The 72,089-nt window shown below is 40.8% G+C and overlaps 4 protein-coding genes across 5 annotated transcripts; all 4 read left to right on the plus strand.

The window, feature by feature from the left end:
- Positions 1–5,575: 5,575 nt before the first annotated feature.
- On the plus strand, positions 5,576–14,166 carry OR1L4 (olfactory receptor family 1 subfamily L member 4). 2 transcript variants are annotated; one of them, XM_005213158.4, is made up of 2 exons: positions 5,576–5,678; positions 8,897–14,166. In XM_005213158.4, exon 2 carries the CDS (start codon positions 8,983–8,985, stop codon positions 9,916–9,918), a length of 936 nt encoding a protein of 311 aa, XP_005213215.1. In that variant the 5' UTR covers positions 5,576–5,678; positions 8,897–8,982; the 3' UTR covers positions 9,919–14,166. The 2 variants fall into 2 exon arrangements, with proteins under 2 accessions (XP_005213215.1, NP_001376679.1); NM_001389750.1 differs by lacking the exon at positions 5,576–5,678 and having other exon boundaries at positions 8,983–9,918.
- Positions 14,167–26,550: 12,384 nt separating this feature from the next.
- OR1L6C (olfactory receptor family 1 subfamily L member 6C) lies at positions 26,551–27,474 on the plus strand. The gene has a single exon (NM_001390467.1). It carries the CDS (start codon positions 26,551–26,553, stop codon positions 27,472–27,474), a length of 924 nt encoding a protein of 307 aa, NP_001377396.1.
- Positions 27,475–40,906: 13,432 nt separating this feature from the next.
- Positions 40,907–41,842, plus strand: OR1L6 (olfactory receptor family 1 subfamily L member 6). The gene has a single exon (NM_001390466.1). The coding sequence runs from the start codon at positions 40,907–40,909 to the stop codon at positions 41,840–41,842; it is 936 nt and encodes a 311-aa protein (NP_001377395.1).
- Positions 41,843–58,595: 16,753 nt separating this feature from the next.
- OR1AF3 (olfactory receptor family 1 subfamily AF member 3) lies at positions 58,596–59,537 on the plus strand. Its single transcript, NM_001390465.1, has one exon. The coding sequence runs from the start codon at positions 58,596–58,598 to the stop codon at positions 59,535–59,537; it is 942 nt and encodes a 313-aa protein (NP_001377394.1).
- The last annotated feature ends 12,552 nt before the right edge of the window (positions 59,538–72,089 follow it).

Raw genomic sequence — 72,089 nt, forward strand, 5'->3', positions numbered from 1 at the left:
CCTAGCTGTGTGGCCTTAACCAGGTCACTTCAGTTCCCTCTGCCTCACTTTCATTACCTATAAAATGAGACACTATAATGACTAAATGTCTTAATACGTGTGAAGTGCTTAGAGCAGTGTCTGGCATGTATAAGCACTATGGAATTGTTAGCTATTATATGACCGTGATGGAGAATGTACATGGAAAGGGGCCGCAGTGACGTGGGGGTCTCAAGGTGGAGGCAACTGGGGAAGGCATGGCCAGCTCAGTGGAGGAACAAGAGATCTGTTTTCAGAAGTCCCACTTTAAGCACCTCTGGTGGATCAGTATGTTGAGACAGAGGGAAGACAATAATACAGAAAGGAATCCAATAGGCATATTTGAAAAGTCCACCTGCCTTGGCATCTAGAATGGAACAGCTGGGAAGGGCTAGGTAAAGCTTTAATCTGCTATAGGAGTGAAAACTAGGCAGAAAGGAGAGATTTCAGAAAGTTGGGGAGGGAAAGTCCATCCTGAAAAGCACCCTGCAGACCCTTATGTAGGTTATATCACTGCAGGAGACTATACACTCATGTGTCTTACTGCTGGTAGTGGGAACAGCACCAGGGGCGGGGGTGGGGGTGTCCAGGAGAAATTTTAAGATCAGGTTCTGATGGTGGGAAAGCAGAAAATCAATTTTCACTCAGAATCTGCCAGAGCTGCAGTCCAACCATTCCTCTCCAAAGAGAAGGGAGAAAGCTGAGCATAAAGATTTATGGAATGAGAGGTAGAAATGCATGCAGGAAGCAGGGGAAATGACAGGATCCCAATGTGTGGGAGACAAGGATGGAGGAGGAGGAGCAGGTGAGCAAGGATGCTGAAGGCAGTTTTCAGGAAGAAGGACTGCTGCCTACAAAGGACTGGCCACTGTCGCTCTCTACGATAGGATGATGGTTTGGGGAAGAAGTCTGATAAAGTAGTTTAAAACATGCGATTTGAAATCAGACATACCTAGATTTAATTGTCAGATATACTAGCTTTGTGACCCTCTGAACATCAGTCTCTCAATCTATAAAAAAGCGTTGATAATGCTACTAACATCACAGTGCTATTGTGTGGATTACATGAGACAAGTGCTAAGCACAGAATCTGTTCAGTAAACGTCCAGTAATTTTCTGCACTTTTCAGCTGTCCTTGCCTACTCATGGGAGCAGGTACATGGATATTGGGTAATTTTGCACCAATGTATTGCCTGGTGACTCAGACACAACTTAGCGACTAAACTATCGCCACCATTGCCTGGTGGCTCAGACCGTAAAGAATTTGCCTGCAATGTGGGAGATTCAGGTTCGAACCCTGGGTTGGGAAATCCCCTGGACAAGGGAATGGCTGTTCACTCCAGTATTCTCGCTTGGAGAATTCCATGGGCAGAGGAGCCTGGCAGGCTACAATCCATGGGGTCGCAAAGAATGGGACACGACTGTGACTAATGCTTATTACCTACCAAACATGTTTATTTCCTATTTGGGAAGTGCATTTTGTGTTCCCAGTTCCTATTCTCTGGTCAGGTGGGCTGGTGCTGAAGAAACTGACCTAGCATAAGTGGTTAAGAATCAAAGAAAGGAAAATCCATCTGAGATGGCAACTATCCACAAAGTAGAAAATTTCAGTGGAGAAAGTAGACCACTAAAGAAATAGTCTTTATTTCCCAGTTATCAAGGAAGGGAGCAAACCTTTCAAGTATGGATAGTGTGATATTAAAGGCTTGCAAAAGTTCTGTCCCTCCTGGTCCTTCCCAGTCACAAACTGATGACAAACCCTGTTATTTAAATGTCATTTTTCTAGCTTATTGTATGAGCAATGAAAGTAAACACCTGTGGGTGGCTCAGTGGTAAAGAATCCACCTGCCAATGCAGGACATACAAGAGATCTACGTTCGATCCCTGGGTCAGGAAGATCTCCTGGAGGAGGGCATGGCAACCCACTCCAGTATTATTGCCTAGGAAATCCCTTGGACAGAGGAGCCTGGCAGGCTCCAGCCCATGGGGTCACCAAGAGTCAGACACGACTTAACGACTGGGCACACACAGCCCATACAGAAAGCTTTACCAAACACTCACTCAACTATCTTTTTTCTTTTTTTACCAGTAATACAAAATGTTTTATTACTAACCACAATCAATTCCATTTATATAGTACTTTACCATATGAAATCTGTTAGCATAAATTATCTTAAATAACAGGAAGATGGTGAATGAATGTAGGGAATTAATAAGGAACTTATACATAATCCAATCAAATCACAGAACTATGCTTTTGAAAGAAATGAAGTGCTTCCATTTTTACTCTTAAATTGACTGTGAATCAAAACCCCATGTTTCTTCATAATCATCAGAAAGCCTTGATAAGGCAGCATCCTACCTCTGCCTCATGTGGGTCATGCGATACCAACACCATGGGAAAGAGGCTAAATATTTGGGAAGGGGCACAGGCAGTTCATTTCTGAATTCTAACATGCTCAGTCTCTTTTTTCCCTGTCTTTTTATTTTTTTATTGTTATTTTCTATTGGAGGATAATTGCTTTACAATGTTGTGCTGGTCTCTGCTGAGCACTAACTTAAATCAGTCATAATTATATATATATATATCCATCCCTTCCTCTTAAGCCTCCTTCCTCACCCCACCCCTCCACCATTCCATCCCTCTAGGTCATCACAGAGCACTGGGCTCCCTATGTTATATAGCAGCTTCCTGATAGTTATTTATTTTACACATTATAGTGTATATATGTCAATGTTACTTTCTCAACTTGTCCTAGCCTCTCCTTCCCCCACTGTGCTTATAAGTCCTTTCTCTACTTCTGCGTTTCCATTTCTTCTCTGTAAATAGGTTCATAACAGAGCCTCAGAATACCATTGGTAACACAAGTTTACCTCCTTTATCTGTGCTGTGGTGGCAGCAAGCAGGTATTGCAAAGAAGTGCAATTGTCTTTTACCCATGACACTCAACCAACTACAGTCAAAATCACTGAATTCATTTCAGGTCTACCTTAGAAAAGTATTTAGGGACAGTCAATAGGGCAGGGTCCTATGTGTATTAAGTCGACAAACCTTCCAGGCTCTGTAATGCTGGGTTTTGGTTTCGTTTTACAGCTTTAATGATTGTATAATTGATATATAAAATCTACACATATTTAATGTATACAATTTGATAATTCTCAGTATATGCATATGTCTAATGTTATTTGAGTCTCCAAATGACAGAAGTAAGTGGGTAGAATGTTGAAAAACCCCATTTTATTGGTGGGTGCACTGAGGGGAAAGGACCTACCCAAAACATGAGGAAATAAACAAAGTTATCAATTTAAACTAAACGGGAAGGGGACTAACTACCACCCTGAAAAACGTCACGTACATCTGAGGAATCCAGGTGCAGGACCAAGGCAGGTCAACCCTTTACCACTGGGAAAACAAAGTCTTAGACTGAGAAGGACGAGTCAGAGGGAGAGGAGGTGGATGAGGATTGAAACTCGCGGCTTCCTCCCTTACGGGCCTCCCCACCCCACCACCGTCTCCTTGGCTAGAGAACTCCCCTTCCTGTTCATCCCCAGTGAGCTAGTGGAGGGGAAGCAAGGGAGGCCCCAGAGGGGGAAAACAAAATTTTAAATAATATAGTTAATTAAGAGAAATAACCATAAGAAAACAGTCAGGACAATTAGAGAAAAGCAGTAAAGTTCCAAGGAATTGACAGTAATCTGCAAAGAGAGGACAACAGCGTCTCCTCACCTGAGCAGAAGTCTCAGCTTCTCTTCCTTCCCAGCTAAGGTTCCTAAATCCATCAGGATAACCCTAGATGGGATAGATCCTTGTACGCTGGCCAAGGAACACCTCATCAGTTACCCAGACCCGTTGATGACAGCTCAATTTGTGTTACATTTTGGTAACTTGATCTAAAGATCTTTCTAGACCTCATTGTTACAGTGTCTATCCCTTCACCTCCATTGAAATCAGCATTTTGGATCTAGATCTTCATGGAATTCTTGTGAAGAGAGAGGCCTTTGCAGTTACCCAGTCCTGAGGGTACAAGTTTCATGAAAAGGAATGCAACTTTACATAATCATAGACAGGGCAAAATAAGCATTAAAGAAGCCACCAGGGACAGAAACAAATTGGATCCATTTTTAAATGGTTTTACATAGAACCTGGACCAAGGCCCATGTCTTGTCTTTGCAGAATTATTTTCCGGGATGCAAATGGATTCAGATGTCAATCCTTGAACTAGAATCCCTTACTATAATGTTTTGGAAGTTGGCAGATTTTTTTCAAAGATAAAACCAGTTTTACACTGGGGGTTGCTGAGGTAGGCACAATAAGAAATCAGGCATAAAGCACAAGGAAAACTGTTTGAGTGGATTGGTTGCTACTCACTAAAGTTCTTCCTCGATCTCCAAATATGGAGGTTATGGCTTAGATATGAATGAGAGCCAGATACCTGTGGCTCCACCGTGTGAGCCAGTGAATTATGGCTAATTCGGCTGTTTCGGCCACTGGTTGGCTGGATTTTAAACCACAAAACTTGGACATCTTTACAAAAGGAACATTGTGGCTACAAGCCTGAGCTTTAATGGAATATAAGTCCACACAGAAAAGTTGAAAGTAACCAAAACTGAAGTCATCTACCTTCAGTTTAATCTGTGGATTTGTTCAAATACTAAAGATCCTCAGGTCCAGAATTCCAGCATCATTTATTCTTTTAAAATAAATTTTTAAGAACTTGGTCCATTGTATCAGTACCTCACAATCAAAGTTGGCAAATGATGGATGAGTGATTCAAGCAGCGTGCCCTTTGAAGGTGAAATCCATTTGAATGGAGCTGAAATGAACGTGAATATGCTGACTATATCCTGGAAGCATTTTTATACCATCTTGAAATTTCAACAAACTGGCTTTTGCCAGTTTATCCAGCTGTCTTTCAAGAATAAAAGTTGGGGTTTTCAAAAAAAAAAAAAAAGACCCAGTGAAAAACACAGAGGAAGAATCCAGAGTCAAATGAATACATTGCCCAAGAGTGAGTCTCAGATTAGGAGTATCTACTAAAATTTTCTGTGCTCATATTCTCCAACTTTGCATTCCATCTCTTAGAATGTATTCTGTATCATATAAACTCTCTCATGAGTGCAAAATATTTATATAAAAAACATCCATTGTAACACTGTCTATGGAGGAGAAAAAGTATTATGAATATTATGACCCCATTTCTGAGTATGTGTGTATAGATAACTGTGTGTATAAAGTAACTGGAAAATATGCACATATCTCTAGCTCTCTGGGAAGTGGAATTTTAGGGAACATTCATCTTTAATTATAAAATTAATAAAAGAAACATATGTCCCTTATTTTTTAATGTGAGCACATAATGTAAGGTGAAACATGGAAGGAACTCCACATTTCATCCCTTCATTCTCACTTCAGGAGGCAACTACAATACATACCCACACACACCACAACAAACACAACAAATAAAGGAGATACCTTTCTTTACAAAAATAAGATTACTCTGTCTCCAGTGTTCTGCAACTTGCTTTTGTCACTTAACAAATTATCACAGACAGCAGTGTAACAGTGATAACACAGCTTAGCAATGAATAGCTCCTGCCAACTGCCATTGGACTGCCTGAATTCACATCTCAGCTCTACCACTTACTAACTGTGGGACCTGGTAAGTTAATTGACTTTGCTAAACTATATTTTAATCTGTAAAGTAGGAATAATGGTACATATCTCTCAAGATTTGGAGACATTAAAATGATAAGAGTCAAAGTACCTAGCATGTAGCATATATTGAGTGTTGACTAACATCAGTCATCTACATTCTTTAGAGACTGTGATAGTAAGTAATGCAAATTCATTATAATTATTACAATAATTCAACTATCTATGAATATTTAGGTTGGGTTATCATTGTCTTTTGTTTGTTTTATCATACTGTTTTATCTGGTATTATAAGCAATATTACAATAAAAAATATGTGTACATATCCTTGTGCTACACATATGACTATTTTAAAAGGATAGCTTCCTACAAGTGTAATCATTGGATAATGAGATGCAGGTTTTCAAATCTGATGGAGACTACCAAAAGGTTTATACTGATAATTGTCTCACCATCAGGTATGTGGAGGTCTTTTTCCCTTTGGATATTGTTCAAACAATTTTATGGATATTCTGATAAATGATAATTGTACTTAAGTCTAATTTCTATTTATGATTACCAATAAGGTTGAACACCTTACATGTTTTCTTTGGTAAATGTGTTGTAGATATTTCCTTTGAATCAATAGTTTATATTTTAGCCATTCTTGTGGTCTCTTTGGGGGTAATGTTCATATTTTTGAGTATGGTATTTTGTCATTCTTTTTTCTTGCCTGGAATGGCATCCCCATCCTGAGACCATAAAAATGTGCTCCTTTATTTTTTCCTAATTTATATATTTTATGTTTTTGATTTTTAATGTTTAGATAATTAATTCATATGGGTTTGTGCAGGTGAGAGAGAAATCCAGCATCATTTTTACCAAATGTTTAGCCAATTATCATAAATGTCACTTGATAGTCCGTCCTTTCTCCATTACTACGAAATGAATCCTTATTATATATTAAGTTCCATATAGATCTAGATCTATGTATACGTATAAATACAGGCATACGAACTTCTTTATTGGTCCATTGACTTTTTACCGCTATATATACCATTACCTTTTTGTTTTTCATTTCTATGTCCTTTGATTTTCAGGTAAGAAAATTCACTGTCATTATCCTAATATTTTCAAAATTATCTCATCTTTTCTTAGCCATTTACACATCTAGATGACTTTTAGAATGACCTTCTCAATTCCATGAAAAACTCCCTCTCATGTTGGGATTGGTATATATACACTATTGATACTGTGTATAAAATAGATAACTAATGAGAGCATACTGGATAGCACAGGGAAGTCTACTCAATGCTTATGGTGACCTAAATGGGAAGGAAATCCAAAAAAAAGGAAATAAATGTATATAGACAGCTGATTCACTTTGCTGTACAGCAGAAGTTAACACAACATTGTACAGCAACTATACTCCAATAAAAATTAATTTTAAAAGATAAAAAATATAAATCCTCTTGGGGTGTTGTTATAGGTGCATTGAATCATTAATTTGAAATTTTTTCAGATTTATTGAGATATAATTAGCATGTAATATTGCATAAATTTAAGGTGTACAATGTGATGTTTAATACACTGATATAGGGCAAAATGATTGCCATACTGAGGTTAATTAACACCTTGATCAACTCACACAATTACCTTTTTGTATGTGTGTGTGGTGGGAAGATCTAAGATCTACTCTCTTAAGAAGAATAATGGTCACCAGGGATGGGAGTTGGAAGAATGGGGAAAATGTTGTTAAAGAGTACAAAATTTGCAATCATTGTTAGAAAAATAAGTGCAGGAGATCTAATACACAGCCTAACAATTACAGACAACAATACTAAGCTATGCATGTACCTCAAAAGTAGCTAAGAGACTAGATCTTAATTATATCCACCACACAAAAAGAAATGATAATTGTGTGTGGTGATAGAGGTGTTAGCTAATGATATGCTGGTAAACAATTTTTAAAAAAAGATTAAAGGAGCTAGATTATAATCTGAAAAAAATGTATCAAATCAACAAATTGTACACCTTAATTTACATGTTATATGTCAATTTTATCTCAGTTTGAGCAATGTAGCTGAATAGTAGTAGCCAGAGGCCATCTGTGCCTTCTCTTCCATGATATTGGTGGGGATGGGATTCATATTCAAAGTTTTATATTCCTGCAGTAATTGAATGTTTAGTATGAGAACTTCAAAATTTTCAATTGGAAACAAATATTTATTTAAAGGAATAAACTCAGTGACATAGGCTAATCCTGGGGTAGAACAGTTGACTCTTGAATAATACAAAAATAAAGGACATTGACCCTTCCTGCAGTCAAAAATGCACATATAACTACACAGCATCCCATATCCATGGGTTCTACTTTCAAGGATTCAACCAACCAATAGACCATGTGGTACTGTACTACATATTTATTGAAAAATCTACGTATAAGTGGATCTGCACAATTCAAGCCCATGTTGTTCAGTGGTCAACTATACTCCTATTTTGAATGGCATCCCTGACCCTTAGTGCAGGAGACCCAGGTTCGATCCCTGGATTGAGAAGATCTCCCAGAGGAGGAAATGGCAACCCACTCCAGTATACTTGCCTGGAGAATTCCATGGACAGAGGATCCTGGTGGGCTACAGTCCATGGGGTCTCAAACAGTCGAACACGACTGAGTAACTAACACATCTGAAAGAAAAACTTAGATTTTAAGTGTCCAGATCATTGTAACCAAACAGAAGTGCTTAAATAGATATTAAGCAGGCTTTTCTCTGAGGACACAACATTCTCAACTGAGCTCTGTGGAAAATGGGGAGCACTGATTAAATCTGATTCACACTTCTGTCCTACCCCCACTACCACCACCCCCACCTCTGCATATATGAGTAGGAAAGGATCTGAACGAGAGGACATCCAGGATGGGAGCCTCTTGTATGAAAGCATCCTGATTCAGATTAGGACCCAGCAGTTTCTTCCCCTATTTTACAAGAAGAAAGGGAGGGGCATTAGGGAGTTGGTCAGGAAAGAACCTAGGAAGAATCTTTAAAAAGGGAACTGAGAACTCAGACAGGTTAGGCTATATCAAACTCCCTAGAAACACATGGGAAATTTTTAGTTCTCATTTATGAAGCAGCTTAAAATTATTTAACTTCCCCCACATTGAGTTATAACTCCTTGTTTCCATAGTTTCTTGAAGAAAATAATCTAACAAAATGTGGTAGACTTCTTTTATTTTTTTTTCAATAGGCTGGAGATTAGGAAAGAAGCCATCCTCAGATTGCCCTTCGCATCTCTCCCACACCACCTTCAAACTCTGACCAGGGGTCAAGGACATGGAGCTGAAGAACGACAGCAGCAGCACTGAGGACTTTATCCTCCTGGGCATCTCTTCCAACCCCCGGATGCAGAAACCCCTCTTTGCTGTCTTCTTCGTCCTGTACCTGGTCACCCTGGTGGGGAATGGACTCATCATCCTGGCCATCCACTCTGACTCCCGGCTCCACACCCCTATGTACTTTTTCCTCAGCAACCTGTCCTTCATGGATATCTGCTTCACAACAGTCATTGTCCCCAAAATGCTGGTGAACTTACTCTCAGAGACAAAGTCTATCTCCTATGTGGGGTGCCTGGTCCAGATGTACTTCTTCATGGCTTTTGCAAATACTGACAGCTACCTGCTGGCCTCGATGGCCATTGACCGGCTGGTAGCCATCTGCAACCCCTTCCATTATGATGTGGTCATGAGCCCACGGCGTTGCCTCCTCCTGTTGCTGGGTTCATGCACCATCTCTCACCTGCACTCCATGCTGCGTGTGCTACTCATGTCCCGCCTGTCTTTCTGTGCCTCCCATGTCATCAAGCACTTCTTTTGTGATACCCAGCCTGTGCTCAAGCTCTCCTGCTCTGATACTTCATCCAGCCAGATTGTGGTGATGACCGAGACCCTGGCTGTCATCGCCACCCCTTTCCTGTGCATTCTCTTCTCCTACCTGAGAATCATCATCACGGTGCTCAAAATCCCCTCTGCTTCTGGGAAGTGGAAGGCCTTCTCCACCTGTGGCTCCCACCTCACTGTGGTGGTCTTCTTCTATGGGAGTGTCATCTATGTGTATTTTAGGCCACTGTCCATGTACTCAGTGGTGAAGGACCGGGTAGCCACAGTTATGTACACAATAGTGACACCCATGTTGAACCCTTTCATCTACAGCCTGAGGAACAAAGATATGAAGAGGGGTCTGAGGAAATTAAGAGACAGAATTCACTCATAGAAAAACATCAAGAGTGATTGTCATCTTTGGGAGATGACCTAAGAAATGATCAGGTTATCCTTCCTGTGTATCCATTTTTCACATGGTACCCAAAGAGGTGCTGTTGAATCACAGTAAGATCACTGATCTGAAAGTCAGATCATTCAGCCTCTATCAATGACCTTGAACAAGTATACGTTCAATCCCTGACCAAGTATTGCAAGAAATCCAGATTTAGGAAAACAGTTTCTGCCACCCATATGGTGGAATAATAAAACTACCCCAAAAGAACTCTTTCATGTGCTTCACACTGGCTGCTGCTGCTGCTGCTAAGTCGCTTCAGTCATGTCCGGCTCTGTGCAACCCCATAGACGGCAGCCCACCAGGCTCCCCAGTCCCTGGGATTCCCCAGGCAAGAGTATGGGAGTGGGTTTCCATTTCCTTTTCCAATGCATGAAAGTGAAAAGTGAAAGTGAAGTCTCTCAGTCATGTCTGACTCTTAGTGACCTCATGGACTGCAGCCTACCAGGCTCCTCTGTCCATGGGATTTTCCAAACAAGAGTACTGGAGTGGGTTGCCATTGCCTTCTCCAGTGCTCAAGAAATCATGAAGTCCTGTTATTTTAAAAATATGAAATAACATGGGTTTGATAGAAAATAGGGAAAGATTTCTTGGAATAATGACCTAAGATTGTCCTTAAAGATAATTTGAATTTTGAAAAGAAGATTCAATAGACAAGGAGATGAGCAGAGTATTTCAAAGAATGGGAACAATTTTTCTCAGTATATAAAAATAGACCCTAAAGATTACAGATCTAAATGTAAGACCTGATCCATAAAACTTCTAAAGCAAAACATAGAACAGCCTTTGACATAAATTGTAGTGATATATTTTTTCAGATCTTTCTCCTAAGACAAAATAAATAAAGGCAAAAATGTTTTAATGGAAAAGTTATGACCAACCTAGATAGCATATTGAAAAGCACAGACATTACTTTGTCAACAAAGGTCCGTCTAGTCAAGGCTATGGTTTTTCCAGTGGTTATGTATGGATGTGAGAGTTGGACTGTGAAGAAAGCTGAGCACCAAAGAACTGATGCTTTTGAACTGTAGTGTTGGAGAAGACTCTTGATAGTCCTTTGGACTGCAAGGATATCCAACCAGTCCATTCTAAAGGAGATCAGTCCTGGATATTCTTTGGAAGGACTGATGCTAAAGCTGAAACTCCAGTACTTTGGCCAACTCATGCGAAGAGTTGACTCATTGGAAAAGACTCTGATGCTGGGAGGGATTGGGGGCAGGAGGAGAAGGGGACGACAGAGGATGAGCTGGCTGGATGGCATCACTGACTTGATGGACAGGAGTTTGAGTGAACTCCGGGAGTTGGTGATGGACAGGGAGGCCTGGTGTGCTGCGATTCATGGGGTTGCAAAGAGTTGGACATGACTGAGCGACTGAACTGAACTGAAGTAAACTTAAAAACTTTTGCACAGCAAAAGAAACCATTGACAAAATGAAAAGATAACCTACTAAATAGGAGGAAATGCTTAGTTGTTATCCAAAATATATAAACATCTCATACAACTCAACATCAAAAAACAACAGTACAATTAAAAAATGGGCATAAAACCTGAACTGACATTTTTCCAAAGATATACAGATGGCCAACAGGAATTTGAAAAGATACTCAACATCTCTAATCATCAGAGATTACAAATCAAAACCACAATGAGATATCCCCTCATACCTGTCAACAGGGTGATCGTCAAAGTCTACAACTAAGGAATGTTATCAAGGCTGTAGAGAAAAGGGATCCCAAGTACACTCTTGGTGGGAATGTAAATTTGTGCAGCCACTGTGGAAAACAGCATGGAATTTCCTCAAAAAAATAAAAATAGAAATACCATGCATATGTACTAAGTCACTTCAGTTGTTTCAGACTCTGTGTGACCCTATGAACTGTAGCCTGCCAGGATGCTCTGTCCATGGGATTCTCCAGACAAGAATACTGGAGTGGGTTGCCATGCCCTCCTCCAGGGGATCTTCCAGACCCAGGGATCAGACCCATGTCTCCTGCGTCTCCTGCACTGCAGGCAGATTCTTTACCACTGAGCCACCGGGAAAGCCCAGAAATAACATATTATGCAGTAATTCTACTCTTAGGAATAGATCAAAAAAGTAAGAACACTAATTTGAAAAGATGCATGCACCCCCAATGTTCACAGCACACTATTCATAATAGCCATGATAGAAGAAAAAGCTAAGCATTCCTAAAAAGATGAATGGATAAAGAAGATGTGATACACACACACACACACACACACACACACACACACACACACACTTCCCAGGTGGCTCGATGGTAAAGAATCTGCCTTCCCATGCAGGAGATGTAAGAAATACAGGTTCAATTCCTGGGTCAGGAAGATTCCCTGGGGTTCCCTGGAATAGGAAATGGAAACCCACTCCAATATTCTTGCCTGAAAAATTCCATGGACAGAGGAGCCTGGTGGTCTACAGTCCATGGGGACTCAAGAGTTCAACATGACTGAGTGACTGAACACACACACAAACATACCTGCATACACAATGGAATACTACTCAGCCATACAAAAGAATAAAAACACTGCCATTTGCAACACTGTGGATGGACCTATACGATGGACCTTAAATAAGCCGAGCAAAGAAACAAATATTCTGTTATCACTTCTGTGTGGAATCTAAACATAAAATGAATGAATATTTTAATAAGAACAGAAACAGACTCAAAGATATAGAAAACAAACTAGTGGTTACCAGTGAACTAAGCCAAGTGGGGAGGGGCAATATAGCAGAAGAGACTCAAGAGATATAAACTACAATGTACCAAAAAAAAAAAAGAATATATTGTACATCACAGGGAACTATAGCCATTATTTTTATACAGTAAACTGAGTATAATTTGCAAAAATATTGCAAATTATGAATCACTATGTTGAACACCTGAGACTAAAATAATAGAATAAATCAACTATACTTTAATTAAAAAAAAAAATAGTGGAAACTAGCCAAGCAGGTAAAAGCAATAAACCCTGGGATGTACTTGAGAGGCCGAGAAAAGCACTGTAGAGCTTGTTCAATTTGAGAGCAGGGAGACTAGGACGAGAACACAGAGGTTGCCACTAAGCAGTCAGTCACTCCAGCTGCCCCCAGCCATGCACCCCGAGGAGACTCAGGATGAAAAAATACAGGATACTGGCCCCAGATAGCTGAGTGCACAGCAAAGGAATGACTTCCTAGAGTCCAGACTTTGCATCTTCCAATCTGGTCCCACTTCATGGCAAATAGATGGGGAAACAATGGAAACCATGACAGACTATTTTCTTGGGCTCCGAAATCACTGCAGATGGTGACTGCAGCCATGAAATTAAAAGATGCTCACTCCTTGGAAGAAAAGCTATAACCAACTAGACAGCATATTAAAAATCAGAGACATTACTTTGCTGATAAAGGTCCATCTAGTCAAAGCTATCATTTTTCCAGTAGTCATGTGTGGATGTGAGAGTTGGACTATAAAGAAAGCTGAGCGCCAAAGAATTGATGTTTTTGAACTGTGGTGTTGAAGAAGACTCTTGAGAGTCCCTTGGACTACAAGGAGATCCAACCAGTCCATCCTAAAGGAAATCAGTCCTGAATATTCATTGGAAGGACTGATGCTGAAGCTGAAACTCCAGTACTTTGGCCACCTGATGGGAAGAACTGACTCATTGGAAAAGACCCCGATGCTGGGAAAGATTAAGATAGGAGGAGAAAGGGACAACAGAGGATGAGATGGTTGGATGGTACCACCGAGTCAAAGGACATGAGTTTGAGTACGCTCCGGGGGTTGGTGATGGACAGGGAAGCCTGGTGTGCTACAGTCCATGGGGTCGCAAAGAGTTGGATGAGACTGAGCTACTGAACTGAACTGATACACAGAAAAGTGAGAGTCTGAGAGGCTGTGTTCCAGGCTGAAGTCCTCATTTTGGTCTGCCAAATAAAATATAATTCTCAACTTTTAGGTTGTGCTTTTTTTTTTCTGTCAACATCAGGTAGCAAAATTAATTTTTGGCATTTCCTGTGTACAGTAAGTCACATCTCTGTTCAGTTCAGTCATGTCTAGCTGCCCATAAAAAGATATATTTAGATAGGTGAAATAAACATCCAGGCAATGGAATATTATTCAGCATTAGAAAGAAATGAGCTGCTAAGCCATGAAACACATATGGGGGAGCTTGCAAGTATGTACTAACTGAAAGAAGCCAATCTGAAAAGGCTACATTCTATATGATTCCAACACTGTATTCCAGAAAAATCAAATCTACAGAGACAGTAAAAAGATCAGTAGTTGCCAAGAGCTGAGGGAAAGAAAGGATTAAATGGAACACAGGAATTTTAAGGCAATAAAACTACTCTGGATGATACTATGATGATGGATACATGTCATTATATTTTTAACACTCATCGAAGGTACAACATCAAGAAAGAAGCCTAATGTAAACTATGGACTTTGGGTGATGATGTGTCTATGTAGGTTAATCAGTCATACCAAATGTACTCTGGTGGGGAAGGGTAATTGTGGCCGAAGCTTTGTCTATATAAGGAGAAGGAAATGGCAACCTACTCCAGTATTCTTGCCTGGGAAATCCAACGGATAGAGGAGCCTGGAAGGCTACAGTCCATGAGGTCGAAAAGAGTCGGTCATGACAGAGTGACTAGACAACAACAAATATACATAAGGACAGGTGTGACGGGGACCTCTCTATACTTTCTGATCAACTTTTCCATGATTCTATAAATGCTCTGAAGGATAAAGTCTATTTAAAGGAAAAAAATTGAAAGAAGAGAAAACAAAATGCATATCTAAAAGTTGTGATTGCTATATCACTTATACTTGAGAAGAGTGTGGATTAAAGAAGTTAAATAACTTTCCCCAGTTCACTCATGTAGCGATTGCTGGGAGTGAAATTCCAAAATAAGTAGTCTGGCTTAAGATCTTGAAGTAATAAAGTGTTTAAGAAAGACAAACAAAAATCAATCAAAAATGAGTCTCAAAAAGGTAAACTCTGGTGGTCCAGTGGTTAAGACTCTGCACTTCCACTCAGGGGGCGTGAGTTCAATACCTGGTCAGGTAAACTAAGACCCCTCATGCCACAGAGCACAGTCAGAAAAAAAAAAAAAAGATTAACTCCTACAAAAGTTCCCACACCTTGTAAGAGACAGAGCCAGTATTCAAATCCATTCAGTCTGACTCCAGAGCGTGTACCTTAAACTTTTTCCTGTAACACTAACCTACACCTAGATACAGTCATCCCTGCAGACATAGAAGTTCAGAGATGTCAGAGGCCATCACTTCTCCTTCCACCCAACATGCTGACGTGCACAAGAGCACAGGTGTGTACAGAAAGCACATAGAGTGTACCAGCACACACCTGTAAACATAGCACACATACACATACATGAACACACCTCCACCCCTACGGCTCCATGGCCCTACTTCCCTTCCCAGGTGTAGAGGCTACACCTCTGGAGCCCAGATTCCCCAGTCTCCTGGGCACAGAGCTCAGTGAGGGCATCAGGACTGTTCTCTCCTGGGAAGGCTGCAGAAATGATTCCCAGGGCTCTGGCTTGCAGAGGTAGGTCGGGGGGAACACCCCTGGGTTCCTTTCTATCAACAGTTCTCATTGCAGGTAGAGAAGAATAAGCACACTTCTGAAGTTAGATCTCACTGCAACCTGCCTCCCTTCTCAGAGATTCAGAGCCCGATCATAACCCCCTGGCAGGACCCCAGGCCTGATTAGGACCCTAAAGCTCCTCTGTCGAGTCCACAGGTAGGCAAGCTGAGGGGTCTCTGGGAATAGAGCCTGAGGTTTAACATCTTCATGTGACCTTTTCCTAATCCTCTCTTCTCTCCTTCATTTCAAAAGCCAGGAACCAAGGCCTCTGCTCTACTTTTTCATCTCTCCAGTTTTCATTATGTATTACACATCGGTGAAGAATCTACTCTGTGTGAAGCACTGGCCCTTGCCTTAAAGGGCTCAAAATGATGTCGGGGGGAACAAGTGAACAAAAATCTTAGGATAATGCAGAGTTTAGGAGCATTTGGCTCTGAATTTGGCTTCGACTATCACCTAGCTATGTGGCCTCCAACAGGTCCCTCTGCCTCACTTTCATTATCTGTAAAATGAGGTGCTATAAAGACTAAATTTCTTAATATATGTGAAGTTCTTAGAGCAGTGTCTGGCATATTTTTTAAACACGATGGAATTGTTAGCTATTTTATGACCGTGACAGAGAATGTACGTGAGAAGGGCTGCAATGGGGGTATTAAAGTGGAGACATCCCGGTGAGGCATGGCCAGCTCACTGGAGGAACACCAGAGATCTGTTTTCAGAAGTCCCACTTGAAGCACCTTTGATGGATCAGTATGTTGAGTGAGAGGGAAGACAATTGTACACAAAAAGGATTCCAGCGGGAATATTTGAAAAGTTCACTTGCCTTGGCATCTAGAATTGAACAGCTGGGAAGGACTAGGTAAAGTTTTAATCTTCTATGGGAGTGAAAACTAGGCAGAAAGAAGGGGAGTAAACACCTTTTAAGGAGGGATAGAAAGTGAAAGTGAAGTCGCTCAGTCGTGTCTGACTCTTTGTGACCACATGGATTGTAGCCTATCAAGCTCCTCCGTCCATGGGATTTTTCCAGGCAAGAGTGCTGGAGTGGCTTGCCATTTCCTTCTCCAGGGGATCTTCCCGACCCAGGAATCGAACCGGGGTCTCCCGCATTGCGGGCAGACGCTTTACCGTCTGAGCCACCAGGGAAGAACAAGGGGATAAGGAGAGATAGTGTGATTTAAAAGGCTTGGAAACGTTCCCAGGGCTTCCTGGTCCTTCCCAGTTACTACCGGATGAAAGCCCCATCATTAAAAATTTCATTTTTGTAGGTTATTGTAGGAACTGTAAAATTAAACACCTATAGAAAGAATTACCAAACTTTTACCAAAATATATCTTTAATTTTGCAAGTAACACAAAACGTTTTATTGCTAATCAAAATCACTTTCATTTACAAAGTCCTATACCACATAAAAAATGTCTTAGCATATATTATTTAAGTAATTGGAAGGTAGTCAAATAATTTGTGTAATTAATCATAAACTTAAAAGTGAAGATAATCTAATCAAATTGCTATAATGTTGCTTTTGAAAAAAATGAAAAGTGCTTCAATTTTCACTCTTAAATTGGCTGTGAATCAAAAACCCACACTTCTTAATTATCACAAAGACTTGTAAGGCAGCATCCCAGCTCCACCTTCTGTGGGTCATGTTAAACCAACAGCATGAGAAAGAGAGGCTAAATACCTGGAAGTGGGCACAGGCAGTCCACGTCTGATCTCTAACATCTCATTCATTGATACTGCATTTTCCCATCAAGAGTCTCAGGATAGGTAACACATGTAATGATCTGGCATCAGATAACACAAGCTTCTCTCCTCTAAGTGTGCTCTGGGGGCAACACACAGGTATTGCATGTATGTGGAATTGACTTTTACCCATGAGACTGCTCGCCCAACTGCAGTCAAAATCACTGAATTCATTTTAAGGCTAACTCTGAAAAGTTTTCAAGGACAAATAGGCAGGATTCTCTTAAGAGTGTAGATTGAGTCTGCAAATCTTCAAGGCTCTGCAATGCTGCTTGCCTCTTTTTTTTTTTTTTTTAGCTTTAATGAAGTCTAATTGATATACAAATCTGACGTATTTAATGAAACAATTTGATGTGATGATGGCACACAGTAATATACAAATGTCAAATGTCACTTGAGTCTCCACATGACAAGAGCAGGCAGGCAGAAAGTTTAACCACGCCCCACCCCCATCTTTTTGATTGGGTACACTGAAGTGAAAGGACCTGCCCAAGGCATGAGGAAACAGACAGTCTTACCAGTTTCAGCTAAATGGGAAGGGGACGCACTACTGAGAAATGTCACGTAGATCTGAGGAATCTGGGTTCAGGACCAAGGCAAGCCAGATGGTCCTTCACCACCAAGGAAAACTGAGGCTAAAAAAAAGAGAGAGACACAGTGAAGGAAAGCAGAAAAGAGTCCAGAGTCAAATGAATACTTTGCCCAGGAGTAGGTTGAAGACTAATTGTCTCAGATTGGAAGTACCTACTAAAACTTTCTGTGTTCACAAGCTCCAACTCAGCTTTCCATCTCTTAGAATATATTCTGTACCATACAACCTCTCTCATGAGAGCAAAATATTTATATACAAAAATATCTACTGCAACACTGTCTATGGAGGAGGAAAAGTATTCTGAATAATATGACCCCATTTCTGGATATAATATGTGTGTGTGGATCCATGCAGAGAAAGCAACTTAAATATTTGCACACATCGCTAGTTCTCTGGGAAGTCGAATTTTAGGGAACTTCCACTTTTTAATTATAAAATTAATTAAAGAGACATGTGTCCCTTACATTTAAATGCAAACACATAAAGTGAAATATGAAAGGAACTCCACACTCCATACCATCATTCTCACTCCTGGAGGCAACTACACTAGGTAAACACAGACGCCACAACAAAGAAAACATATAAAGGAAGTATATCTCTACAAAAACAGGATTACTCTGTATCCGCTATTCTGCAAATTGCTTTTATCACTTAAAAATATCATAGGCAGTAGTGTAACAGTGACAAGACAGTTTAGCGACGAATAAATACCTTCCGCTTTGTGATCAAACTGCCTGAATTCAAATCTCAGCTCAACCACTTACTAACTATGGGATCTGGTAAGTTGGTAAACCTTGCTAAACTGTAATTTTTTATCCTGTAAAATAGGTATATCAGATCAGTTCAGTTCAGTCACTCAGTCGTGTCCAACTCTTTGCAACCCCATGAGTCACAGCATGCCAGGCCTCCCTGTCCATCACCAACTCCCAGAGTTCACTCAAACTCATGTCCATCGAGTCGGTGATGCCATCCAGCCATCTCATCCTCTGTCGTCCCCTTCTCCTCCTGCCCCCAATCCATCCCAGCATCAGGCTCTTTTCCAATGAGTCAACTCTGTGCATGAGGGGGCCAAAGTATTGGAGTTTCAGCTTCAGCATCAGTCCTTCCAATGAACACCTAGGACTGATCTCCTTTTTAGGATGGACTGGCTGGATCTCTTTGCAGTCCAAGGGACTCTCAAGAGTCTTCTCCAACACCACAGTTTAAAAGCATCAATTCTTCGGCCCTCAGCTTTCTTCACAGTCCAACTCTCACATCCATACATGACCACTGGAAAAACCATAGCCTTGACTAGACGGACCTTTGTTGGCAAGGTAATATCTCTGCTTTTCAATATGCTATCTAGGTTGGTCATAACTTTCCTTCCAAGGAGTAAGCGTCTTTTAATTTCATGGCTGCAATCACCATCTGCACTGATTTTGGAGCCCAGAAAAATAGTCTGACACTGTTCCCACTGTTTTCCCATCTATTGCCCATGAAGTGATGGGACCAGATGCCATGATCTTAGTTTTCTGAATGTTGAGCTTTAAGCCAACTTTTTCACTCTCCACTTTCACTTTCATCAAGAGGCTTTTTAGTTCCTCTTCACTTTCTGCCATAAGGGTGGTATTATCTGCATATCTGAGGTTATTGATATTTCTCCCGGCAATCTTGATTCCAGCTTGTGCTTCTTCCAGTCCAGCGTTTCTCATGATGTACTCTGCATAGAAGTTAAGTAAGCAGGGTGACAACATACACCCTTGACGTACTCCTTTTCCTATTTGGAACCAATCTGTTGTTCCATGTCCAGTTCTAACTGTTGCTTCCTGACCTGCATATAGGTATCTCAAGAGGCAGGTCAGGTGATCTGGTATTCCCATCTCTTTCAGAATTTTCCACAGTTTATTGTGATCCACACAGTCAAAGGTTTTGGCATAGTCAATAAAGCAGAAATAGATGTTTTTCTGGAACTCTTGCTTTTTCGATGATCCAGCAGATGTTGCCAATTTGATCTCTGGTTCCTCTGCCTTTTCTAAAACCAGCTTGAACATCTGGAAGTTCACGGTTCACCTATTGCTGAAGCCTGGCTTGGAGAATTTTGAGCTTTACTTTACTAGTGTGTGAGATGAGTGCAACTGTGCAGTAGTTTGAGCATTCTTTGGAACTGCCATTCTTTGGGATTGGAATGAAAACTAATAAGGCCTATATCTTATGATTTGGAGACAATAAAATGCTAACAATAGGCAAAGTACTTCTTACATCAGTGTGTGGTATATATATATATTGAGTGATAATAAATGTTGACTAATATTAGTCATTGAATTTCTTTAAAGACTGTGTGTAGATATTTAGGTTGTTTCCTTTGTAGGTTGTTTATTCCTATTGTTTTATTTGGTATTGTAAGCTACTAAAATCAAAGTGTTATTTATAATACCGAATTTTCCCTGCTAGATCAGGTAGTGAAGAATCCGCCTGCAATTCAGGAGACCCCACTTCAACTCCTGGGTGGGGATGATACCCTGGGGAAGAGATAGGCTCCCCACTCCAGTATACTTCGGCTTCCCTTGTGGCTCAGCTGATAAAGAATCTGCCTGCAATGCAGGAGACCTGGGTTCAATCCCTGGGTTGGGAAGATCCCCTGGAGAAGGGAAAGGCTACTTACTCCAGTATTCTGGCCTGGAGAATTCCATGGACTGTATAGTCCACGGGGTCGCCAAGAGTCGGACACAACTGAGTGACTTTAACTTTTCAGTTTAATCAGTATTGTAAGCAATGCTAAAATCAAAATGTATGTACATATCTTTGTGCTACACTTAGATGACTATTTTTCATAGATAGGTTTGTATAATATCCTTGACTATTTTTCAAGGATAGGTCTTCCTTTTCTATATTACTAAAAAATATATATTTACAATAATGGGGAAATTTTCTATCCTCTTTGAAGACTCTTTCCAATAGTCTAATAATCAAATTGACATGAGACAAATTAATGGGAGAAAATCAAATTTCACTTTCTTTGGGAACTCCACACACATGACAGGGCCAGAGACCTTACAGACATGGGAGGTTAAAAGACAGAAAGGTCCAATGAAACCTATTGCCATCTCAAGCTAAGGGTTAAGCTAAGAGCCTGAGGCTCTCGAGGACAGAAGGTTTATTCACAAACGATAAGAAGAGCAGATGCTGGGTGGTGGGATGTTTGTCCTGCCATACAGATGGGGCCACTTAGATAAAATTTCTCTCTGGTAATAATTACCTTTCCATTTCAACTCTGTGAATAAAGGGAGAAGCAGCAGTTTTTGTTGAGCCTGATGGGTCTCAATTGCTTTGAAATCAAACTAATCTACAGGCCATAATGACACATCCCAGGGAAGCCTGTTCTGAACCTTTACACAATCTCACAGGTATAAATTGCAATGCAGCCTAATTTCTACTTTCTGATTGCCAGTGTGGTTGAACATCTTCTCATATGTTTACTTTGGTAAATGTGTTGCAGATATTTTCTCTGAGTCAATAGTTTATATTTTAGCTTTCCGTATGATCTCTTTCAGAGTAATGTTCACATTTCTGAGTACAGTATTTTGTTATTCATGCATCTATATTTTACTTCTTCCTTGTGATGGCATCTTCATTATGAGACCATAAAAATATGCTTCTTTATTTTTTCCTAATTATTTCATTGTTTAGAGTCTTTACTTTTAAGCTGCTCATTCATACGGGCTTTACTTCTTTGATGGATTAGATAGAAATCTAGGCTTATTTTTTCAAATCATTGAGCCAGTTGTCATAAATATCATTTTTTAAAGAGTCCATCCTTTCTCCATTGGTATGAAATAAATTTTTACCATATATTAAGTTCCATTCAGATCTAGCTGTATCAGTTCAGTTCAGTCAGTTCAGTCGCTCAGTCTTGTCCAACTCTTCACGACCCCATGAATCTCAGCACACCAGGCCTCCCTGTCCATCACCAACTCCCAGAGTTCACTGAGACTCACGTCCATTGAGTCAGTGATGCCATCAAGCCATCTCATCCTCTGTCGTCCCCTTCTCCTCCTGCCCCCAATCCCTTCCAGCATCAGAGTCTTTTCCAATGAGTCAACTCTTCGCATGAGGTGGCCAAAGTACTGGAGTTTCAGTTTCAGCATCATTCCCTCCAAAGAAATCCCAGGGCTGATCTCCTTCAGAATGGACTGGTTGGATCTCCTTGCAGTCCAAGGGACTCTCAAGAGTCTTCTCTAACACCACAGTTCAAAAGCATCAATTCTTTGGCGCTCAGCCTTCTTCACAGTCCAACTCTCACATCCATACATGACCACAGGAAAAACCATAGCCTTGACTAGACAGACCTTTGTTGGCAAAGTAATGTCTCTGCTTTTGAATATGCTATCTAGGTTGGTCATAACTTTCCTTCCAAGGAGTAAGTGTCTTTTAATTTCATGGCTGCAGTCACCATCTGCAGTGATTTTCTAGCTGTATATACGTGTATAAATACAGGTATACAAAATTCTTCATATTGAACCATTGATTTGTTTTTCTGTGTATTCCATTACCTTATTGTTTTTCATTATACTGTGCTATATTTTTGGTTAGAAAAGTAATCTCTCATTATTCCATTTTTCCACTTTTCTTTTTCCTTGACCATTTACCTCTCTAGATGAATTTTAAAATGGATTTCTCAATTCCCATTAAAAAAATTCCCTGGGGTGTTATTAACGGTGAAAGTGAAAATGGCTCAGTCCTGTACGACTCTTTGTGAACCCATGGACTGCATAGTCCATGGAATTCTCCAGGCCAGAATACTGGAGTGGGTAGCCTTTCCCTCCTCCAGTGGATCTTCCCATCCCAGGAATCAAACCAAGGTCTCCTGCATTGCAAGCAGATTCTGTACCAGCTGAGCTACCAGGGAAGCCCTTAATTCTACCTATTTGAGAACATTTGACTCTTTTTCAGCTTTATTGAGACATAATGTACATATAACATGGCGTAAGTTTAAAGTGTACAAGATGATTTGGTAAACTTGGATGTTTCAAAAGGACTAACACAAGGGATAATCACATATCCATCACCTCATATAAATTAGCATTTTTATTTTTTGTGGTCAGAATAGCTAAGATATACTCCCTTAAGTAGAATGGCTGTTACCAGGGACTATGGGATAGAGGAATTAGGAAGATATTTAAGAGTATAAAGTTGCCACCAATAGTTAAGCAAATTTTGGAGATCTATACACAGCATAGTGATTATACACAGCAATAATATATTATAAACCTTCACAGATGTTATTAGACTAGATCTTAATTGTTGCCACCAAAAAAGAAATAATTATATGATGTGATTTACTGCTGCTGCTGCTGCTGCTAAGTCGCTTCAGTCGTGTCCGGCTCTGTGCGACCCCATAGAGGGCAGCCCACCAGGCTCCCCCGTCCCTGGGATTCTCCAGGCAAGAACACTGGAGTGGGTATGATGTGATTTAGGTGTTATCTAATGATACATTGTTACTCATATTGTAATATCTAAATGCATCAAATAAACATACTGAACACCTTAAACTTATTTAATTCCATGTCACTTATATCTCAATAAAATAAATAAGAAATAAATGAATGCATTCCCTCTCAGCACCTTTCAAGTATATAATACTATATTGTTAATATTAGTCACAAGTTGTACTTTAGATCCTTGAATTTATTCATCTTATAATGGAAATTTATATCTTTTGATCAACATCTCATTTCCCTCACCTCCCAGCATCTGGAAACCACCACAAATCTCTGTTTCCATAAGTTAGTCCTTTTTAGATTCAACCATTAGAAAAAAGGAAACTCTGCCATTTACAACCTGAATGGAACTTGAGGGCATTTTGCTAAATGAAAGAGACAGAGAAATACAAATACTGTATGATAAAACTTATAGGTGGAATCTAAGAATTGACATTTTAAAATATTGACTCTTCCATTTTTAGAAATATTTCTAAAATTTACTCTATTTATTCAGATTGCTCATTTGTGGTCTGTTATAGTTTCTTCATATAGCCCTTTACCATTTCTTTTTTCCTTCCTCAGGTATATCCTAAGTATGTTTCAGACTTTCTTACCATTGTCAGTTGTAATGTTTTGCTCCAACGTATTTTTTCTATAGGAAGAATGTCAATATTTGTATCTCAGTTCCAGTCCAGTCTCTCAGTCGTGTCCGACTCTTTGTGATCTCATGGACTGCAACACGCCAGGCTTCCCTATCACTAACTCCTGGAGCTTTCTCAAACTCATGTCCATCGACTGGTGAAGCCATCCAACCATCTCATCCTCTATTGAACCCTTGTCCTCCTGCTTTCAATCTTTCCCAGCATCAGGGTCTTTTCCAATGAGCCAGGTCTTCGCATCAGGTGGCCCAAAGTATTGGAGCTTCAGCTTCAGCATCAGTCTATCCAATGAAAATTCAAGACTGATTTCCTTTAGGATAGACTGGTATTTGTATATTTATCTTATATTTGACCATTTTGCTGCAATTTTCACAGGATTCAATTAAGTCACTTAATAATGACAGTATCAACTTTTCTAATGTTTATGCTTTTTGTTTCTTTCACTTTGCTTTTTCACTGAGTAAGGCTGTCAACTGAAGAGTGTAGCTTAACAGTGGTAACAGAGATCATCCTTGCCTTGTCTTTCCAGTGCCATTGGTGAGATGGAGTCCTTACACACAGTGTTTTAATTTCCTGTAATATTTGAAATTAAAAGACACTTACTCCTTGGAAGGAAAGTTATGACCAACCTAGATAGCATATTAAAAAGCAGAGATATTACTTTTCCAACAAAGGTCCATCTAGTCAAGGCTATGGTTTTTCCAGTGGTCATGTATGGATGTGAGAATTGGACTGTGAAGAAAGCTGAGTGCCAAAGATGATGCTTTTGAACTGTGGTGTTGGAGAAGACTCTTCAGAGTCCCTTGGACTGCAAGGAAATCCAACCAGTCCATCCTAAAGGAGACCAGTCCTGGGTGTTCATTGGAAGGACTGATGCTGAAGCTGAAACTCCAATACTTTGGCCACCTCATGCGAAGAGTTGACTCACTGGGGGCAGGAAGAGAAGGGGACGACAGAGGATGAGATGGCTGGATGGCATCACTGACTCAATGCACATGAGTCTGGGTGAACTCCAGGAGTTGGTGATGGACAGGGAGACCTGGTGTGCTGTGATTCATAGGGTTGCAAAGAGTTGGACATGACTGAGTGACTGAACTGAACTGAACTGAATATTTGAATATTTAGAACAAAAACTTACTACTTTCTTTTTCATTTTATTTATTTATCTACGTCTGTGCTGGGTCCCGTTGCTGCATGGGCTTTCCTCTAGTTGTGGCTAGCAGGGCTATGGTGTGAGGGCTTCTCATTGTGGTGCCTTCTCTTGTTGCAGAGCATGGGCTCTAAGGTGCATGGGCTTCAGCAGTTGCAATTTCCAGGCTCTAAAGAACAGGCTCAGTAGTTGTGGCACATGGGCTTATTTGCTCCCTGGGAGGTGGGATCTTCCCAGACCAGGGGTTAAACCTGGGTGTCCTGCAACGGCAGGTGGATTCTTAACCACTACACCACCAGCGAAGCCCAAGATATTCATAGTTTCTTAATCAGAAAAATCAATATATCAAGAGAATAAATCTTAGTAACATTTCTGATAATGTGACTATTTGGAGGAGCACTCATAGCTCAGTTGGTAAAGAATCTGCCTGCAATGCAGGAGACCCTGGTTCAATTCCTGGGTTGGGAAGATCTGCTGGAGAAGGGATGGGCTACCCATTCCAGTATTTTGGGGCTTCCCTTGTGGCTCAGCTGGTAAAGAATCTGCCTGCAATGCAGGACACCTCAGTTCAATCCTTGGGTTGAGAAGATCCCCTGGAGAAGGGAATGGCTACCCACTCCAGTATTCTGGCCTGGAGAATTCCATGGACTATACAGTCCATGGGGTCTCAAAGAGTCTGACACGACTGAGTGACTTTCACTTTCACTTTCCTGAACCAAAAACCTAGAATCTGAGCATCTAGAACATGTGACCCAAATGGAATTGCTTAAATAAATCTTTAAGAACAAACTACTCTGAGACTTAGGAAGTCTCAACTGAACTTTGTGGCTACTGAGGAGCACTGATGAAATCCAATGCTCACTTTTGTCCCACCACCACCACCACCACCTCTGGACAAGTGAGCAGGAGAGGATCCTGATGAGAGAACCTCATTCATAGCGACCCCTTGTATGGAAGCATCTTGATCCATGAGGGAACCCAACAGCCTCTTCCCTTTCAAAATAAGAAAAAAAGCAGGCAGAAGGGGAATTAACAAATTTGATCAAGAAAGAACTTAAGAGATATCTTCCCACAGAGAATTGAGAAGAGCTCAGACAAATCATAAGTTCCTAAGAACACAAGGGAAAAGTTTAGTTTCTCCTGTAGGGAGTGGCTTGGACTTCGTTTACCTTTCTCCTTCTTGGATTTTATCCCCTGATCTCTGTAGTTTCTTGAAGTAGATATTCTTTAAAATCCTAATAATGGCAATGGGCTTCTTTTTGTTATAGGCTAGAGATTAAGGAAGGCGGCATCTTGGTCAAATTGCCCTTCACATCTTCTCCCACGACTCCTCCAAACCCTGACCAGAGGTCAAGGACATGAAGAACTATAGCAGCAGCATCTCAGGCTTTATCCTCCTGGGCATCTCTTCCAACCCCCAGATGCAGAAACCCCTCTTTACTGTATTCCTCGTTATGTACCTGGTCACCCTGGTGGGGAATGGACTCATCATCCTGGCCATCCACTCTGACTCCCGGCTCCACACCCCTATGTACTTTTTCCTCAGCAACCTGTCCTTCACAGATATCTGCTTCACAACAGTCATTGTGCCCAACATGCTGGTGAACTTACTCTCAGAGACAAAATTCATCTCCTATGTGGGCTGTCTGGTCCAGATATACTTCTTCATGGCCTTGGGGAACACTGACAGCTACCTGCTGGCCTCAATGGCCATAGACAGGCTGGTAGCCATCTGCAACCCCTTCCATTATGATGTGGTCATGAGCCCACGGCGTTGCCTCCTCCTGTTGCTGGGTTCATGCACCATCTCTCACCTGCACTCTATGATGTATGTGCTACTTATGTCCCGCCTGTCTTTCTGTGCCTCCCATGTCATCAAGCACTTCTTCTGTGATACGCAGCCTGTGCTCAAGCTCTCCTGCTCTGACACGACTACCAACCAGATGGTGGTGATGACCGAGAGCCTGGCTGTCATTGCCACCCCTTTCCTGTGCATTCTCTTCTCCTACCTGAGAATCATCATCACTGTGCTCAAAATCCCCTCTGCAGCTGGGAAGTGGAAGGCCTTCTCCACCTGTGGCTCCCACCTCACTGTGGTGGTCTTCTTCTATGGGAGTGTCATCTATGTGTATTTTAGGCCACTGTCCATGTACTCAGTGGTGAAGGACCGGGTAGCCACAGTTATGTACACAATAGTGACACCCATGTTGAACCCTTTCATCTACAGCCTAAGAAACAAAGATATAAAGAGGGGTCTGAGGAAATTAAGGAGCAGAATTTAGTCATAGAAAGAATAACAAGAGGGAATGTCATAACTGGGAGATGACCTAAGAGATGATCAGGTACTTAGATGGTACTAAGAGATGAGTACCATTTTTCACATGGTACTCAAAGAGGTAATGAGAGCTGGTCTTGAATCACAGTAAGAGCATTGACATGGAAGCCAGATCACTTGGTCTCTATCAATCACTTTGCACAAACGTATGTTCAATCCCAGGCCAAATACTGCTAGGAATCTAGATGCAGGAAAACATTTCCTTCCATTCATATATTGGATAAAACTATCCCCAAATAACTCTTCTATATGTTTCACACTGGCTAGTGTTCCAGAAACTATAAAATTTTGCTATTTTTAAATAAGAAATAACATAGATTTGATAGAAAATTATCAAAGACTTCTTGGAGGGATGACGTAAGATTGTTCTTCAGGAGTGTTTCAATTTTGAGAATTGAAGATTCAATAAAAGAGGAATTAGGCAGAATATTTCAAACATTAAAAACCAGTTTTCTTAAACCATAGAAAAAACATATTTGAATTAAAGACCTAAATGTAAGGCCTGAAACAGTAAAACTTCTAGAGGAAAACATAGGCAGACCACTCTTTAACACAAATTGTAGCAATATTTTTTGAGATGTGTCTCCTAAAGCAAAAGAAATGAAAGCAAAATTTTTAAATGAGACCTAAGTAAACTCAAAAACTTCTGCACAGCCAAAGAAACCATCTACAAAATGAAAAGACAACTTACTAAATGGGTGAAAATATTTGATTAACATCCAAAATACATAAATGGCTCATGCAATTCAATATCAAAAAACAAATAATACCATTAAAATGGGCATAAAACCTGAATAGACGTGTTTCCAAACAAGATACACAGATGGCCAACATGCACATGAAAAGATGTTCAACAGCTCTTATCATCAGGGTATGCCAATCAAAAACACAATGAGATATCACCTCATACTTTTCAGAATGTCAATTATCAAAAGGTCTACAAATAGCACATGTTGGCAAGGATGTAAAAAAAGGATCCCTAGTACACTGTTGCTGGGAACATAAATTGGTGCAGCCACTCTAGAAAATAGTACAGCATCTACTCAAAAACCTAAAAATAGAACTCTCATATAATCCAATATTTCTATTCCTTGAACTATATCAGAAAAATAAAAACACTAATTCAAAAAGAAACATCCATCTCAGTATTCACAAGAGCACTATTTACAATAGCCATGATATGGAAGCACCAAGTATCCCTAAACCAATGAATGAGTAAAGAAGATATGGCATATATATACAATGAAATACTACTCATCCATAAAAAAGAAGAAATGCTGCCATTTGCCACAGTGTGGATGGACCTATATGGTATTATGCTTAGTGAAATAAGCCAGGCAGACAAAGACAACTACTTTAAGTTATCACCTTTATGTGGAATCTAAAAAATAAAACAAATGAATGAATATAACAAAAGAGAAACAGACTCACAGAGAACAAACTAGTGGTTACCAGTGGAGTAAGGCAAGGGGTAAGGGGCAAGATAGGGGTAGAGGATTAAAAGATACAAACTACAATGTATAAAATAAATAAGCAACAAGGATATATTGTACAGCACAGGAAACTATAGCCATTATTTTGTAGTAACTTTAAACTGAGCATAATCTATAAAAAATACTGAATGTTGTACACCTAAAACTAATATAATAAATCAGCTAAACTTTAATAAAACAAATAGTGGAAATCATCCAAGCTGGTAAAAGCAATAAACATTGGAATTTCTTTGAGAGACAGAGAAAACCTCTTATTGGGGCTTTTTAAACTTGAGAATAGGGAGGCTAGGATTGGAAAATAGAGGCTACCATCAGCAGACAGCCACTACAGTCACCCCCAAGGATGAACCCTGAGCAGACTCGGATGAGAAAGCACAGGATACTGGTCCCAGATAGCTGAGGTTCATAGCAAAGGAATGATTTCCAAGAGCCCAGACTTTTGCATTTTCCCATACATAGAAAATGGGATTCCCAGGTGGCTCAGTGGTAAGGAATTCACCTGCCAATGAAGGAGCCTCAAGAGACGCGGGTTTGATCCCCGGATCAGGAAGATCCCCTGGAGGAGGAAATGGTAACCCACTCCAGTATTCTTGCCTGGAGAATCCCATGGACAGAGTCCAAGCGGTTACAAACAGTGGGACACTACTGAGCAACCGAGCAAGATACATAGAAAATGGTAAATCCATTAACTCAAGATGCCTGATTTTCTGTAATTAACAGTAATCTTTTGATATTCTGAAAACCTGATCTGTGTTACAAAAGCTGTTATATATCCTGAGATCCCAGTTGCAGTTTTGGAGCAGTCTCTCTGAATGATCTGAGAGGCTGAGTCCTGGACTTAAGTCTTCAGTTTTGTGTGCTGAGTAAAATATAATTCTCAACTTTCAGGTGGTGCATTTGTTTCAGTTGACATCAGGCAGCAAAATAAATTTTTGCATTTCCTGTGTACAATAAGTCATCTCTAGCTACTTACAAAAAGATATATATTGATAGGTGAAATAAACCATGATAAATATAGGCAGTGGAATAGTATTCAGCTATGGTGGCTCAGACAGTAAAGAATCTAACTTCAATGCAGGAGACCAGGGTTCGATCCCTGAGTCAGGAAGATGCCTTGGAGAAAGGAATGGCTACCCTCGCCATCATTCTTGCCTGAATTCCATGGACAGAGGAGCCTGGCAGGCTATAGTCCATTGGGTCCCAAAAAGTTGGACACTACTGAGCAACTAATACTTCACACTTTCACTTTTTAGAAGAAGAAATGAGCTACCCACCCATGAAAACACATGGAAGAACCTTCAGTGCAAATACTAACTGAAAGAAGCCAATTTGAAAAGGCTACATTCTAGATGATTCCAACAGTATATTCCAGAAAAGGCAAAACTACAGAGACAGTAAAAAGGATCAGTAGGTGCCAGGGGTTGGGGAAGGAAAGAATGAATAGATGGAGCACAGGAATTTTAGGCAGTGAAATTATTCTCTATGATACTATAATGAAGGATACATGTCATTATATTTTTGTTAAAACCCACAGAAGGTATACCACCTAGAACAAAGCCCAGTGTAAAACTATGGGCTTTGGGTAAGATGTGTCAATGTAAGTTAATCAGTGATACCAAATATACCCTATGGTGAGGAAGGGTGATAATGGGGGCTATATGTATATAAGGCCAGGGGATACGGGGGCTCTCCATACTTTCTGATGAATTTTTCTGTGAACTTATAACCTAACCTATAAAGTCAATTTAAAGGGGAAAATTGGAAAAAATGTATCTAAAAATTGTGTTTGCTATGCCACTTATACTTGAGAACAGTGTGGATTAGAGAAGTTAAATAACTTGCTCCAGTGTGCCCATATAATAACTGATGGAACTGGAATTCAAAAACGATAGTCTGGCTTAAGATAATGAAGCAATAAAATGTTTAAGAAAGGCGAACAAAATCAAAATTAGACTCAAAGGAGATTAACTCTTGCAGAGTTCACATAACTTGTTAGAGGCAGAGCCGGTATTTGAATCTATTAAGTCTGGTTCCAGCTTCCCTGGTAGCTCAGACGGTAAAGAACCTGCCTGCAGTGCAGGAGACCTGGGTTCAATCCCTGGGTTGGGAAGATCCCCTGGAGGAAGGCATGGCAAACCACTCCAGTATCCTTGCCTGGAGAATCCCATGGACAGAGGAGCCTGGAGGGCTAACAATCCATAAGGTTACAAAGAGTCGGACATGACTGAGCAACTAAGCACAAGTACAAGTCTGGTTCCAGAGCTTGTAGCTTAATCTCTTCCCTATAACATGACACCTGCACCTAGACACAGTCATCCATGCAGACGAAAAAACTCAGAGATGTCAGAGGCCATCACCTCTCCTTCCAGCTACATGCTGACATGCACAGGAGCACAGGCAGGTACAGAGAGCACATAGAGTGTACTAGCACGCACATGTACATAGCACACATGCATGTGCATGAACACGCCACCACCCCTATGGCTCCATGGTCCTACTTCCCTTCCAGGTGTAGAGGCTACATCTCTACAGCCAGGCTCCCTAGTCTCCTGGGCACAGAACTCAGTGAGGGCATCAGGACTGTTCTCTCCTGGGAGAGCTGCAGCACCGATGCCCACAGAGGTCTGGCTTGAGGGGGAGGATACTCCCTCTGGGTCTCCCTCTTATCAACAGTTCTCACTGTAGGTAGAGAGAAGAATCAGTGCACTTCTGACGTTAGATCTCACTGAAACCTGCCTCCTTCCTCAGATTCAGAGCCTGATCATAACCCGCTGGCAGGATCCCAGGCCTGATCAGGACCCTGAATCTCCCCTGTCAAGCCCACAGGTAGGCAGGCTAAGGGGTCTCTGGGAACAGAGACCATGGGTTAACATGTTCATGTGATCTTTTCCTAATCCTTTCTTCTCTTCTTCATCTCAAAAGCCAGGAAACACTTCCTCTTCTCTATCTTTTCCTCTCTCTCCTTATAATTGCGTATCACACAGAGTAGAATCTACTCTGGCCCCTGCCTTAAGGGGCATAGCCCATATACTACAATCCAGAACCACAGAGTTATCTTTTTCCGGAAAGGAGTCAGCAGAGGAACAAGTGAACAAAAAGTTAGGACAACACAAGTGTTAAGAGGATACACCCTGAATCTGGCTCCACCATCACCTACCTGTGTGGCCTTTAGCAGGTCACTTCAGTGCCCTCTGCCTCACTTTCATTACCTGTAAAATGGGGTGCTGTAAAGACTAAATGTCTTAATGCACGTGAAGTTCTCAGAGCAGTGTCTGGCACATGTAAGCACTGTGGAATTGTTAGCTATTATATGACCATGATGAGAATATACATGGGAAGAGGCTGCAATGACTTGGGGGCCTCAAGGTGGAGAAATCTGTGGGAGACATGGCCAGCTCAGCAGGGAAACACAAGAGATTTGTTTTCAAGAGAGCCACTTTAAGTACCTCTGATGGATCAGTATGTTGGGACAGAGGGAAGACAGTTACACACAAAAAGGATTTCCATAGGTGTATTTGAAAAGTCCACTTGTCTTGACATCTAGAATTGAACAGCTGAGAAGGACTACATAAAGCTTGAACTAAGAGTGAAAACTATGCAGAAAGGAGAGATTTCACAAAGATGAGGAAAGAAAGATCATCCTGAAAAGGGCCCTGCAGACCCTCATCAGGACTTCCCTGTTAAGGAGACTATACACATATGATCTTCATGCTGTCAGTGGGAAGGTGCAAGATAAAGAGAAGCTGAATTCAAAAAAAAAAGTGGGTTCTGGAAAGATTCTAAAATCAGGTCCTGGTGCTCCAAGAGCACAGAGCTGCTGTTGGCTTAGAATCTGCCAGAGCCGAGGTACAGAGTCTCCACAACCATTTCCCCATAAAGGTGAGGAACACACAAGCCTAAGGCTTTGGAACTGGAACAGCAGGAAGGAAGGAAAATGAGAAGGTCCTGATGTGTGGGAGCAAAGGATGGAGGAGGAGGAGGAGCAGGTCAGCAAGGAGGCTGAAGGCAGTTGGCAGGCAGAGGAGGGCTGCTGACAAAGGACAGGCTGGCTTAGCTCCCCACCAAAGATATGGAGAATTCCAGGTTCAAGACCAATAAGGATGGTTTGGGGAAGAAGTCTGATAAAGTACTTTGAAACACACAATTTGAAATCAAGCATACCTGAGTTTGAATTTGCTTTATACCAGTTGAGTGGTTCTCTGAAATTAAGTTCTTTATAAAATGGGGAAATAATACTACTAACATCCTAGTTCTATTGTGAGGATTACATGAGACAAGAGCTAGGTGCAGAACCTGTCCAATAAATGCTAACTGAATTTTCCCCAGTTTAGTCACTCTTCAGCTGTCCTTGCTCCTTCTGGGGAGCAGCATGGATGAGGTATAGCTTGGCACCCAAATATTACTCACTAAACATATGTATATTCTGTTCATAAAGGGCATTCTCTGCTCCAACTTTGGACTCCCTGGTTTCATGTGGCTGATAGCTTGGAGACGGGTACTGTTTTAGCAAGGAAGAGAAATCAACCAGTAATGACAAATGTCCACTAAGTAGAAAATGCTAAGGAAGAAAAATTGAAATGTATAGAAATAGTCTCTTTGTGCTATCAAGGAAGATAGTAAATACCTTTTACGGGTGGATAGTGTGATTTCAAAGGCTTGCAAAGTTTCCAGTCCCTCCTGGTCCTTCCCAACTAGTACCTGATGACAAGCCCTACCAATCATTAAAATATCATTATTCTAGCCTCTTGTCACAGCAGTAACATTAAACACCTGTGGAAAGAGTCACCAAACTCTTCTACTCAACTATATTTATTTTGCCAGTGACATAAAATGTTTTGTTACTAACCATAATCACTTTTATTTACAAAGTCCTATACCATGTAAAAGTGTGTAAGCACATATTATTTTGTTTAAATAATAAGCAAGTAGTGGGGTCGCTGAGGGTCAGACACGACTGAGTGACTTCACTTTCAATTTTCACTTTCATGCATTGGAGAGGGATATGGCAACCCACTCCAGTGCTCTTCCCTGGAGAATCCCAGGGACAGGGGAGCCTGGTGGGCTGCCATCTATAGGGTCACACAGAGTCGGACATGACTGAAGTGACTTAGCAGCAGCAGCAGCAGTGAAATAAGGTATATAATTAATAATAAAATTGAGTGTGCATAACCTAATCAATTTATTATAGTTGTGCTTTTGAAAATAATGAAAAGTGCTTCCATTTTTATTTTAAAACTATGAATCAAAACCCCATGCTTCTTAATCATCACAACGCCTTGATAAAGAAGCATCCTGCTGCTGCTAAGTCACTTCAGTCGTGTCCGACTCTGTGCGACCCCATAGATGGCAGCCCACCAGGCTCCCCCATCCCTGGGATTCTCCAGGCAAGAACACTGGAGTGGGTTGCCATTTCCTTCTCCAAGAAGCATCCTACTTCCACCTTATGTGGGTTATGCAAAATAATCAGCGTGGGAAAGAGGCTAAATATCTAAGAAGGGACATAAGCAGTTCATGTCTGAATTCCAGCATCTCATTCATTGACAGCATTTTCCCATCAGAGTCTCCAGATATGTAACATATGTAACGATCTGGCATCAAATAACACAAGCGTCTCTCCTCTAAGTGTGCTCTGGGGGCAAAAAACAGGTATTGCGAGTAAGTGGAATTGACTTTTACCCATGAGACTGCTCAACCAGCTGCAGTCAAAATCACTGAAATCAAGGCTCTGCAATACAGCTTGCTTTTTTTACAGCTTTATTGAAGTATAATTGATATACAAATCTGCACATATTTAATGCAAACAATTTGATGTGGGAATGGTGTGTGGTAATCTACCTATGTCTCCAAATGACAGGATCAGGCAGGCAAAAAGTTAAACCACACCCATCTTATTGATGGGTACACTGAGATGAAAGGTCCTGCTCAAGGCGTGAGGAAAATACACTGTTACCAGTTTCAATAAGATGGGAAGGAGGTTCCCTACCGCCCAGAAGAAAGTCACCTAGATATGGAGAATTCCAGGTTCAAGACCAACAAGGATGCATTAGTCCTTCATCACCAGGAAAAACAGTGCCCCAGGAATGAGGCTGAAAGATACGGTGAACAAAATGGGGAAAGAGAACAGAGTGAAATGAATACATTTCCCCAAAATGGGATGAAAGGACAATTGTCTCAGACTGGGAGTATCTATTACAAATTTCTGTGTTCATGAACTCAGCATTTCATCTCTCAGAATGTATTATACACTGTAGAAACTCTCTCATAAGTACAAAATATTTATATACAAAAATATCCATTGTAACACTGTGATAAGAGAAAAATCATTATGGATAGTATGACCGCATTTCTGAATATAACATGCATATGGATCCATGTAATGAAAAAACTAAAATACGCACACAAGTCTAGGTCTCTAGGAAGTGTAATTTTAGGGAACTGTCACCTTTTAATTATACAATTAATAAAAGAAACATGCACCCCTTATTTTTAAATGCAAACACACAAAATTAAATATGGAAAGAAGTACCCACTACATCCATCCATTCTCACTCCCGAAGGCAACTACACTATGTAAACACACACACCACAACAAGCACAACATATAACGGAGGTAGTTTTCTTTACAAAAATGGGGTTATTCTATAGCCATTGTTCTGCAACTTGCTTTTGTCACTTAACAATATCATAGGCAGTGGAGTAACACTGATAACACAGCTTACCGATGAATAGCTTCCACTCTGCCATCAGACTGCCTGAATTCAAACCTCAGCTCTACCATTTAGTTACTATGAGATCGGAAAAGTTACTTAACTTTGCTAGTCTATTTTTTTATCTGTAAAATAGGGATATATTGCGTTGGCCAAAAGGTAAGTTCGAGTGTGTTTGTAACACCTTACATAACCAATCTTTTGGCCAATCCAAACAATAATGCTTATCTCTTAGGATTTGGAGACAATAAAAGAGTCAAAAGATACACAATGTCCTTAACTAACTGGGTATGGTATGCATACACTGAGTGCTATTAATCATATATGTGACTAACATTGCATGTCTGCTCAGTCGCCTCTGACTCCATGGACTGTAGCTCACTGGACTCCTCTGTTCATGGGATTACCCTGGCAAGAATACTGGAGTGGGTTGCCATTTCCTTCTCCAGGGGATCTCCCTGACAAATGGCTCCAACCTGCATCTCCTGAATCTCCTGCATTGGCAGGAGGATTCTTTACCACTGTGTCTCCTAGAAACAGCAACAGTAACACCTAGGAAGCCCTGACCAACATTAACCATCTAGTTTCTTTAAAGACTGTGAGATATTAAGTAATGCAAATTCACTAACACTTGTTTCATTAACTCACCTATTGTGAATATTTAGGTTGATTCCTCTGTGGTTTGTTTTATTTGTATTGTCGTATTTGGTATTAGAAGCAATGCTACAATCAAAACGTGTGTACGTATCTTTGTATAGATGACTATCTTTAATGGACAGACTTGTATAAGTGGATTTACTGAATAAAGACATGAAGATTTTCAGTTCTTATAGAGTTTACCAAAAGATCTATACTGATTACCCTCTCACTCTCAGAGTATGTGTCTTGTTTATATATATATATATATTTTTTTTTTAAATATTGTAGAATTTTCCTGTACTCTTCAAAGGTTCCTTCAGCTGCTCTAATCATCAAATCAGCGTGAGATAAATTAATGGGAAAATCAAATTTAATTTCATTTGTATGAGAACTTCACATCCAAGACAGGGTCAGAGACCTCACACACATGGGAGGTTAAAAGATAGAAAGGTCCAGTGAGGTCTATGTGCCATCCTGAGCTAAGAATTGCTATAGAAGCCTGGGGCTCTCAAGAACAACAGAGTCATCCACAAGACATTATGAAGAGCAGATGTTGGGTGGCTGGATGTTTGTCCTGCCATACAGATGGGACCACTTACATAAAATTTCTCTCTGGTAATAAATCTTCCATTTCAATCCTAAATAGTAAAGCAAGGAACAGCAGTTTTTCTTGAGTCCAGTGGGTCTCAGTCGACTTGAGTTCAAATTAATCTACAGGCCAAAATGATCCGGGAAAGGCTGTTCTGAACCTCTACACAATCTCACAGGTATAAATTGCAATTAAGTCTAATTTCTATTTTCTGATTACCAATGAGGTTGACATCTCCTTACAAGTTTTCTTTGGTAAATGTGTTGCTGATATTTTCTCTGAGTCAATAGTTTATATTTTAGCTTTCCTCATGGTCTCTTTTTGGAGAAGGCAATGGCACCCCACTCCAGTACTCTTACCTGGAAAATCCCATGGATGGAGGAGCCTGGTAGGCTGCAGTCCATGGGGTTGCTGAGGGTGGGACACTACTGAGCGACTTCACTTTCACTTTTCACTTTCATGCATTGGAGAAGGAAATGGCAACCCACTCCAGTGTTCTTGCCTGGAGAATCCCAGGGATGGGGGAGCCTGGTGGGCTGCCGTCTGTGGGGTCGCACAGAGTCGGACACAACTGAAGCGACTTAGCAACAGCAGGAGCAGCATGGTCTCTTTTGGAGTAATGTTCACATTTCTGAGTACGGTATTTTGTCATTCATGCCTCTATATTTTATTTCTTTCTTGGGATAGCAACCCCATTCTGAGACTATAAAATATTCTCCTTTATTTTTAGCTAATTATTTTATGGTTTAGTTCTTTTTACTCTTAAATTGTTCATTCATATGAGCTTTATTTATGTATAAGTGAGATAATGTAGAAATCTAGCCTTATTTTTTCAAAACATTGAGCCAAAAGTGATAAGCATCACTTTTTTAAATAGTCCTTTCTTTCTCCATTGCTATGAAATAAATCTTTATTATGTATTCATTTCCACATAGAGCTAGCTGTATATATATGCATAAATACAGGTATACAAAATTCTTTATGTTGAACTATTGATTTGTTTTTCTGTGTGTATAATTATCTTTCCATTTTTCATTATGCCATGCTATGATTTTTGGTTAGAAAAGTTCTCCATCATTATTCCATTTTTAAGTTGTTTTTCTTTGTCCATTATACCCCTAGATTAATTTTATTTTTTCCCTCTTTTTTTTAAATTTAAATTTATTTATTTTAATTGGAGTCTAATTACTTTACAATATTGCATTGGTTCTGCCATACAGCAAAATGAATCTGCCACGGGTGTACATGTGTTCCGCATCCTGAACCCCCCTCCCACCCCCAAATGGCCTTTTCAAATTCCATTAAATATTTCCTTGGGGTGTTATTAGTGAATTGAATTTCCTTGGCTTGAGAAAAATTTACTTTTTTCAGCTTCATTGAGATTTCACATACAACAATGTACATTTAAGGTGTACAACATGGTGATTTGATCCACTTACATGTCTCAAAATGATTAACACAGTAGGGTTAGTTAACATACCCATCACCTCACATAATTACCATTTTTATTTGGGGGATCAGAACATCTAAGATCCACTCCCTTAAGCAGAATGGTAATTACCAGGGGCTGAAGGGTTGGGGAATTGGGCATTAGCACCTTTCAAGTATATAATACTATAGTGTTAACTTTAGTCACCAGGCTGTACATTAGATCCACAGCTATTTCACCTTGTAATTGGAAGTTTGTACCTGTTGATTGACATCTGCCATTTCTCTCAGCTCCCAGCACCTGGCAACCACCACAATACTGTTTCTATAAGCTTGTGCTTTTTATTTTATTTTTTTTTTGGCATTAAAAAAATCATAATTTTATTTTTGCAATGACTATGTGATTTAAAAAGATAGTATCTAAGAGTAAATATTACACACTGCTGCTGCTAAGTCGCTTCAGTCGTATCCGACTCTGTGCGACCCCATAGACGGCAGCCCACCAGGCACCCCTGTCCCTGGGATTCTCCAGGCAAGAACACTGGAGTGGGTTGCCATCTCCTTCCCCAATGCAGAAAAGTGAAAAGTGAAAGTGAAGTCGCTCAGTCATGCCCGACTCGTAGTGACCCCATGGACCACAGCCCACCAGGCTCCTCCATCCATGGGATTTTCCAGGCAAGAGTACTGGAGTGGGTTGCCATTGCCTTCTCCGAAGCTTGTGCTTTTTAGAGTCAGCCGTTAGAAAAAAGGAAACCCTGCCATTCACAGCATGAATGGAACTTGAGGGCATTTTGCTAAATGAAAGAGTCAGAGAAAGATAAATAATTTTATGATAAAACTTATATGTGGAATCTAAGAATTAGCATTTTTAAATAGTCAATCTTCCATTTTTAGCAATATTCCTAAAATTTATTCTATTTATTCAGCTCCTCGTCTTGTGTTCTGTATAGTTTCTTCATATAGCTCTCCATCATCTCTTTTTCCCCTACTCAGGTTTACCCTAAACATTTTTCAGATTTTCTTACCATTGTCAGTTGTAACATTTTTTTCCGTTACATATTTCTACCATAGAAATAGAAATTTATCTAATAACCATTTACTGCTGAATAAAGAAATAATAAGAGCTACATTTGGTTTATTTATTTATTTTTGGCTACTTGGGGCTTCGCTGCTGTACACGGGCTTTCTCTAGTGGTGGCAAGCAGAGGCGACTCTCCAGTCGCCGTGCACAGGTTTCTCATCGCGGTGGCTTCTCTTACTGCTGAGCAGGGCCGCTAAGGCGCACAGGTTTCAGTAACTGCAGCAGGCGGGCTCAGTAGTTGTGGTGCATGGGCTTAGTTGCTCCACAGTATGTGGGATCGTCTTCGACCAGGGATGGAACCTATGTCCCCTGTATTGGCATGCAGATTTTTAACCACTGACCACCAGGGAAATCCCAGGAAGAGTATTAATATTTGTATATTTATTTGGTACTTGGCAACTTTGCTGAAATCTACACAGGATTCAGAAGTTTTCAGATGACTGTCTTGGATTTCTTTAGATACACAATAAAACTACTTAAAAATAATGACAAGTTTAATTTTTCTAATGTTTATGCCTTCTGTTTCTTCCATTTTGCTTTATTTATTTTATAACAGTGTAGCTTAATAGTGGTAACACAGATCATTCTTGCCAGTCTTTTCCATGACACTAGTGAGAATGGGGCCCTTACATACAGCATTTGAATTTCCTATAATATTAGACTGTTTAGAACAAGAACTTCATACTTTCTTAATCAGAAAATTCAATATATTGAAAAGATTAATCTTGGTAATATAGGCCATTCCTGATAATATAACTATTTGGAGTGGCATCCCTGAACCAAAAACCTAGAATCTGAGCATCAAGAACATGTTAGACAAATGGAAATGCTTAAATAAACATTAAGCAGGTTTTGCTCCAAAGCCATAAAAAATTCTCATCTGAATTCTGTGGATACTGAGAAGCATGGATGAAATTCAATGCTCACTTTTGCTCCACCCCCACTACCACCACCACCTCTGGACATATGAACAGGAGAGGATCCAAATGAGAGGACCTCATTCACTGGTACCTCTTGAATGAAAGCATCCTGATTCAAGGTGGGACCCAGAAGACTTTTCCCCTACAAGAAGAAGGAAAAAAGGCAGGGAGGGGTGAGAGAGTTGATTAGGGATGTTGGTTGAGCAAAAACGTAAAACAACCAAAGAATCTTTCAAAAGAGAACTCAAAAAAATTATGCTCCATAGATGTTTCTAAGAACACCTGGGAAAATCTTAGCTTCTCATTTAGGGAGTAGCTTGGAATTGTTTACCTTTCCCCTTGTTGGGTTTTATCCCCTGATCTCTGTAGTTTTTTGAAATAACTATTCTTTAAAATCCTAACAAAAAGCAGTGGGCTTCCTTTTTTTTAATAGGCTGGAGGTTAGGAAAGAGCCATCTTCATCAAATTGCCCTTCACATCTCTCCCACGGGGCCTCCAAACCTTGACGAAGAGGTCAAGGACATGGAGATAAAGAACTACAGCAGCAGCACTGCGGACTTTATCCTCCTGGGCATGTCTTCCAACCCCCAGATGCAGAAACCCCTCTTTGCTGTATTCCTTGTCATGTACCTGATCACCCTGGTGGGGAATGGACTCATCATCCTGGCCATCCACTCTGACTCTCGGCTCCACACCCCTATGTACTTTTTCCTCAGCAACCTGTCCTTCATGGATATCTGCTTCACAACAGTCATTGTGCCCAACATGCTGGTGAACTTACTCTCAGAGACAAAATTCATCTCCTATGTGGGCTGTCTGGTCCAGATGTACTTCTTCATGGCCTTGGGAAACACTGACAGCTACCTGCTGGCCTCAATGGCCATAGACAGGCTGGTAGCCATCTGCAACCCCTTCCATTATGATGTGGTCATGAGCCCACGGCGTTGCCTCCTCCTGTTGCTGGGTTCATGCACCATCTCTCACCTGCACTCCATGCTGCGTGTGCTACTTATGTCCCGCCTGTCTTTCTGTGCCTCCCATGTCATCAAGCACTTTTTTTGTGATACTCAACCTGTGCTCAAGCTCTCCTGCTCTGACACGACTACCAATCAGATTGTGGTCATGACCGAGACCCTGGCTGTCATCGCCACCCCTTTCCTGTGCATTCTCTTCTCCTACCTGAGAATCATCATCACGGTGCTCAAAATCCCCTCTGCGGCTGGGAAGTGGAAGGCCTTCTCCACCTGTGGCTCCCACCTCACTGTGGTGGTCTTCTTCTATGGGAGTGTCATCTATGTGTATTTTAGGCCACTGTCCATGTACTCAGTGGTGAAGGACCGGGTAGCCACACTTATGTACACAATAGTGACACCCATGTTGAACCCTTTCATCTACAGCCTGAGGAACAAAGATATGAAGAGGGGTCTGAGGAAATTAAAGGACCAAGTTTACTCATAGAAAAAACAAAAAGATTACAAGTCATAACTGGGTGATGACCTAAGAGATGATCAGGTTATCTTTGCTTTGTACCCATTTTTCACTTGGTACCCAAAGAGGTGATAGGAAGTGGTGTTGAATCACAGTAAGAGTATTGAACTGGAAACCAGATCACTCAGTCTCTATAAATGACCTTGACCAGATATAGTTCAATACCAAGCTAGTACTGCTAAGAATTTTGATTTCAGGAAAACAGTTTCTGCTACCCATATAGTGGGGGAAAGTTATTGGCAAGTAATTCCCTCTTAAGCTTGACAATGAGTGAGTGAGTGAAGTTGCTCAGTCATGTCCAACTCTTTACAACCCCATGGACTGTAGCCCACCAGGCTCCTCCATCCATGGAATTTTCTAGGCAAGAGTACTGGAATGAGTTGTCATTTCTTTCTACAGGGGATCTTCCTGACCCAGGGATTGAACCTGGGTCTCCTGCATTGCGGGCAGACACTTTACTGTCTGAGCCACTAGGGAATCCCTTATAGTGGGGGAAAGTTATTGGCAAGTAATTCTCTCATAAGCTTGACAATAGTCAGTACTTAAGGAACTGCAAAACTCTATTACTATTTATAAGACATTACCCAGACTTCATAAATTTGGACAGAAGAAATTTAATAGAAAGAAGAAATGGACAGAGTATTTCAAACAGTGGAAACCATTCAAGCAGGTAGAGGCAAGAAACATTGTTAAAATGTCCATAATATATGAAGTGATCTACAGATTCACTGAAATTTCTATTAAATCCTAATATCCCAATTACTCTCTTAAAGAAATAGACAACAAAATCCTAAAATTCATATGGAACTTTTATAAAGGACTCAAAATGTCAAAAACAATCTTGAGAAAAAAAAAAAAACAAAGCTAGAGGCCTCACTTCATGATTTCAAAATATGTTACAAAGCCACAGAAATCAAAACAGTATAGTATTGGCATAAAGACCAATGGAACAGAAGAGAGAACCCAGAAATACAACGAAGTATATACCATCAACTAATTTTCAACAGAGTCATCAAGAATATAGAATAAAAAGAGGGGAGTCTCTTCAATAAACAGAGTTGTTCTAGTCATGTTGAAAATTCCATTGGTATCTATATATTGCTTTGGGTAGTATGGGAATTTTAACAGTATGAGTCCCTGAGTACCATATATCTTCACATTTGTTTGTGTCATCTTTAATTCCTTTCATGAATGCTTTTCAAGTACAGGTCTTTCATCTTCTTGGTTAAATTTATTCCTAGGTATTTTATTCTTTTTGATGCAATTAAAGTAGGATTATTTTCTTTTTTTTTAATTTTATTTTCTTTAACTTTACAATATTGTATTGGTTTTGCCATATATCAAAATGAATCTGCCACAGGTATACATGTGTTCCCCATCCTGAACCCTCCTCCCTCCTCCCTCCCCATACCATCCCTCTGGGTTCGAAGCAGGGATGGCATCGGTGAGGATCAGGAAACAATTGCTTAATTAAACGTTAATTAAGGATATAAAGAGTGGTTAAATAAGGATAGCTCGGTGTGGAAATTCAGTGGAGAAAAGAGGCTGAATAATTCAGCCAGAAGGTGAGAGAAAGAACGACATGGGGAGACCAAGTTTTGGTGAACAAGGCCCGCACTTTATTTTCCAAAGTAGTTTTTATACCTTAAGTTATGCATAGAGGACACTGGGGGAAGGGGTAGAGTCATGAAGTAAGCCAGGCTTTCTTCCTGCAAACTTATCATATGCAAAAGTTTAGGAGATTTGCATCATCTTCTGGCCCGGAGGCCTGTTAGCATTTTAAGACCCTTTCTTCAGAAAACTTATTTTTCTCTAAAGGTGATTAGTCAAGTGTACCCTCCAAAAGCATTAGATAAAGTTGCATTCCTATAGGGCAAAGGTGTGGTGGGCTATAACAAGAAAAAGAATTAACTCAAGGGTCCCAGGTTACAAACATTAAAGCTACTACTTACACCAATTATATTAATCAATTCACTGCCAGGGACACAGCAGGTGAGGAATATGGAGACTTAGCAGCAAACATTGGCCCAAAAAGTGAAAAACCCTTCACCAATACAATTTCTAATCAATCTTTTAACTGCTCAAAGGAATCTGTATTTAGACAGTTTAGAACATCTCATGCCTCTCACAGTTGGGAGGCTCTGAGCAATCACATGTGGCCGGAAAAACCTATTCAGGCAGGCTAGAGGACTTCCAAAGGAGTTTGTAGGTTGAAACACTATCACACCCAGGAACTTCATTAACTGGAGCTGTAAGTTAACTGTTTTTTCAGAGAGAGGTAATGGGGGACAGCCCCCTGTAAAGTCAGAGGTGTAGGTGAGAGCACAAAGCAGAAAGTAGGCAGATTCTGGTTTTGGGGGTAGATGCTCGAGAATTTCCAGGGGTACTCCTGAGGCTCGATCCCGCCTTTGCGTATGCCAAGCCTCCTTCCTCATGACCTTTGCCACAGGCAGAGCTCCTGCTCCTGGCAGTCCCAGTGCACCAGCCCCAAGCATCCAGTATCATGCATCGAACCTGGACTGGCGACTCGTTTCATATATGATATTATACATATTTCAATGCCATGCTCCCAAATCATCCCACCCTCTCCATCTCCCACAGAGTCCAAAAGACTGTTCTATACATCAGTGTCTCTTTTGCTGTCTCGTATACAGGGTTATTGTTACCATCTTTCTAAATTCCATATATATGCGTTAGTATACTGTATTGGTGTTCTTTCTGGCTTACTTCACTCTGTATAATAGGCTCCAGTTTCACTCACCTCATTAGAACTGATTCAAATGTATTCTTTTTAATGGCTGAGTAATACTCCATTGTGTATATGTACCACAGCTTTCTTATCCATTCATCTGCTGATGGACATCTAGGTTGCTTCCATGTCCTGGCTGTTATAAACAGTGCTGCGATGAACATTGGGGTACACGTGTCTCTTTCAATTCTGGTTTCCTCAGTGTGTATGCCCAGCAATAGGATTGCTGGATCATAAGGCAGTTCTATTTCCAGTTTTTTAAGGAATCTCCACACTGTTCTGCATAGTGGCTGTACTAGTTTGCATTCCCACCAACAGTGTAAGAGGGTTCCCTTTTCTCCACACCCTCTCCAGCATTTATTGCTTGTAGACTTTTGGATCACAGCCATTCTGACTGGCGTGAAATTGTACCTCATAGTGGTTTTGATTTGCATTTCTCTGATAATGAGTGATGTTGAGCATCTTTTCATGTGTTTGTTAACCATCTGTATGTCTTCTTTGGAGAAATGTCTATTTAGTTCTTTGGCCCATTTTTTGATTGGGTCATTTATTTTTCTGGAATTGAGCTGTAGGAGTTGCTTGTATATTTTTGAGATTAGTTTTTTGTCTGTTGCTTCATTTGCTATTATTTTCTCCCATTCTGAAGGCTGTCTTTTCACCTTGCTTATAGTTTCCTTTGTTGTGCAAAAGCGTCTAAGTTTAATTAGGTCCCATTTGTTTATTTTTGCCTTTATTTCCAATATTCTGGGAGGTGGGTCATAGAGGATCCTGCTGTGATGTATGTCAGAGAGTGTTTTGCCTATGTTCTCCTCTAGGAGTTTTATAGTTTCTGGTCTTATGTTTAGATCTTTAATCCATTTTGAGTTTATTTTTGTGTATGGTGTTAGAAAGTGCTCTAGTTTCATTCTTTTACAAGTGGTTGACCAGTTTTCCCAGTACCACTTGTTAAAGAGATTGTCTTTAATCCATTGTATATTCTTGCCTCCTTTGTCAAAGATAAGGTGTCCATATGTGCGTGGATTTATCTCTGGGCTTTCTATTTTGTTCCATTGATCTATATTTCTGTCTTTGTGCCAGTACCATACTGTCTTGATGACTGTGGCTTTGTAGTAGAGCCTGAAGTCAGGCAGGTTGATTCCTTCAGTTCCATTCTTCTTTCTCAAGATAGCTCTGGCTATTTGAGGTTTTTTGTATTTCCATACAAATTGTGAAATTATTTGTTCTAGCTCTGTGAAGAATACCATTGGTAGCTTGATAGGGATTGCATTGAATTTATAAATTGCTTTGGGTAGTATACTCATTTTCACTATATTGATTCTTCCAATCCATGAACATGGTATATTTCTCCATCTATTAGTGTCCTCTTTGATTTCTTTCATCAGAGTTTTATAGTTTTCTATATATAGGTCTTTAGTTTCTTTAGGTAGACATATTCCTAAGTATTTTATTCTTTCCGTTGCAATGGTGAATGGAATTGTTTCCTTAATTTCTCTTTCTGTTTTCTCATTATTAGTGTATAGGAATGCAAGAGATTTCTGTGTGTTGATTTTATATTCTGCAACTTTACTATATTCATTGATTAGCTCTAGTAATTTTCTGGTGGAGTCTTTAGGGTTTTCTATGTAAAAGATCATGTCATCTGCAAACAGTGAGAGTTTTACTTCTTCTTTTCCAATTTGGATTCCTTTTATTTCTTTTTCTGCTCTGATTGCTGTGGCCAAAACTTCCAAAACTATGTTGAACAGTAGTTGTGAAAGTGGGCACCCTTGTCTTGTTCCTGACTTTAGAGGAAATGCTTTCAATTTTTCACCATTGAGGATAACGTTTGCTGTGGGTTTGTCATATATAGCTTTTATTATGTTGAGGTATGTTCCTTCTATTTCTGCTTTCTGGAGAGTTGTTATCATAAATGGATGTTGAGTTTTGTCAAAGGCTTTCTCTGCATCTATTGAGATAATCATATGGTTTTTATTTTTCAATTTGTTAATGTGGTGTATTACATTCATTGATTTGCAGATATTGAAGAAATTTGCATCCCTGGGATAAAGCCCACTTGGTCATGGCATATGATCTTTTTAATGTGTTGTTGGATTCTGATTGCTAGGATTTTGTTAAGGATTTTTGCATCTATGTTCATCAGTGATATTGGTCTGTAGTTTTCTTTTTTTGTGGCATCTTTATCAGGTTTTGGTATTAGGGTGATGGTGGCCTCATAGAATGAGTTTGGAAGTTCACCTTCCTCTGCAATTTTCTGGAGGAGTTTGAGTAGGATAGGTGTTAGTGCTTCTCTAAATTTTTGGTAGAATTCAGCTGTGAAGCCGTCTGGACCTGGGCTTTTGTTTGCTGGAAGATTTCTGATTACAGTTTCAATTTCCGTGCTTGTGATGGGTCTGTTAAGATTTTCTATTTCTTCCTGGTCCAGTTTTGGAATGTTGTACTTTTCTAAGAATTTGTCCATTTCTTCCACGTTGTCCATTTTATTGGCATATAATTGCTGATAGTAGTCTCTTATGATCCTTTGTGTTTCTGTGTTGTCTGTTGTGATCTCTCCATTTTCATTTCTAATTTTATTGATTTGATCTTTCTCCCTTTGTTTCTTGATGAGTCTGGCTAATGGCTTGTCAATTTTATTTATCCTTTCAAAGAACCAGCTTTTGGCTTTGTTGATTTTTGCTATGGTCTCTTTTGTTTCTTTTGCATTTTTTTCTGCCCTAATTTTTAAGATTTCTTTCCTTCTACTAACTCTGAGGTTCTTCATTTCTTCCTTTTCTAGTTGCTTTAGGTGTAGAGTTAGATTATTTATTTGACTTTTTTCTTGTTTCTTGACGTATGCCTGTATTGCTATGAACTTTCCCCTTAGGACTGCTTTTACAGTGTCCCACGGGTTTTGGGTTGTCGTGTTTTCATTTTCATTCGTTTCTATGAATATTGTGATTTCTTTTTTGATTTCTCCTGTGATTTGTTGGTTATTCAGCAGCATGTTGTTCAGCCTCCATATGTTGGAATTTTTAATAGTTTTTCTCCTGTAATTGAGATCTAATCTTACTGCATTGTGGTCAGAAAAGATGCTTCGAATGATTTCAATTTTTCAGAATTTACCAAGGCTAGATTTATGGCCCAGGATGTGATCTATCCTGGAGAAGGTTCCATGTGCGCTTGAGAAAAAGGTGAAATTCATTGTTTTGGGATGAAATGTCCTATAGATATCAATTAGGTCTAAATGGTCTATTGTATCCTTTAAAGTTTGTGTTTCCTTGTTAATTTTCTGTTTAGTTGATCTATCCATAGGTGTGAGTGGGGTATTAAAGTTTCTCACTATTATTATGTTATTGTTAATTTCTCCTTTTATACTTGTTAGCATTTGTCTTACATATTGCGGTGCTCCTATGTTGGGTGCATATATATTTATAATTGTTATATCTTCTTCTTGGATTGATCCTTTGATCATTATGTAGTGACCTTCTTTGTCTCTTTTCACAGCCTTTGTTTTAAAGTCTATTTTACCTGATATGAGTATTGCTACTCCTGCTTTCTTTTGGTCCCTATTTGCATGGAAAATCTTTTTCCAGCCCTTCACTTTCAGTCTGTATGTGTCCCCTGTTTTGAGGTGGGTCTCTTGTAGACAACATATGTAGGGGTCTTGTTTTTGTATCCATTCAGCCAGTCTTTGTCTTTTGGTTAGGGCATTCAACCCATTTACGTTTAAGGTAATTATTGATAAGCATGATCCTGTTGCCATCTACTTTATTGTTTTGGGTTCATATTTATACACCCTTTTTGTGTTTCCTGTCTAGAGAATATCCTTTAGTATTTGTTGAAGAGCTGGTTTGGTGGTGCTGAATTCTCTCAGCTTTTGCTTGTCTGTAAAGCTTTTGATTTCTCCTTCATATTTGAATGAGATCCTTGCTGGGTACAATAATCTGGGCTGTAGGTTATTTTCTTTCATCACTTTAAGTATGTCTTGCCATTCCCTCCTGGCTTGAAGAGTTTCTATTGAAAGATCAGCTGTTATCCTTATGGGAATTCCCTTGTGTGTGTGTTGTTTTTCCCTTGCTGCTTTTAATATTTGTTCTTTGTGTTTGATCTTTGTTAATTTGATTAATACGTGTCTTGGGGTGTTTCACCTTGGGTTTATCTTGTTTGGGACTCTCTGGGTTTCTTGGACTTGGGTGATTATTTTTTTCCCCATTTTAGGGAAGTTTTCAACTATTATCTCCTCAAGTATTTTCTCATGGTCTTTCTTTTTATCTTCTTCTTCTGGGACCCCTATGATTCGAATGTTGTAGCGTTTAATATTGTCTTGGAGGTCTCTGAGATTGTCCTCATTTCTTTTAATTCGTTTTCCTTTTTTCCTCTCTGATTCATTTATTTCTACCATTCTATCTTCTAATTCACTAATCCTATCTTCTGCCTCTGTTATTCTACTATTTGTTGCCTCCAGAGTGTTTTTGATCTCATTTATTGCATTATTCATTATATATTGACTCTCTTTTATTTCTTCTAGGTCCTTGTTAAACCTTTCTTGCATCTTCTCAATCCTTGTCTCCAGGCTATTTATCTATTTATCTGTGATTCCATTTTGATTTCAAGATTTTGGATCAATTTCACTATCATTATTTGGAATTCTTTATCAGGTAGATTCCCTATCTCTTCCTTTTTTGTTTGGTTTGGTGGGCATTTATCCTGTCCCTTGGCCTGCTGGGAATTCCTCTGTCTCTTTATCTTGTTTAAATTGCTGAGTTTGGGGTGTCCTTTCTGTATTCTGGCAGTTTGTGGAGTTCTCTTTATTGTGGCATTTCCTCGCTGTGGGTGGGTTTGTACAGGTGGCTTGTCAAGGTTTCTTGGTTAGGGAAGCTTGTGTCAGTGTTCTGGTGGGTGGAGCTGGATTTCTTCTCTCTGGAGTGCAATGAAGTGTCCAGTAATGAGTTATGAGATGTTTATGGTTTGGGGGTGACTTTGGGCAGCCTGTATATTGGAGCTCAGGGCTGTGTCCCTGTGTTGCTGGAGAATTTGCTTGGTATGTCTTGCCCTGGAATTTGTTGGCCCTTGTGTGGTGCTTGGTTTCAGTGTAGGTATGGAGGCATTTGATGAGCTCCTGTCAATTAATGTTCCCTGGAGTCAGGGTTTGGACTTAAGCCTCCTGCTTCCAGTTATTGGTCTTATTTTTACAGTAGTCTCAAAACTTCTCCTTCTATGCAGCACCATTGATAAAACATCACGGGGTTTTAATCTATTGCCTGTCGCTTCCAAGGCGGTTCCCTCTGTTATAGCTTCTTCTGTTTGCTGGTCTCTTCAGTGTCTGATTTCCGCCCTGATACAAAGGGGGTGGTGGTGGACACCTTTTTTTAAATTTTTTTAAGGCTCACTTGTTCAGTCGTGCTGTGGGGAGGGAGGGACACTGCAAATAAATAAGACTGGCGTGTGCTCGCAGTGCCTCACTCACACTGGGCCTGCCCCCGCTCACGGTGCGTGTAGCCTCCCTGCCCACACTGCTCAAGCTCTAGATTGCTCTGCCGGAACCATCCGCGGCCGGCCCTGGGCTGCTTGCACCTCCCAGGTCTTAGCCGCTCAGGTTCAGGCACTCAGGTGGTCCTCAGAGGCACAGACTCGGTTGGGCCTGTGTTTTGTACCCTTCCCAAGTCCGAGCAGCTCAGACAAGAAACACAAGACATATAGTTGTCTTTCAATGATGAGGTGTTTGGCAAGCGCAGTTGCTGTGACATCGCCTCCCCACCACTCGGTTATCTGGGTGTACAACCGGCGCACCTTCTCAGGCAGATGTTGACTGTCCAGAACCCCAAGAAGTTTTAGTTAGCAAAGAAGCCTGCTTACAGTTTTGTAGATAATGTCTCTCTGGGGCTGTGATTGCCCCTTTCCGTGTCTGGCTGCCTGTCACTGGAGAGGGACGGTCTGCAGCCGGCTATCTCTGTCCAGTCCTTTGTTCCATGCACGGGCCTGGTGGTGTCTTAGGTTAGGGCTGGCTTTTCACGTGGTAGATATCCCACAGTCTGGTTTGCTAGCCCAAATTATTTTGCTCAGGTAGCGCTCGGGGTATTCAGGCCAGATCCTTACTCTAAGCGATGCAGCCCACGCTGTGCCTCCCTGCCCAGCCCCCGCTTGCTAAATCAGGATTATTTTCTTAATATCTCTTTCTAACAGTTTGTTGTTAATGTATAGAGAAGATACTGATTTCTGCATATTGATTTTGTATTTAAAATAAACTCAGTTTGGTTTTAGTACTTTTATGGTTTTATTAATTTTGTTTATATACCATATAATCTCTCTAACCTCATTATCATCTAATAAATTGTTGTTTCGAAATCTGGTATTTTTTGTTGCCCGTATATGGAAACCCAGTAAGAAGGAAGTACACTTTACTTTGTTTGATAATAATGTTAGTATTTTTTAATTTTTCAAAATTTCTCTGTTTCAAAATCTTATTGAAATCTCTAAGTATTTTATAATTTAAGTTTTTAAAAATATTTGTTAGATTTTAATATTCTATTTGCATTTTTCTTATATTTTCTTATACTTAACAGTTGGCTGAAATTGGACCATTGGCTCAAAAGAAGGAGATACAAGAAAATTCACTTTCTCAACCCACACTGCACTATCTACATTTAAAACTACTAAAACAAATGAAACTGGCATATTAGAAGTTTTCTGAATCATGAAAGGGAGAAGTCTACCCCAGAGAAATTGGGTAACCCTGTAAATAAGAAATTTAAAAATGACAAAGCTATCTGTTCTTTGACTTTATAAATATGAATGACTTACATTATTGTGCCATATAAAGCAAATAGTATTTTGATGTCAGTTAAGTTGTAACATTGTTTTAAGTCCAATTGTTTGGCATTTAAAGAAAAAGGAAGTGAATGTTTTAAACATGAATATTAGGAGCACTCTGGGTTAAAAATTGTATTATGTATAATTCACTACAATAAAAAAATAAAAATTGCTTTTTCTAATCCTTAAAATTGGAAATGAGGAAGACATCAAGGCATCTTACAGGCTAACTAAGCTTCTTCCTGGGTAAGTACACACAGCAGTTGAGAAACAAATCCTGTTCCAGTTGACATGGCTGAATACCTGCTGGATGAAAAGCCAGTAAAAAGAACCGCAGCTCTGTCATTCTCTGATACAGTAACTCATCAAATTAAAGATTTTGCTGCAGACATTAAGACTGAGGTTCTATCTGGACTGCAGAATTGCACTTTAGCCTCAAAAATGGATGAAACAAATATGCTACAAGATGGATGAACCTTGAAGATGCAAAAGGGCCAGATGCAAAAGGGCAAATACTCTATGATTCCACTTCTAAGAGATACTTAGAATCATCAAATTCATAGACAAATGGTAGAACAATAGTTTCCAGGGGCTGGAGACAGGGAGCAATGGAGAGTTCTTGCTCAATGGGTACAGAGTTTCCATATAGAATAAAAAAGCTCTGGAGATGATGGTGATGATGGTTGCATCACAGTGTGAATGTACTTACTGCCACTTAATACATTTTAAAATGGTTACAATGGTAAACTTTAAGTAATATATAGTTTTTTAAGTGTTTGTTTTAATGGATGGATTGATAAGTGTGGTTATATTAGCACCAACTAATCTGCAAAGAACTTTTATATGAAGATCTGAACTCTTCTCTTGATACATTCTCCTCCACATCTTGGGAGAAGCCCCAGGCTTTCTCTATGCATTTGCCTGTCTCCTTAAAAATCACTAGAACAATAAACAATTATCTGGAACACTAAGAAAAACACTGCCATGGTAGCCTGAGTTTCCTTGGTTTCCACTGAGAGGTCCTACTTCTCTCCAAACATAGTGTTTAATGAGCTCCCTGGGGTTGATAACTGGGGAGGCTGCCTGGCCTCTTGGGATGAAGTCACGTGCAGGACAGTCAGGTATTCCCAGGTCCCCATCCTATCCCTTAACATCTGAGGAACCTGAAGGAGTCAGGTGGTGGATAGTTGGGGATTGGAGAAAGGTTCATGATTCCAGTGCCAGGGGCTACACAGAGGAGTCACCTCTTAGGAAGGAGAAGTATAGCCACTTCAGGAATTCATAACTTCATCTCTAGGCTGAGGCAACTATCACAGGCACTCAGTATTGCCGGTCTTGACACCTCTCTCCAGAATATGGGGCTTTTTCCTTTTATTAACCTGATATGAACATTCCTTCTATGCCTCAAGCCCTCCAATCCACCTCTAGACATCATGGTCAAGAGGACTAAGGAGAAGCTACTGAGACCTCCCACACACACACAAAGACCACCCTGGAGGTCACCATCCCTTACCTGAGTAAGTAGCTTGTAATCTTCAACCATATTCAACCTAGAATATGTCTACCTTAGAGGGTCAGAAACATTAAAGCCCTCCTATCTGATACACTCATTTTTACAGAGAAGGAAAACAAGTTGCCCAATTACATGCAGCAAAATAATGCCATAGTTGGGCTACAAGACAGGTCATCTGCTCCGCATCAACCTGCATCCCTTATTTCTTTATCTGAGAACCTCAAACTCCTCCACACACCTCTGTCTCCCTTCTCCATTCACAAAAAGGAGGAGGACTGGCTATGAGTGAGTGAAACTCCAAGCAAAGGGATCAACTCTTTCAGAGAAAGAGTAGCTGTGCTGAAGCTGATGGGCCAAAGTTCAGCTTCCATCATTCCAGCCTGCCTTCAGAATGTCCCCAAAGCCAGTCTTGTATCAAAGAAAAGTCTACCTCAATGGCTTTACCACAGCCTCAGAGCAGCACGGGGACACCACCTCAAGAGCTTCCTGGATGAAATCTGAAACCAGCCCTGCCCCCACCCCCACCCATACACAGAGGGCAGGGAGAGAAGAAAGAGGCAGATGGGTAGGAGGGATGGGTAGGTGGCAGTTTTAGTAAGCCAGGGAACTTACAAAGTTTTCTTGCATGGCCTTAAGAGGAGGAGATCTCCACACCTGCCTGCCAGAATCTTAACAGTTTATACAGAGACCTTAACTGGTTCAGTCCGTGTATCAACAGATGATCCCAACACATCTTATTCTCTAAGGCTGTCTCCTTGGAACAGCTTCTATTGTGGGAACAATAGGCAGAGTGTAATTGCCAAGGAAAGGTTGGGGAAGGAGCCTTTGACTGCCCAGGTTCAGCTCCAAGAGCCAAGCAGTCATATCCTCCCAATGACCTTTTCCAACTCCTGGACTGTCACACTAGTCCTGCAGCTCACTGATGGTACAGCACTAAATGACCAACTTTGTTCTTGAGGCTTCAACTGTTGTTGTTCAGTCACTAAGTAATGTCTGACTCTTTGCAATCCCATAGACTATAGCAGGCCAGGCTTCCCTGTCCTTCACCATCTCCCAGAGTTTGCTCAAGCTCACGTCCATTGATTCGATGATGCCATCAAACCATCTCATCCTCTGCCGTCCCCTTCTCCTCCTGACCTCAGCCTTTCCCAGCATCAGGGTCTTTTCCAGTGAGTGGGCTCTTCACATCAGGTGGCCAAAGCATTGGAGCTTCAACTTCAGCATCAATCCTAGCATCAATTTGCAGAGGCTTCAGTTGGCTCTCTGCAAATTGATCATGTAGAGTAGAATTTGATTTTGAAACTTTTCTTTAGCACTGAAAGCTTATCTTCAAAACTATCTATCCTTTGTAAAAGAAACTGTAAAACACATGAAGGAAGAATTTTTCTAACTAAAGAGGAAGAATCCTCGGCCCCCTGGGTCTGTTCATACTATGCCTCACCAGTGACCTATCTGTTCACATGGGAGTGTCAACCATGGGGTAAAGGAAGAACAGGATGAGAAGTGGAGGGAGGATTTGAAGCTGTGTCCTGGGGAAGGCCAGAGGAGGCAAGAGAAAGATGACATGGAAAAGGGAAGCTGTCCTCTTTCCCATCCCTCCCACTATCTCAGCTCAGAAACAGCCTGCCTTGGTATCAAGGCGGATGCATAGAAATAATGAGAAGAGCTGGGGAACTGATAGTCTATTATACCACATCAGATGGCTTTTGAATAAGCGAAAGATATTGCATGAAGAAAGGTCATCTGGCTTTGCTGAGCTATCTGAAACCACACTCAGTGACCATCTGATCCTGGGCTGGCTGTCAGTACCAGGCCCCTTAATTTACCTGTCACTGCCGCAGGAAAGACCCTACAAAGCAGGAAGCCCACTAGAATCTCTGTTCCTTCCCCTTCTCTGACCAGGAAATTCTCATACATCCCCATTCTGCAGCTCTCCGTGCTTTGATCTTGCTCCCCTTTCAGTGGTCATCTCACTATTTTACACACAATCACACTCTTCCTCACTTTCTTTTACCTTAGCCAGCTTAACCAGTTATTATATATTTACGAGAATTATTGGGCTTCCCTGGTGCTTCAGTGGTAAAGAATTCACCTGCCAATGCAGGAGAAGCAGGTTCAATCCGTGAGTCAGAAAGATCCCCTGGAGAAGGAAATGGAAGCCCACTCCAATATTCTTGCCTGGAAAATCCCATGGACAGAGGAACCTGGTGGGCTACAGTCCATGGGGTCACAAAAACAGTCGGACATGACTTAGTGACTGAACAACTTGAGAATTGTGATTTTTCATTGTTTCTTATATTACTTCTATCATTATATATTATTTATATAATTAGTACAAATTTTATAGCACACAGTCTTTAACAAAGCACTTTTCACTCCTTTTCAAAGATATGTTCACCCATTTGATGCCCACGACATTCTGATGGAAATAGGCATTGCACTTCCATATTTTCATGAGAAAAATAAACTAGGCACAAAGACTTTTCAGGGGAAGCAACTGGTAAGTAACTAAACCAGGGATAGAACCCAAATCCTATACTATTTCCACTAATTCTCCTGATCCAAAGAATCTGATTCAGGTCCCTATGCAACACGTCCCAGTCATTCAAGTAGCTGTCAAAGTCGCTTATTCTAATTTTGTGTGCACTCAGTCACTAAGTTGTGTCAGAGTCTTTTGGGACCCCATGGACTGTAGCCCACCAGGCTCCAATGTCCATGGGATTTCCTAGGCAAGAATACTGGATTGAGTTGCCATTTCCTTCTCCGTGGTATCTTCCCAACCCTGGGATCAAACCCGTGTCTCTTACGTCTCCTGCATTGGCATGCAGAGTCTTTATCACTGAGCCACCCGGGAAACCCATTCTGAGTTTACTCTGCAAATGAAGTCTGCAAGTACTTCATAGGGAGAGAATTAGTATAGTTTAATAGCTAAGAACAGGACCCTGAAACAAAACTGCTCTGGGTTGGAATTATAACCACTTACTCAGTGTATAATCTTGGGCAAGTTATTGAACATCTCTTAATTGTTGTGTAATTGCTTCTTCATCTGTATAGTGTGGGAGTTCTTAGGTGGATTAAATCATCATACAGTGCCTAGCACATGGTAACTACTTTCATTGTGTTCAGTATTTTTTTTCTTTTAAAATCTGTTTATTTTTTTTTTGAAGGATAATTGCTTTATAATATTTTGTCATTTTCTGTCAAACCTCAACATGAATCAGCCAAAGGTATACATATATCCCCTCCTTTTTGAACCTCCCTCCCATCTCCCTCCCCATCCCACCCCTCTAGGTTGATACAGAGCCCTGTTTGAGTTTCCTGAGCCATATAGCAAATTCCCATTGACTATCTATTTTACATATGGTAATGTAAGTTTCCATGTTACTCTTTCCATACATCTCATCCTCTCCTCCCCTCTCCTCATGTCCATAGGTCTATTCTCTAGGTCTGTTTCTCCACTGCTGCCCTGTAAATAAGTTCTTCAGTACCATTCTTCTAGTTCCATATATGTGTGTTAGAATATACTTATCTTTCTCTTTCTGACTCACTTCACTCTGTATAATAGGTTCTAGGTTCATCCACCTCATGAGAACTGACTCAAAGGCACTCCTTTTTATGGCTGAGTAATATTCCATTGTGTATATGTACCACAGCTTCTTTATCCATTCATCTGTTGATGCACATCCAGGTTGCTTCCATGTTCTAGCTATTGTAAGTAGTACTGCAATGAACAATGGGATATATGTATCTTTTTTCAATTTTGGTTTCCTCAGGGTATAAGCCTAGAAGTGGGGTTGCTGGGTCATACTGTGGCTTTATTCCTAGTTTTTTAAGTAATCTCCATACCATCTTCCATAATGGCTGTATCAATTTACATTCCCACCAACAGTGTAAGAGCATTCCCTTTTCTCCACACCCTCTCCAGCATTTATTGTTTGTAGACTTTTTGATGATGGCCATTCTGACTGGTGTGAGGTGATATCTCATTGTGGTTTTGATTTGCATTTCTCCAATAATGAGCTATGTTGAGCATCTTTTCATGTGTTTGTTAGCCATCTGTAAGTCTTCTTTGGAGAAATGTCTGGAGAAATGTTTTTCCCACTTTTTCATTGGGTTGTTTGTTTTTCTGGCATTGAGTTATATGAGCTGATTGTATATTTTGGAAATTAGTCCTTTGTTAGTTGTTTCATTTGCTATTATTTTCTCCCATTCTGAGGATTGTCTTTTCACCTTGCTTATAGTTTCCTTTGCTGTGCAAAAGCTTTTAAGTTTAATCAGTACTTTTTAACCACAAGGATACAATGGTGAACTGGGGAATACAGTGTTGAATAGCCAATAAGATCCCTGGAAGATGTCCTTGGAGAAGTAATACCCTGGCCTTCTCCTATGTCAATCAGGTCTCCTAATAGGAGAAATCATCTTGATCCAAAGCACATTGGGGAGAAAAAGATGCTATAGGAATCTATGCCATTGTATCTTAGGAAAGTGCCAAGATGCAGACTGTGGTGATCCTTTCCAATGATGCAGAGAATTTCATTTAAGGGCTTGAAACATTAAAAAAAAATTAGTTCTCAGTGTCCTTGAGTGTAGACTTCTTCTCACTCATCTTTTATATATCTTTTTCACTCTTTATCAGCAATCACTGAGAGACATCTGCAGATTACTTCCTGTGTTCACTTCTGGAAATAATTCTGATTGCAGGAAAGGTGGACAGTAGGAACCCAAGTCCAGGCACAGAATGACTGACTCAGCCTCAGGTAGTTCTGGCTGATAACCAGGATCTGATCCTGGGTGTGAGGGCTGATAGTTGATTTCTGATCTTATTCCACTACAGCTCAGTCTCCACCTTTATAATTGCTGAGCAGAGGGACAATTCCTTTCCGACAGGGGTCCTGCTTTGTTCTCTGGATCCTCTGTGCCAGTTTTCAGATTAGAATCCAGCTTCTGAAGCCCAGAACCTTGCTATCCAGTCCTCTCACTGTTATCTGCCAGCCTACTTACTCCATTTATATAGTTCTTATGCTCAGGTTACAATTTATGACTCAGCTCTGATCTACTGTCAATACACTCACCTGTTACTTCCATGATGACTTCCTAATTACCACCCACCTGAATGAAATAAATTAACCCAACCAAACAGGTGCTCTCTCCTGATGCCAGAAAGTGGTCTTCCCTCATGCCACACAACTCCAGAAACTGGTTCTGTCCCTGTACCATAAAGTTTCATCTCCTGGAGGGTTGTAGACTTTCCAATTTCATGGTACTCATAAAGTGATTGTTATTCAAACCCCCAAATGCATTTCACAAACTTTTTCCAAAGAGAGTGGAGCTAGGAAAACCATCTGTAGGATGTATATGTTTTCTTATGGAGAAGTTAAGGTATTCTGATATTTGTTTTGAGGAAACGAAAAAGAATTCCTGTCCAAAACAGAATAGCCTGAGGAGGTAAATTTCATACTTTCTGTCTTTATGGATTAAGGTAATGAAAGTTCAGGAGGTGACTTTGTGTTGTGTGTCAGTCAGTGGCAGAGACAAGATGGAAAGCCAGACATGTGTGACACTAAAATCCATGTGCCTGTCAACTATACCAGCCACTCATCAGAATTCAGAACTGGAGATTCCAAGCCAGGACTCATGCCTAGCATTCCTTTAGATTTTCCACTTGGGGGACAGCAATGACAAGAGGAAACCAGAGCCACATCACTGAATTCCTCCTTCTGGGACTGAGCAGTGACCCCAAACAGCAGGTGTGGCTCTTTGCCAGCTTTCTGGTAATGTACCTGGTCAATGTGGGAGGCAACTCAGTCATCATTGCAGCCATCCAAGGGGATGTCCGCCTCCACACCCCCATGTACTTCTTCCTCTCCAACCTATCTTTTGTGGACATCTGCTTTACAAACGTCATTGTGCCAAGGATGCTGGCAAACATGCAGAGCAAGAGCAAGAAGGTCCCCTTCACCCAGTGCCTGATGCAGATGTATTTCTTTGTGGCCTGTGCAATCACTGACAGCTTCCTCCTGGCTGCCATGGCCTTGGACCGCTATGTGGCCATCTGCCACCCACTACGTTACACCACCACCATGAACCCCAGATGCTGCCTCCAGCTCGTGACAGTATCCTGGCTGGTGTCCCACCTCCACTCCCTCACCCACACCATCCTTATGGCCCGCCTCTCCTTCTGTGGGCCCAACATCATCCACCACTTCTTCTGTGATGTCCAGCCTCTGCTGATGCTCTCCTGCTCTGACACCTCTCTCAATGAGCTCTTGGCCTTCACAGAGGGCTCCTTTGTGATCATGAGTCCCTTCATCTTCATTACTGTCTCTTATGTTTATATCACCCGTGCTGTTCTGAGAGTCCCGTCTGGGAGAGGCAGGTACAAGGTCTTCTCCACCTGTGGGTCCCACCTCACAGTTGTGGCATTATACTATGGGACTGCCATCTCAGTGTACATCCACCCCTCATCCACCTACTCAGTGACAAAGGACCGGGTGGTCACTGTCATTTACACTGTGGTAATCCCCATGCTGAACCCTTTTATCTATAGCCTTAGGAACAGGGACATGAAGCAAGCCTTGAGAAAGCTGGCTAGGAGAAAAGAACAGAATAAGCATTGAAGACAGAATGGGAAGATAGCTGAAATTGCATAAATATCTCATCCCTCATCAAACTTCTTCCCATCTATTCATTTACTTATATTGGTATAGACTTACGGTTTCCGGCTTTGTCCAGTGAGTTATAAGCTATTACTTCTGTGCCTGTTGATGTTTCCACCATTCTCTGAACACTTTCTTGCCTTCTATCACATCAAGATATTCCAGACTCATCTTGCACTTTCTCTGCTCCAGTCCTGAAATCATCCATTTCTCTAAAAGCCAGGTTTCCCAACATGGATGTCAGCTTCACTCTGGGAAGACTCTCATAGTGAAGCAGGGGATATATGGACCCCAGGCTGAGCCGCTGAAATCTATCCCTTGTGGACAAATACTCAAAGATAAAGATAATGGCGGGAGCAGTTCAGTTCCATTCAGTTGCTCAGTTGTGTCCAGCTCTTTGTGACCCCATGGACTGAAGCACACCAGGCTTCCTTGTCCATCACCAACTCCCAGGGCTTACTCAAACTCATGTCCATCAAGTCAGTGATGACATCCATACAACCATCTCATCTTCTGTCGTCCCCTTCTCCTGCCTTCAATCTTTCCCAGCATCAGGGGCTTTTCCAAGGACTCAGTTCCTCACATCAGGTGGCCAAAGTATTGGAGCTTCAGCATCAGTCCTTCCAATGAATATTCAGGACTGATCTCCTTTAGGATCGACTGGTTGGATCTCCTTGCAGTCCAAGGGACTCTCAGGAGTCTCAAGAGGAAGGAGAAGCTGAATCCTGCTTTGATAAGAAATAAAGAGACCACACATTTCTCATTCTTGAGGTCAAGGAGACCTTCCAAATTACACATGTGCAGAAAGGTTCCTCAGGGGTCAGAGAAGGGAGGGGACACCAGATAATAACGTTTTGTTAATGTCCCAGAAACCCTTGTGCTGGAACCATCTTGGCTAAAAGACGCATGTGCACACAGAAGAGGGCCTTGAGTCAGACCAAATATGGACTCAGAGCCAGATAAAGTAAGATGAATGGCCAGAGGAAATGTGAAGAACTGCCCCCATGTAAGTGATTTAAACCACCCCAAAGGCACAAAACTCTCCGATCCAATCTGTGTGTCTCTCCACAGCCACTTTTTCCTCCTAATAAACACTTTACTTGTTTCACTACTTTCCATCTCTTTGCTGAATTCCTTCCTCAATGCAGACAAAGAGCCAGAGCCCTAGTCCTATCTATTGATTCTGGTCCCTGGTGATATAGTGACTAAGATTCACCATCAAGGCCTTTCTGCTTCTCCCACTTCTTGATTATATGAAATAGGCTTCATTCAGCCTCCCTGACCTTCCCCGATTTCTAAGGAGAGGAAAGGAGGGGATGCAGAGACAAGGGAGGAATAGTCAAGAGAAATGATAGTGCAGCCTTGGGGCAAAGTCCTGGTTTCCCATAAAGGGGTATCCATAACAATTATTGCCAAATTCAGACTGAAATTGAAGAAAGTAGGGAAAACCACTAGACCATTCAGGCATTACCTAAATCAAATCCCTTATGATTATACAGTGGAAGTGAGAAATAGATTTAAGGGCCTAGATCTGATAGATAGAGTGCCTGATGAACTATGGAATGAGGTTCCTGACACTGTACAGGAGACAGGAATCAAGACCATCCCCATGGAAAAGAAATGCATAAAAAGCAAAATGGCTCTCTGGGGAGGCCTTACAAATAGCTGTGAAAAGAAGAGAAGCGAAAAGCAAAGGAGAAAAGGAAAGATATAAGCATCTGAATGCAGAGTTCCAAAGAATAGCAAGGAGAGAAAAGAAAGCCTGCCTTGGTGATCAATGCAAAGAAATAGAGTAAAATAACAGAATGGGAAAGATTAGAGATCTCTTCAAGAAAATTAGAGATACCAAGGGAATATTTCATGCAAAGATGGGCTCAGTAAAGGACAGAAATGGTATGGACCTAACAGAAGCAGAAGATATTAAGAAGAGGTGGCAGGAATACACAGAAAAACTGTACAAAAAAGATCTTCACGACCCAGAGAATCACGAGGGTGTGATCACTGACCTAGAGCCAGACATCCTGGAATGTGAAGTCAAGTGGGCCTTAGAAAGCATCACTGTGAACAAAGCTAGTGGAGGTAACGGAATTCCAGGTGATCCTCATCGTTTGAAAGATGATGCTGTGAAAGTGCTGCACTCAATATGCCAGCAAATTTGGAAAACTCACCAGTGGCCACAGGACTGGAAAAGGTCAGTTTTCATTCCAATCCCAAAGAAAGGTGATGCCAAAGAATGCTCAAACTACCGGACAATTGCACTCATCTCACACACTAGTAAAGTGATGCTCAAAATTCTCCAAGCCAGGCTTCAGCAGTACATGAACTGTGAACTTCAGCTGTTCAAGCTGGTTTTAGAAAAGGTAGAGGAACCAGAGACCAAATTGCCAACATCAGCTGGAACATCGAAAAAGCAAGAGAGTTCCAGAAAAACATCTATTTCTGCTTTATTGACTATGCCAAAGCCTTTGACTGTGTGAATCACAATAAACTGTGGAAAATTCTGAAAGAGGTGGGAATACCAGACCACCTGACCTGCCTCTTGAGAAACCTATATGCAGATCAAGAAGCAACAGTTAGAACTGGACGTGGAACAACAGACTGGTTCCAAATAGGAAAAGGAATACGTCAAGGCTGTATATTGTCACCCTGCTTATTTAACTTCTATGCAGAGTACATCATGAGAAACGCTGGGCTGGAAGAAGCACAAGCTGGAATCAAGATTGCTGGGAGAAATATCAATAACCTCAGATATGCAGATGACACCACCATTATGGCAGAAGGTGAAGACGAACTCAAAAGCCTCTTGATGAAAGTGAAAGTGGAGAGTGAAAAAGTTGGCTTAAAGCTCAACATTCAGAAAACTAAGATCATGGCATCTGATCCCATTGGTTCATGGGAAATAGATGGTGAAACAGTGGAAACGGTGGCAGACTTCATTTTAGAGGGCTCCAAAATCACTGCAGATGGTGACTGCAGCCATGAAATTAAAAGACACTTACTCCTTGGAAAGAAAGTTATGACCAACCTAGATAGCATATTCAAAAGCAGAGACATTACTTTGCCAACAAAGGTCCATCTAGTCAAGGCTATGGTTTTTCCAGTGGTCATGTATGGATGTGAGAGTTGGACTGTGAAGAAAGCTGAGTGCCGAAGAATTTATGCTTTTGAACTGTGGTGTTGGAGAAGACTCTTGAGAGTCCCCTGGAGTGTAAGGAGATATAACCAGTCCATCCTAAAGGAGACCAGTCCTGGTTGTTCGTTGGAAGGACTGATGCTGAAGCTGAAACTCCAATATTTTGGCCACCTCATGCGAAGAGTTGACTCATTGGAAAAGACTCTGATGCTAGGAGGAATTGGGGGCAGGAGGAGAAGGGGACGACAGAGGATGAGATGGCTGGACGGCATCACCGGCTCAATGGACATGAGTTTGAGTGAACTCTAGGAGTTGGTGATGGACAGGGAGGCCTGGCGTGCTGCGATTCATGGGGTCGCAAAGAGTTGGACATGACTGAGCGACTGAACTGAACTGAGAACAATATCTGAGCTCTTTTGCAGATACTGAAACCTCCACCAGGTAAGAGAAGTTAACAGTATGCTGCTCACAAGCACTTAGACCTCAGGCCAGTTGAAACCAGAAGGTTGATGACACTGTCATTTACCTCACTACCAACCAATCAGAAGAATTTCCGAGTTGATCACCTCCTCTTTGAATTGTCAGCTTAAAAACAATTGCAACCTAAAAGCTGAGAGTTATGTTTCATTCAGTGGACATTTTTAGGACTCCAAGCCTGGAAGACAGCATCTCAGGTAACCCTGAGAGCACTGCTCCAAGATGGCAAGTGGAGGAATCAGGTTATATAGAAGTTTGCATCAAAGGGAAGGTAGTCTGATCAAAAGAATATTGCTAATTCAGGAAAACCAGATATCTCAAGTTAAGGAATGTAGCACTTTCTATGTATGGGAAGATGCAAGAGTCTGGGCTCACTGAAATCATTCCTTACATATGCCTCTCAGATATCTGGGGCCAGTATCCTGTTTTTCACACCCCCCTCCCCACAAGCTTCTCAGTGCTCACCATAGGAAATGGCTGCAGCCTGATATCTCCCAGATAACAGGTATTATTCTCCTTCCTGGGTGCTCACGGGGCTCAGAAATTCAAGTTTGGAGGACTGGAAGTGCTGATATCTGTGACAGCCTAGTTTATTGATGTGACAGGAAATACTCTATTTCTCAGAACCATTACTATAAAACTCCTCACTACCCCTTCCAGGTTGACACACAGTCCTGAGGGCCTTATCCCACTGTGACCCCTTTTGCCTGGCAAAGCAATAAAGCTATTCTTACCAATTTCACTCAAAATTCTGTCTCTGAGATATAGTTCAGTGTCAAGTACAGAGACCAGATTCTGCTTCAGAAAAGTGAAGTTGCTCAGTCACGTCTGACTCTTTGTGACCCCATGTGTAGCCTACCAGGCTTCTCTGTCCATGGGATTTTCCAGGCAAGAGTACTGGAGTGGGTTGCCATTTCCTTCTCCAGGGGATCTTCCCAACCCGGGTCTCCCACATTGTAGGCAGACGCTTTACCCTCTGAGCCACCAGGGAAGCCACTGCTTCTTCTGGGAAACCTCTGCTTCAGAAGCAAGACATTAGTGTGAGAAGAGGAAAGGGCCAGAAATTAAGAAATATAGGTGGTCTCTGGGAACTGCAAAAGGCAAGGAAACAAATTCTCCTCAGAAGATTCCAGAAGGAATGCAGCCTTACTATTACTTTAAATTTAGACTTCTAACTTTCCTAAGTATATAAGAGAATACATTTGTATCACTTTAAACCACTAATTTGTTAGAACAACATCAAGAAAGTAATAAAGTAGTCAAGAGCCTGAGCTCTGGCTAAAAAGCTCTGTGTTTGAATCTTAGCTCTACCATTGACCAGCACTTTGATCTAAGGAATGTCACTTCATGTCTCTGAACTTCAGTCTCTTCACAAGTAATATGGGTAAAATATGCAAATGAAATGATTGATTCAGGCAAGAGTCTTTCACCTAAAACTAAGATATAACCATTAAGTAGAAAGGTGTTAGGGGGGAAAAAATGGATAGTCACACAGTTTCAAATACCCACCATTGCTGCTGCTGCTGCTAAGTCGCTTCAGTCGTGTCCAACTCTGTGCAACCCCATAGACGGCAGCCCACCAGGCTCCCTGATCCCTGGGATTCTCCAGGCAAGAACACTGGAGTGGGTTGCCATTTCCTTCTCCAATGCACGAAAGTGAAAAGTGAAAGTGAAGTCGCTCAGTTGTGTCCTACTCTTAGCGACCCCATGGACTGCAGCCTACCAGGCTCCTCTGTCCATGGGATTTTCCAGGCAAGAGTACTGGAGTGGGTTGTCATTTCCTTCTATGATACCCACCATTGACTTCTTACTAATTAGAAAAGAGAAACTTTGCCTTTACAATGAAACATCTGCTGGTCAGTAACTTAACAAAGTAATCAAACTTTCTTGAACAATAGTGGACCTGACCCTCTTTCCCGACTGATGCGATGGAACCAGAGGTACACAATATCTCCCTTGTAATACTCTGATCAAATATTAAATATAAATCTAATCATGTGCAAACAAACAGATAATGTTAAACATTCAGCAAAGCAACTGACCTGCACTCTGCAATGTCAGGAAAAATGAATAAACCAAAAAAAGAAAATTAAGGGGGGAGATATTTTCCCATTATTAAAAGAGACAAAAGAAATATAACCATCAAATGCAACACATTTACCTTGATTGGGGACTAGATTGAAAAAATTGGACCACAGGTTGGATATCATGTAGGATCTGTGTTTATTTTCTCTTATACAATTATTATTCTGGGGTTTTGTGGAAGATACCTGCTGAAGTATTTAAAGGAGAAGGGCATGTTGTCTTCAACTTACTTTCAGCTAGTTCACCAAAAAATAAATAGTAGAAATTTATAGAAAGGGATAAAACAAGTGTGGGAAAAAAAGTTAACAATCTGTGGACCTATGTGAAGGATAGATAAGAGTTCATTGTTATCTTCTCTCCATTTTTATGTGAATTTGAAATTTTTCAACCTAAAACTTTGGAAGCAAAAATATAAGTTAGATCATGCTCTTCCACTGCTAAAACCTGTGCAATGACCCAAGGCTTCCTACTGCACTCAGAGAAATAGCCAAAGCCTTGTCATAGCCACCAGATCCTACATGATCTGGCCCCTAGCTTTCTGCCTTCACATATTGTTGTTTGCTCTCTAATGTACTCCTGCACAGAAACATTGATCTCTGGTATTCGTTAAATAAACATGGATTTCTCCCACCTCAGGACATTTGAATTGACCATTTTCACTGTCTGAAATGCTTTCCCTCAGACACTTGGGCATAGCTACACTTCTGTTTCTCTCCATGTTCAGGCTTTAATGAAATGACACTCAAAACCCATGACCTTTTCATCTTGAGTACACAAATGGCCCATATTTCCCAGCTTTTCTTATAGTTAAGTGTGGCCATGTAACTGAGCTCTAGTCAAAAGAATGTGGATGGAAAGGATACACATCACTTTTCAGCCTGATCCATTCAAGTCTCCTCACCTGCAACCCTCTCTCTTAATAAAAATACTAGCTGAAGAGATGCCCCTGAGGAAATAGATGGGGTAGAGCTGCAAGAAGGAGGAATCCTGGGACCCTGAACGACTGCATGGAAGTCACATTCACATTGAATTTTGTGTCAACAAGAGGTAAACTTTTATTGTAGAAATAAAAAATAAATAGGTGTAATTCCCTGATGGCTCAGTGGTAAAGAATTTGCCTGCCAATGCAGGAGATGCAGGTTTGATACTTTGGTCAGGAAGATCCCCTGGAGAAGGAAATGGAAACCCACTGCAGTATTCTTGCCTGGGAAATCCCATGGACAGAGAAGACTGGTGGGCTACATTTCCTGGGGTTGCAAAAGGGCTATACATGACTTAAACACAAAAATAAATAAATAAATAATAGGACATCCCTCAGTGTGCTATTGTAGAGACTGAAAGCAATGATGACTAGAAAGCAATCAGCACAAAACCTCAGAATGTACTCAATGCATATTATTTGTGGTAGTGAAAGATAGTGTATGAAATTATGAGAAAATAATATCTGATATGCATTAAAAGTGCCTCAATTGGTAATGTCTTAATTGTTAAGAATTATGCAAAGTTTGCCAAAGAGTACTAAGTTTCAGTTAACAAAGTGAACTCACTCAGTCGTATCTGACTCTTTGCAATCCTGTAGACTGTAGCCTACCAGTCTCCTCCGTCCATGGGATTCTCCAGGCAAGAATACTGGAGTGGGTTGCCATTTCCTTCTCCAGGGGATCTTCCTGACCCAGGGATCGAACCTGGGTCTCCTGCATTGCAGGCAGATGCTTTGCCCTCTGAGTCACCAGGGAAGCCCAAGTTTCAGTTATGTCAGCAAATAAATTACAGACATCTAATGTAGAACATGGTGACTAAAGTTAATGATACTGTCTTGTATACTTGAAATCTGCTAAGAAGGTAAATCTTAAGTGTTCTCACCACACACAAACACACACAGACACTAAAAGTAACTATATGAGGTGATGAATGTTAATTAGCTTGATTGTGGTGATCATTTCACAACCTACACATATATCACAACATCAAATAGTACAACTTAAACATACAGTTTGTATTTGTCAAGTATAACTCAACAAAGCTAAAAAAATATGCATCTTAGATCAGCCTCCCAAGGCAATAGAAATAAAAGCAAGAATAAACAAATGAGACCTAATCAAACTTAAAGCCTTCTCACAGAACGTGCTGTGTGCTAAGTCAGCTTCAGTCGTGTCTGACTATGTGACCCTATGGACTGTAGCCCACCAGGCTCCTCTGTCCATGGAAGTCTCCAGGCAAGAATACTGGAGTGGGCTGCCATTTCCTTCTCCAGGGGATCTTCCTGACCCAGGGATCAAACCAGCATCTCTTATGTCTCCTGCTTTGGCAGGCATATTCTTTACCACTAGCACCACCCAGGAGGCCCTCTCACAAAAATTAAGCCCTTGTCAGTCACATCTTTGGCATTTTCTCCCAGTTACTTTGGTATTTTCTCCCAGTTGCCATAAACAAAATGAAAGACAACCTATGGACTGGGAGAAAATGCCAATGATGTGATTGACAAGGGCTTAATTTCCAAAATATACAAACATTTCATACAACTCAACAATAGTAACAACAACAACAAAACAACTCAATAAAAAAATGGGCAGAATTCCTAAATAGACCTTTCTTCAACGAAGACATATAGATGGCCAACACATATAGACACATGAAGATGCTCAATGTCACTAATTACTAGAGAAATGCAAATCAAAACTATAATGGGATACCACTTCACAACAGTGAGGGAGTCATCACAGACATTCTCAGGTGTAGTTTCTGCATGACAAAGTAGAGGAAGTGTGGAATTTAGGAGCAACACCCTTGAATTTGAACTTAGCTGCAGTACTTCCAACCTATGTGACTTTGGGCAAATTATCTGGTGAGATTGAGTCTCATTTCCCTCATTTGTTAAAACAAGGGTACTGCACTTGAAGAGCTGTATATAAAATGCCACATAATTGTTCAATACATGGTTATTACTATGTGAACATATTCTCATTCTTGAGCTTATGTAATTCTCCAGTCAATACTCTCTGGTACACAAGTACTAAAAAACCCATAAATAACGAACCTAAAATTCAGAGAGGCTAAGAGTTTGCCCCAAATCACAACTAATTGGCTGATGAAAGCCCAGGAATCTGCACTCTCAAGATCCTTTCTATGGTACCACACATCATTCCTCCATCCCAGGGATGGCCCCAGGTCCAAGCCTTCTCTAGTTATCTACCTCCACACCCTTAAAGTCATAATAATAATAAGCCATTAATTATCAAAGATTTGAAGAAACTTGTCACCCCAGAATCCTAAGTTTCCATAGTCTTTACTCTTCTCCCAAGCCTTCCTTCTTAATGAGCTCCCTGGGGGTGGTAGATTGCTAGATGGAATGACTGTGTGTCTCCTTGGGGTGAAGTCATGTAGAGGACAATCACCTCCTTTTGGGTCCCCACTCTTACTCATCATTGGAGTAAATCTTCAGAGGCCAGTGGTGGTAGCTAAGGAGGGGAGACAGCCTTGGGTCCCAGATGCCTGGGGCTACATTGAAAGATTACTTCTCTAAAGGGAGAGAGAGAGGTGTCTGAGATGACAACTACACTCACAACAATTCTCAGGGTCTAGTGAGTCCCATCAGCTCCCACCTGAAGCCTGGAAATTTTCTTTCCTCACTTGATATGGGAGCTCTACTGACCTCCATACCTCCGTCTTCCTCCCCTAATCACCAAGGCCAATGAGACTGAAGAGAAAATGCCTGGACTCGTTAATGGCCACACCCAAGATCATCATCCCTTTTCTGAGTAAGTAGCCATTATATTGAACCTCATCATTATGCCTAAATCCTACAAATTCTTATGTATTAGAAACTGAGAGATCATCTTGCAAAACACCCTCTTTTTACAAGGACATAACATGAGGCTCAGCATGGCTGAGACCACAAACCAGGTCCAATGTTCTCCACACTTCTCTGTTTCTCCTTCCCCATTTATATAAACACAAGAAGGATTTGTTCTTGGTGGGTAAGACCCCAAGGAAAGAAGCTCTGTACTTAAGATGGGATAGATGTAACTGCCCTGATGCTGTCACATAGAACCCAGCTACTGTTGACCCAACCTAGCCCCTGGTTGTCCCCAAAACGAGGGCTACTGAGGAAGACTCCAGATGCTATGGCCTCTGAGCATCTTCAGAATAGCATGGGCCATAAGTTGACCCATGACACTAGTAAAGGGATATTGAGCAGTGTTAGTCTTTCAGTCATGTCTGACTTTGTGATCCCATGAACTGTAGCCCACCAGGTTCCTCTGCCCATGGGATTCTCCAGGCAAGAATACTGGAGTGGGTTTCCATGCCCTTCTCCAGAGGATCTTCCTGACCCAAGGCTTGAACCCAGGATTGAGGTATTGGGTGAATCACTTCTTTCTGAGCCTCAAGTTCTGCCTACATAAAGCGAGTATGTTATTTTCAAATATGTCTTCCTAATATTTCTTGAAGTAATGCAGTGTGTAAAACTCTAGATAGAAGAATTTCTCCAGTGAAAGAGGAAGAGACCTAGAGTCTCTCCCATTCAGAATTCCATTCAGCTTCTCAGCCCCTCCTGGTGTGGTCTCTGAGTCCCCCATGAAAGCACAGTTCAGAAACCTATGAACTGCATAACTTCTTAAGATCATTTTCATCATCAGCAACCTAAAATTTTACAAATATCCCCCAGAAATTTACAGTCTAAAAGGAAATACTTGGCCATCACATAGGGAGCTTCAGCCATGCCAACCAGTAGTTCAAAAAGGTGACTATAGACAGTGGAATGATGCCAAGTCCTACTGGGTAAGGTTTGGAAGAGACTGGGGAAAATTTCACCCAGAGAATAAGCCTGGGGACATGTTGCTATTTTCAAACATCAGAATGGCCATAGTGGTTCTTCTGAGCTCCGTGGTTGGCATGCAGTGAAAATGTGCTGAGTGAATTATGAATTGGTGAAGCAAACCATGAAGGAAAAGCATAACTAACATCACTAGCAAAGAGTAAAGTCAGCTAACAGAGGATGCTGGTACTTCCAGGCTTAGTAGAATCTTTGGCTCTGGCATTTCAATCCAAGACATAGACGTAATCCAGTTTTGTTTACAAAGGATCAAGGGACACAGTTTAGGAGGTGGTGGGCACTGTTTACCAGAAATGCTGCAGTTGGATAACCTGGCATCTGTGTTCCTGATGGGTTCATGCTCCAAGAAGTAGAAGGAAGAGAAGTTCCCTGAGTTCAAGTTAAGACTTGATACAGTATTCTTTTCCTATGATACAGTATTCATAGAGTTCAGATGCAAAGGAGTAAATTAACCACACACCTCAGTTCATATTGCCAACACTGGGCCCCTTTCTTATTTTATTTGCTTCCTCAATCACACATGAATTTATATACCAACACCCCACTCCCCCTGCCCTCATCCATGGTGACATGCTTAATGTTTAACTCTGTGTATAGACAGACGTTCTGATTTGTTGCATTTTGAAATATTTTAAGCTATATCATGTGATATTTTGATATACACTATGAAATGAGTATCACAGTGTTGCATTTTTAATGTATATAAACCATTTTGTGTTATAGATCTCATTTATTGTCTTACTTTTTCACTCAGATTATGTTTTCAAAATATACCAGTGTTGCTATCAATACTTCTCATCAGTTGCTTCTAAACAGCTGCATTGGGGACTTCCTTAGTGGTACAGTGGTTAAGACTTCATCTTTCAATGCAGGGGACACAGGTTTGATCCCTGATGGGGGAGCTAAGATCCCACATACCCCGTGGCCTGGCCAATAAATAAAATTAAATAAATAAATAAACAGGTGCATTGTACCCCTCAGTACTCTTCTGTCACATTTGCCATCCCAGTGATGGACACCCAGATTGCCACAAGCTCCCCATGACCATGAATGAGTGTACAAGAATATCTTCATCCATAAGCTTTTATCTGCCTGGATGGAAATTTCTCCAGGATATCCATGTAGGAGCAGGATTACTTATCATGAAATGTTCTTGAAACTTTGGTATAATTTACCTTAAAACCATTTGGGACTGAGGTTTTTTGAGAGGAAAATGGTTTTGATTACCATTTCTATTTTTTCAATTAATTAATACCTTATTTCCCTGGAAAGACCAATTTAGTCCTAGGTATGCACTCTGTTGTTCTTTCCTCACCTCCTTAGTACTTACCTGCCTTCCAATGACCACTTCAGTCTCCTCCCCCTAAACACACTAGCCCCGTTACCTTCTGCCTGGCTCCCTCTAGACTGCATCTACTATTTTTTAGCTGTACCCACTTTGGTACAGAATACTAGAAAGAAATATTAATAGTAGTATAAATAATATTTGCATAGAAACTTGTAGATTTCGCTCAGTCATGTCTGACTCTTTGCCACCCCATGGACTATAGTGCACCAGGCTCCTCTGCCCATGGGACTTGAGTGTAGATCTCAAACACTTTTCAAATACGCCATTTTTTTTGGTAACGATATATTCTTTTTTATTATGGTAAGATATATGTAGCATAAAATGGCCATTTTAACCATTTTTAAGTGTGCAGTTTAGTGGTATTCAGTACACTCATAATGTTGTATAACCTCACCACTATCAAATATGCCATCTTATTTGAACTGAATAGTAAACTTCTAGAAATGATATTTTATTTTTCCCATTTTTCAGGTGAGAAAATAGATGGAAACAGAAATATTCCCAGGGGAAGTAGCAAGTATTGAACCAGAAGTGAAGTGAAGTGAAGTTGCTCAGTCGTGTCAGACTCTTTGCGACTGTAGTCCCCATGGACTGAAGCCATAGACTGTAGCCTACCAGGCTCCTCCCTCCATGGGA

The sequence above is a fragment of the Bos taurus genome, chromosome 11 (assembly GCF_002263795.3).
Source record: "Bos taurus isolate L1 Dominette 01449 registration number 42190680 breed Hereford chromosome 11, ARS-UCD2.0, whole genome shotgun sequence".
In the NCBI taxonomy this organism is placed as follows: Eukaryota; Metazoa; Chordata; class Mammalia; order Artiodactyla; family Bovidae; genus Bos; species Bos taurus.

Coding starts and splice junctions, on each gene's coding strand:
- OR1AF3 (NM_001390465.1), top strand. CDS start 58,596: ATGACAAGAGGAAACCAGAGCCACATCACTGAATTCCTCCTTCTGGGA.
- OR1L6C (NM_001390467.1), top strand. CDS start 26,551: ATGAAGAACTATAGCAGCAGCATCTCAGGCTTTATCCTCCTGGGCATC.
- OR1L6 (NM_001390466.1), top strand. CDS start 40,907: ATGGAGATAAAGAACTACAGCAGCAGCACTGCGGACTTTATCCTCCTG.
- OR1L4 (XM_005213158.4), top strand. CDS start 8,983: ATGGAGCTGAAGAACGACAGCAGCAGCACTGAGGACTTTATCCTCCTG.